At 41.4% G+C, this 72,089-nt stretch overlaps 2 protein-coding genes across 3 annotated transcripts in view; both read right to left on the bottom strand.

The window, feature by feature from the left end:
• Positions 1-34,027: 34,027 nt before the first annotated feature.
• fgf24 (fibroblast growth factor 24) lies at positions 34,028-59,134 on the bottom strand. Of its 2 annotated transcripts, XM_049585453.1 has the most exons (6): positions 59,057-59,134; positions 46,720-48,435; positions 46,498-46,534; positions 41,637-41,805; positions 37,475-37,581; positions 34,028-34,914 (listed from the first exon to the last, which is right to left on the bottom strand). In XM_049585453.1, the coding sequence occupies exons 2-6, from the start codon at positions 46,749-46,751 to the stop codon at positions 34,636-34,638; spliced, it is 624 nt and encodes a 207-aa protein (XP_049441410.1). In that variant the 5' UTR covers positions 46,752-48,435; positions 59,057-59,134; the 3' UTR covers positions 34,028-34,635. The 2 variants fall into 2 exon arrangements, with proteins under 2 accessions (XP_049441410.1, XP_049441409.1); XM_049585452.1 differs by lacking the exon at positions 59,057-59,134 and having other exon boundaries at positions 41,628-41,805; positions 46,720-48,163.
• An 11,668-nt stretch (positions 59,135-70,802) lies between these two features.
• Positions 70,803-72,089, bottom strand: part of npm1b (nucleophosmin 1b) — a 24,013-nt gene continuing 22,726 nt past the window's right edge. The window contains exon 11 of the mRNA XM_049585440.1: positions 70,803-72,089. This exon is cut by the window's right edge and continues 2,818 nt beyond it. The gene's annotated coding sequence lies outside the window, so the exon portion shown is untranslated.

Below are 72,089 nucleotides of genomic sequence, written 5' to 3'. Positions count from 1 at the left end.
AATTATCTAGAGTGATCTGCAGGAGCTGTATGTGAGAACGCAAATGTCTGAATCAGTTGAACCCAACATTTAATGGACTTTACTATGCCAGCTTCCTAGTACAAAGCCCACGTAATCCATGTAGAGCAGATAACTGTCGGGACATTTCACAGTGGAAAAAAGTGAGTTTTGTATCATGAGGCTTGCCTGAAACCGGAAGAAAACAAACACTGTGTATGCACAAAACGAGGCCTAAAAAAGAGGTGTGTGCCACCTCCCAAAAGTTGTGATGTTTAAAAACAAGAAACAAGGAGCGTCGGTGGCTTAGGGGGTAGAGCAGGGGCCCGGGTTCAAATCCAGCCTGTGGCCCTTTGCTGCATGTCATCCTCCCTTCTCTCTCTCCCCCTTTTATGCTTACCTGTCCTGTCCATTAAAGGCAAAATGCTCCAAAATATATCTTTAAAAGAACAAGAACCAGGAGACAGGAAATTGGCGATGCAGATGGTGAGGTGGAAGTCTGATTGTATATATTGTTGAATATCTTTTGGTGCACACTACTTTGGGCTTTTGTTCATACGAACATTTTTAGTATGGATCCTACAGATTGTTTTATAAATATGACCCGTGACTCTTTGTGGTTTATATAAAACAGCTTAAGGTGTATAGATGGGTCAACCACACCTGTGGTTCTGACAAGAGACTGCTGGTTGCATCTTGTCTCCTACCCACAGCCAGTGTTGTTAACTCTAATGACTGTGACTTTCCCCCAGCTGTAACAAGCAGTTTTTAGGCCCAAACGTACCACTGAAACAGTAAGTGTCTAAACTACAACCTCATCACTACACAGAGGGAAGCATGCATCTACTCACGGACGAGAGGTTCAAGCTAGGTAGCATGAGGTGTAAACATTGATGCCGTCCTCCTTGGTTGAGCTGTGACACTAGCTAGTTCAGAGATGCTAGGTGAGTAGTAGATGCACGCTTCCTTCAGCACAGTGATTTGGTCACAACGACCCAGTTACTCATTATCTTGAGTAACTGGGTCGTGATTTCTGGAAAGAGACATTTTTAGTTTTTATAGTAATTTCTTTGGTGCATAGAGCTCCACAAGCCAAGTGCCATCTGGTTCCATTACATTGGAGAGAAGGCAGACATCTCTATCTTCAACACGACAGGTAGGAGGAAAAATTTGTACTTTTGATTTGGGGTTGAACTGTCCCTTTAAGGCTCTGCCATTTTGGAGGACTTGTTTAAGATTATACTAACTTTGTGCATCACATACGTAGAGCCCTGTCTCATACAGACCCTACACTGATATTTACAGTAGTTGCTTGTGCCGTTGCTATATTAACACATTACCAGTACTTTCAAGCTACTATATTTTCAAAAAAGCACCACAAAACTGTGTAAATCATGCAGACTCAACACAGGTGTAGTTGGAAACACTTGCCATGCACCCTTATTAGCACTTATAGATTTTTAACACCATCATAAAACCGTCTGATTTCTAAATATCAGTTAAATGTACAGTGGACCTTGATGTAAGTATTGTGTTAGTCAGATGGGCCTGGATCTAATGGCGCAGAGCAAAATGGTGTGTTTTTCACAAACCAGTCCAGCAACAGAGAGCTGAAGACCAGCTCAACAATATGCCATTAATTCTGGATCACAGCATCCTGCTTATCAAAATATTTTTGCTCCGCCTTTCATCAAAATACCTCCGTAACCTTGGAATCTGTCAAAACATTTCGGGTGCACTGAGTTTACCTGACGGTGTCTGATCCCATCAGAGGAGATAGAATATTCCAACGTCACAGATTCGTGGGTGTTTTGTTAAACAAAAAGTGGGTTTGATTCTGAGCAGAGCTCGGCACTCCACCTCTCAAGCATTACATAAAGGCGTGAGCCTCGACTTGGCACCGTCCGCCTGTAATGATGCTCCATGAGAACATGACTGAGCAATGTTAAACCTATGACCCCACTTACACTTGTACCCCACATCACCCTGCCACCCTCCTCTGTGCCTCATTCTCTCCATTTCAATATTTCTCCTCCCTCCTTTCCTCTGTTTTTCCTCTTTAACAGCTCATCTTGTGTTCAGTGCTGTTTGAATATAAGCTGTTTATCATTAATTTGAAGGGATGTTCTTCAGAGTTTCATTAATGTTAAGCAGTAATCAAAGAAGTGTTCAGATCCACCTTCTGGTAGAGGTAATTTGAAACACTTAATATATTGTTAGGTAGTTTAATCTTTATATGATCACATGTTTTATGTGTAAAATCTAAAAAACTATAGCCTATTGTCATCAAACAAATGTAGAGGACTAAAGTATTAAGTAATATAAAAAATGGAGATACTTGAGTAAAGTATTATATATATATATATATATATATATAGGTGAGGTAACTATATATCTATATATCTATGTATCAGCATCTATATATTTCACCATAGCTGTAGTATTTACAGTTGTAAAAGTAGCCATAGCACCAGGATAAATGACTTTACTGGCAGAAAGGAAGAGGGTTTCTGGTTCAAACTCGGAGTGGGGGGCTCAAAGCCCTTCTGTGCGGAGTTTGCATGTTCTCCCTGTGTCACTGTGGGCTTTCTCCAGGTACTCCAGCTTCCTCCCACAGTCCAAAGTCATGCAGATTATTGGTGACTCTAAATTGTCCATAGGTGTGAATCTGAGTGTGAATGGTTGTCTGTCTCTGTGTGTCAGCCCTGTGATAGTCTGGTGACCTGTCTTATCGCCCAGTGTCAGCTGGCATAGGCTCCAGCCCCCCTGCGACCCATAACAGTAAGGCAGTTATGGAAAATGAGGCAGCACTACAACTATGAGTAATAGTATAGTACTAGTATTATCAATAGTAGTAATAAAATAGCAGTAGTTGTAGTAGTAGTAATAAAAAATACTAGTAGTCATAGCAATGTAGTGGTAGTGAGTGTGTGATATTACTACAGTAATGATAGTGGCAGTAGCAGTGGTACAGTGGTGATTGAAGTGAAGTCGTAGTGGTCAAGCTGTTCTCATGCAATACTTGTACATTTTCTTACATAAAAGCAAAAGTAATGCACCCAAATTCATACATATCCCATGTAATCATGAGACAGTTATTCATTAATAATCCACATATTTTGGAAGGCTGCATTCATGTGACTAATTGGCTGACAGCAGTAAAGGAGGAGGAAGCCCCAAGTAGCCCAGTTAGGAGGCAGTTTGGAGCAATGGATGGGTCACAAAACACAGGACTTTCCCCCAGGAGACCAATGTTTGGAACTATATGAAGTTTGAGCCATTTTAAGGTACGTCCTCATCATGTTTCTATTCATAAACCTAACAGTTATTTTACCCGCCTAAACCTAACCTCCGTAACTTCACATTAATTATGTAACTTAAGGACATAATGTCATTCATGGGGCACTAATTCTTAGGATACAAACTGTTTCATGTGCATTTTCGTAGGATGTTGAATGAATCTTTGCATGAGGAGTCATTGTAGACAAGTGGCTTTGCCAGTAGTTATAGTAGCACCAGTAGTAATAGCACTAGGAGTGCTAGTAGTGTGCAGCAATACAGCTGTAATACTTGTACTAATAGTCATAGAAGTTACAATGGTAGCAGCTGTTTGTGTAGATTTAGAGTTAGAACATTGGAGGTAGGAAGAAGTGACAACAGTGACCATGCTGGAAGTGGTGGTTGTTGTAGTTGTATTTTTATTTCCTGTTGTTTTTGAGTCAGGCTTCCTCTTTACTCCCACTTGCTAAGACTTGCACGTCAGGTACAGGTGGTACACTTTGTACCATGACAGAATCCCTGATACTGTATCCTCGTCCTCATCCTATTTATTTTGTGTCTCACGCTCCCTCTTCCATCCTCTTCCATCTCCCCTGTCATTTATTTAATCACACATCAAACGGCTGCTCTGCTTGATCCCGGCCAATCAAATCATATCAAAATATCATTGCTGTCACCGGCTCTGTTGTTGTTAAGAGTGATGACGCTCTCGTCCACAGTCTTTGCATATTTTTGGTGGAGAGTAGCCAAGTGAAGTAGCTATAGTGATATCACTTAATAATGTTTTCAGGCGCCCATACACTTGTAACTGCCACTCTGATCATGTAAAGTATTGGGCACAGCACACTGCCAAATGATGCAATTTTGAAAACTGAGACTAAAAAGACAGAAAATGTTACCACACACACACACACACACACACACACACACACAGTTGCCCAGTTTTTACCAGCCTTAACACCTGGTTGACGTGTTACTGTACTCCACAGAAATACAAGTACACATCGACGACAACGACAAGTGCTATTAAAGTACCACAATGGGAACCAAAAGAACAATGATTTGGTCGCTTCCGCTGCTTTGTGTTTGTGAAATGTAGGCAAGACTTCAGATCACTGCAGACTACTCTTTGAGACCAACAAATAATAAAACTGGTTGTTTTTATTTAGTTTTTTATTTAGTCATCACTGTATTTCCAGCATCTTTTTAACCGTGGGTATTTTTAGAAACCCGTCGCTGTGTTTCCACTTGAATTAGTACCACATGACATGGCATCAGCCGGCTCAGACCAGGGTCCGACAACAACACAGCTGTGCTTCATTGACTCTAATGCAGTCGTTTCAGATTTCCTTCATTTTCAGGCTGGTGTTGTGGATTTGGAGCTAAATGTTGTGCCTGGGGCACATCGTGTATTAATGATACTCATTACCTGGAGAGGTTGGAAAAAGATATATGTTTCTTCCCTGTTCCAAAACCAAAATCAAACCCTGAAAAGTGTAGGGTTAGCTAGCTAGCTACTGAAGATATAGCCTACTGAATGTATACACATGCTGCTTTTACTTCCCCTAGAGATCCCTGCCCGTCTGACGGTGGGGGGTCCAGGTGCTGGCAGCAGCACAGGGGTGAAGCCAAACACTGTTCATCTGCACACACTGTGATGCCACACAGCTGGTTCAATATCAGCAAAGTTTCCCTTTATATTCATTGTCTTGTGTGGCGATCAGCAGTGATGTGGTGGTTCACTTTTACACTGTGATCTGTAGCCTATAGTTTGGCTTTACCTTCTAACTATCTTTGTCTTTTTAACCTGTTGTTGCTGCTGAGTCAGTTTGACATCCTGGATATATCCTTCAAACACAGACTGTAGACCCCTCTGTCTGCTTCTCTCTGGAATCACTCTTTCATTTTTCCACAAATATGACAATATATGTCTTCAGGGAGTGCAGTTAGTTACAGTGTGGGCTGTGATCACTCCTACAGCTTGTCGGACCATCACAAAGAGGTGGGGCTTAGTGAAAGGTCAGTCGGGTTGGATTGTCACATGTAATGTCAAGGAGAATGTAAGCAATTATTTTGGGCTCATAATGAATGACACCGAGTCATCTAGTGTTGCGATGGTGCTTTCAGAATCAGCGAGTAAAGCCTTAGCTGGGGAGTTACGACTGGACCACCAGAACACCTCAACAGAGAAGCATAAATCAGATTTTTACACTTTTGGCTGCAGATAAGCTCCACAGGAGGAGCAGTATGGAAGGCCTTATTCAAGGACACCTCACAAGAAGTTGTTGTTGTCCTGAATGTGTGCATGTGTATGTGTATCAATCACACTGTGAGGACATAAACCTGTCCACACAGCCGCAGTACAGGCACTCAACTTTACTAAAGCCTAAAGTAAAGCCAGAATAGTCACAGCCAAACTGGCAGTCTTGGTCAATCATTACAGAAACTTTTCTAGGTTCATAACATATAAACAGCAGGACATCTGTACGATTTGTGCATTCTGCTGAGCACGCCAGAGCAAAGAACATCAGAGCGTCACATGAGAGTGTCTCAGAGTCTGTGTGGATTGATGGATGCCAAAAAGACTTTCTGTGTGGATTGCCCTTTGGGGTAAACTTTCACAGAGTAAGTGTGAGTCAGTGTGTGTGTTTGAAGCAGAAGTAGATTTCTTGGGCTGAGGCAAAGTGGTTACTAAAAATAAATTCCAATACTTACTTACAAAAGAGCTCTTATGCATGCTGATTACACATTGTGTCATCATTTTTTGTTGTTTTCCTCTATTGGAGGTGTACGGTGGTTCCCAACTGGTCCTGCCGCGGGGTCCAGATTTCTCCTTAGTCATTAGTTCACAGTCCACACAGTTTAATACTTTCAGCATCATACTTGTGTTTTGCCATGTCGTCGACCTACAGTAGTTTGCTGTCTCTGTCAAGTAGCTGTCTGTTAGTCACTCACTCTGCAGCAGGAAACAGCACTTCAAAATAAAAGCTCTTTCCTGGAAATTCACTGTCCCTAAAAGAGTCACTTGCAGTCCATTACGAATAAAGTCATGACCCACTTTTGGACTGTGAGCCCTCAGTTGGGATCTATCCTTAACCAACAAAATTATCTGTCTCTGTATTCGGATAGAAGACCAGAAGTGTGCATGGTTTATACCGAAAGTCACAATAAATCAGGCAAATATTGTATTTTCTAATATATGCCTTTAAAGCATCACATTGATTTGATATAATTAATTATTAATTAATTATTATGGGTGGCACGGCCGCCTCATAGCAAGTGGGTTCCAGGTTCGAATCCGCCGGTCGGCACTCTTCTGTGTGGAGTTTGCATGTTCTCCCCGTGTCAATGTGGGTTTTCTCTGGGTACTCCAGCTTCCTCCCGCAGTCCAGAGACATGGAGGTTAATTGGTAACTCTAAATTGTCCGTAGGTGTGAATGTGAGTGTGAATGGTTGTCTGTCTCTATGTGTCAGCCCTGTAGTCTGGTGACCTGTCCAGGGTGTACCCTGCCTCTTTTCCACATCCTCATGCTAGTACTTTTTATTTACTTTTACACTTTTTATTTATTTTTTTATTTCTGCTTTTTTTACCGTCTGTGTTTTTCTCCAAGTTTTTATTAACTGTCTATATATCTATATGCCTGTGAAATAAATCCTGAAATAAATGAATGAGGAAATAAATAACAGTGAACATTAGGGATGAGCGAGTACACGATTATCTGTATCTGTGTCTGTATCTGTTTAACCAACAAAAAAAATATGTATCTGTATCTGTCCTCGGGGTGGGCAGGGTTTAGATCAGACATGGGAGGAGTTTAAAAATAAAAGTGGGTGTGGCGTAATCTGAAGTTGTTATTTTAGGCCTGAAATTGATATGTGCTGATCAGAAGTTGCTGTATTTATTATTTACAAGAGAACTTTTGATCACAAGAGTAAGAGATTAAACATGCCCAAATGAGGATTTCCCTTTACTCATTTAGTACTCATATTCATAAGTAGTACATTATCTGTAACGGAAAATACTAGTTTAATGCAAGTTTTCTGTTCAACCCTAGCTAATATAAACATGTAAAGGAGTCAATATTAGGGATATACCCAAAACTAATTTTGGGGGTAATCTGTTTCTTCATAGTGCTTGATATTGTGGATAGTGCAGGATAAAACTGCTCATTCTGTCTGCAACATAAGACTTTCATTTCACTAACTGTCATGTCCAAGAAGTTAAGTTAGTTATTTTTAGTTCTGTCTTGTGTCTGTGTTGTCTCGTGGCTTCCTGTTTTATTTTGACATCCAACTCTCCTCTCGTTTCAGGTAACTTGCCCCTTCCTCTCGTGTGTTCCCACCGGTCTGATTGTCTGCCCTGCCCTGATTGTTTCCACCTGTTTCCCATTACCTTGTGTGTGTGTGGGTACATATAGTCTGTGTTTCCCTTTGTCCTGTGCCAGTTCGTCTTGTCTCGTCAAGTCTGAGGTCCTCCATGTCCCATTTATGGTTTATCAGGTTATGTATTCTTTTGATACTTTGCTCAGCTTTAGCCATTTTCTAGTTTTATGTTAATTTGATACTTTATCTAGCCTTTTCCTTGATCCTTGTTGTTTTCCTCGCAAGAGTGATTTTTTTGTTATTCTGATTTGGTTTTAGATTTTCCTCTGTATGAGTGATTTTCCTTTGTTACTTTGAAAATTAAAGATTGTTTATTTGCACTTTAATCCGTCTCTGAGTTGTGCACTTGGGTTCAGATTCAGGTTCAGTTGTGACAACTAACTGGTAGTTTCAATTGCTATACATTATTGAAAAGTGATCACTATATTCAACTGACTGAAAGCACATTGGGAGGAGGGGCGCAGTGGTAGTTGATGAGGTGGGTGTATTACTAGGTAGGTGGGTAGATTACCAAGGAGGAAGTGGGTACAAAATCCTGGCATGGCAGCGGCATTTCTTTCAAACTCCTGCAAATTATGCATCAAACTGAAGCTTAAAACCTGTCGTTTCTAGCTTCTTCCATTTAAAAAAAAAAAAAAAAAAAATCAGTAGAAATATTGGAAAACAACAACCATATATCTTTGTTTATTGTAGTAAATATTAATCCATTTAAAAATCACAATGAAAGATTGTTGGCTTTACTGTGTCATTAACAGTTGTAGGTTTATAACTCTCGTCATGTGGGGCAGTGGATAATAAATCTATCCACTTTAGGTCCAGTTTGGTTAAACATGCTCCATTATCCCACCATCAGCGACTGAAGATCCATCCCAGCTCAAATCAAGGCCTCAGCTGGGCAGGCCGCCCCGCCTACTGTCCCGCTTGGTGACAGACTGATCATTGTCTCTCCACCTCTGCAGCAGCCGAGGATTCTTTGGGGATTGAATAAACGCAGGTGAGTTTCTGCTTTGACAGGGAAGTGAAATATTCCTATATTGTATAAACATTACATCACCCTCCCTATAAGCTGTAACTGGCAATTGTCCACAAGTTATTATATGGAAGAATCCGATGGCTTTGTCTCTGGGGTCTCAGCGTTCCCTTTTGGGGCACTTTTTAACGGACAGACAAACTACAAACAAACTTAGATAGGTAGATTTTTATGGTTATTGAGATGCAAAATGTCTATTGGTGACTTTTTTCTTCTTTGTTCCCTGAATTGAGTCCATATACCTGACTGTAACACATCATGTCACCAAAGTCCATACACCAAATGGCTACTTTTAGTTTTCACTTAAAAATTGATATGCTTTTTTACTCCTGAACAATAAATACCCCAGTGCTGACCTCTTATGTTCACCACACTGCACTTACAAGGAAATTAGTTTGTAGAGATTAATTTTCATTTAACTTCTGAACATTCCTGTCACCTCTGAGCTGCCCCCTTCAGCAGACAGTGAATCGAACGAAGCTTCGCTGCCAATAGACACTCAGCACCACAACTCTGCTGCGCCTGATGACAGACAACCATTATTATCATCTCCAGGATAAGCTCTGTTTAAGACCAAGACATTTTCTTTTATTACCTCTTGGCACTTTTAAAACATTCCACTTATTTTGTCCCTCCTTCGCTCATCCATAAAAATCTGATAAAATAACCAGACTCAAACTCTTTGGAAGCAGCTGAACATCTTTCTTTTTTTGGTGCAAGTCACACACTATATGCCCCCTCTTTGCTTGTGTGGCGCACTCTTCAATGTAAACCAGACGTTTTTTTAGTTTAAGCAGATCTGTGAGGAGAAAAAGACATTCAAAACAAAGGGTCACAAATCTGTGCAGGCATTTATGTAATATTTTCCCTCCCCGGACAGAAGGAGTTGACGCAGAAACACATCTGCAATGCTTTTCTGACACTGTCAAGTGATACTTTTAATACATTGTTATGGTTATGCTTATATTTATGCTAAAGAATCTGTGAGAAAGTATTTCAACATGCACTCTCAAGATAGGAGGATGAGATGGAGAACAATGTATGGTGACTTTAGCACATAGACATTTGTTCATCTGTCTGTCTTTTCTGTCCATAGAATTTCAAAACAAAAAAAGAAACCACAGAAAATGTTGAAGTTTTTCATAAAAAGTGAATAATTTCAGGATATTTCTGTCACATCACAATCTGTTGGAGGTTGTCAGTAACCTACCTACTAGTCACAATTTCTCACTACATGGAGTCATTTGATTCAGTGTCACTGTCAAGAAATACCACTTCATGCAGGTTTGAATAAAAGCTTTTAAACTCCTTTCACTTGAGTTTGAGTGATCACAATTTAAGGATTTATTATGGGAACGGGATTCCAGACAATAAGACGGCACCCTTTCACTCCAATAAAAGCTGCTCACCCAGTTCATTTGCCAAAACGCCTGTTTTATCCTGGTTATTTTCTGCATTTTTCACTTTGCACATGCGCTAGTGTCTACTTCCCTGCCCCGTCTTAGAGTGATAGAGTGTGGGGAAATACTGTTCTTGCACCAGGTTAAGTCACTGGGACAAACTGCAAGACTCTAGCTATGTTTCCATCCAAAAGTGATTGAATCATTGGGAAATGCGCATTGTACGGACTTTGGTGAAAACTATGAACTTACGCGACTTTTCCAGAGAACTGGAAACAAAACAAGTCTCGCATTCTTCTTCTACGTTTTCAACCAAAACCCGGCTAAAGCGAGCGTATTTTAGTTTGTGCGAGTCAGGGGATTTTAATTCAAATTTTGGCGTTTCCATCATAATTTTCTGATGCGATACTTCTAGATGCACATCTAAACAGGCTGATTGAAACATGGCTACTGTCTGCAGCTTCCTTGCAGTAATACACCCATGCTTAGTCAGTCCCTCCAGGACTGTACAATGTTGCGATTGCAACAATCAACGCAAATTCAGCCAGTCCCTCTCAATTCTGCATGATCCTGAAATGAGATTACTGCTCTGCCTGGGACAGAGTCACACGCAGTGACAGGGCTAACTGTTAGCAGCACATGGCTAACGTGACCCAGCGCTAATCAACGGGTTAAATGACTGAGCCGTGCCATTTTGTTGACAGTGTGAGCAGCACTGTACAAACAAGTGAGGACCCCCACAGCTAAAACTAAGAAGGGTCTTTTCCTGCAGTACAGAGCAGGTGAATTTTAACATCTTTCATAGTAAGAACACTTATCATGTAAAACATACAACAAAATTTTACAAGCCATGTACAAAACAGCCGACATACATTTTTGTGTGGAGTAGTGGTTGGAACTTTTACTTTATAAACTATGGAGCCTAAAAGCTGCTGTGAAGCTGTCGGAGGCACACCAGGCTTTCTCTCACCTGAGGCTGACGCTGTTGGGGGTCAGGATCCTGACCTCTCCCTCACATCACCACAAACAGATTCTAATTCTGTTGGAAACACTGGATGCTCGTAATGATGGGACGAGCCTTTCACCTATTTTTGGAATATTCAACTTGCTCCTGCAGTTTCATTGCAAAAAAAACACCTCAAAATATTGCAACATGCACTGCATTTTTTTTTGGAAAAGCTGCTGTAAAATCAGCCATTTCAGGCTGCAACAAACACAAAACAGCCTGCAAAATCCTGGAGGGACTGCTCAGTGTTATAAGCACTGTGTTTATTTCCCACACTGCATTGTGGTCACTACTAACAGCCAACAACGCACTGGTACCGTTGTCATCGGTCGTTGGAGAAATCAGTGTGTTCGTGAGGGCTCCCATTAATCAAAGTAAGAATAATTTTCAAGTGTCTCCCCCTAGTGGTAGTATAAAATCAGAATGGCAACAGCCCAGTCAGCAGAAAAAAATGTTCACATTTTACATTTCTGCAAACCACAGATACATTACATTTGTACATTTTATAAGTCTCATATAATGTTTCTATAGTGACGTAGTATACGAGCTGATTTTGTCATTGGGAGGTGGAGGGGATGGTGGATGGCGTGACACCTGCGTGAGATGTCTGTTAAGCTGCAGACCACTGTTCGTGACCAATGAACAACACCAGTTGTTTTTGTGGCGATCCTTTGTGGCGTTTCCACCGATGTTTGTGGCGCTAGGTGTTTTCAGCAGCATGTCACAGCAGATTTTGTGGCACTTACCTGGTTGTCTTTTCCAGACACACTGCAGCGTTTACCAGCGATATTTGAGCCTTCAGACCTGGGTGTTTTTCACCAACCTGTTCCTGCTTTTCAAGTGTATTTTGAGTTAAAACATGAACTTTTCCTAAATGTTTTTGTGCATAAACCTGGTGTTGAGAAATGTAATGTTGTAAAGTAAAAGTATTTACAGAAATGTACAATGCCAACATTTTTTCGGCCATTGGGTCGGTGGCAGACAATGAATTCAGCACATTTACACTGCACCCAATGTCATAGTATCTGTCTCATTTTTCTGAAAACAAAAATGCCATCAAAATAATTTTAATGACTCTCTAAACCTACACAGTTATAAACATAGAATAAAACTGACTGCAAAATGTTATGTAGATACATTTAAGAATTGATTCAAGTAACTCATTTTAAAAATAAAGATCCTATTCATGATTGTGCTTTTCTACAGCAGTCATTCATCATTTTCCTCACAGTCTGGTCATATCATCCTGGACTGGGGCAGTCTGCTCTGCCATCTATAACAGCTGACATGTCAGCAGGAGCTGCTGTAATCTGATCATAGATAATCTGTGGGATCATACATCACAGCTGTATGAACAGTTTTGAAGTCTAACTTCTTGTTCGACTCTGTGCAAACAAAAACCCTGTGACGGGCAATCTGTCACTATCTGTGCAACCTATACATGACAAAGCAACAAATTGCCTTTGAATTGTTTGTTGCGGGTGAAATCCCAGCTTCAGGGGAGAGTTTTTCTCCTCCTCTCACAAAGCAATGAATCATAAAAATGTGACAAATATGGTTTGACATTGCTTTTTGGGGCTGATTAATGAGTGTAGCTATAGTCCCGGTGGAAAGTCCCACACAGACAGGTTTGAAGATTTCTGTTTAGCACTGGAGCAGTAAGGAAAAGCCTCTTCATGTGTGTCCTGGCATTGAACACAGGTTGGCTGGGTGACGTGCAATCAGGTTATTTCCCTTATGCGAACCTTGAAATTCAAAGCTTGCTGCTGTTTTTTCTTTGACTCTTCCTATAGTAACAACAAAATGCTCATTTAGTCATCTATATACTGACCCTTATATGGTTCATGATAGTTCACTACCATTGCTTACTGGGACACTTAATTGCACAATAAGTACTTTTACTTTTGTACTTTAAAGGTTCAGTGTGTAAGATTTAGGGGGATTTAGTGGCACCTAGCTGTGAAGGGGGCCCAAAAAGACTTTTTCCTATAGACTTACATTTGGAAAGAGACATCTGTAAATCAGTGGATACATTTTTTTTGAGCATCACAACCCCCCAGAATGTCTTGTTTTAATATCAGGTTTTGATCCATTCGGTCTGATAACATTTGGAAAGACTAGAAGAGCCACAAGATGAAATATTTTATCCTCAGTCAAGTTTGCAGAGCAGCCATAAGTCTCATTATTGGGCCTTTACACTTGCTGTATAGGCCACACAATATGGAAGATTCAGATACTTTCCTACTGTGGAAATTGAGCATTTTTGGCTTCATGCCCCACTGAGCAACTTTCATAGGAATTAACAGGGTCCCACCTTCAATGCTGCATCCAGGTCTCTTAATACATCCATGGTATAGCTGTGGCTAGAGCAGCTACATGACTTGCCTGACATATTTACATGTCAGTCCACCATCAACCCCTTTTGTCCTTTCCGGAGGTGAAGCCCTAAAACAATACTTATAAGTTAGCATTTTTGGAAGCCATGAAGTGTTCGAGAGTTAGGGTTAGGGTAAGGGTTACATCTCTTTACTTATAAGGTGAATTATGTCTTCATTTATAATCAATGATAAAGTGGATTATTGCCACGTTTGTCCTCATATTCATTCACTACAACATCCAACACATTCTCATTCTGATCTCGTCACATGTCTGTTTGGTCGTGGACCTTCCATGTCCAGATGTGACATGCAAGGTACCCTGGGTGCGTTTGTTGTTGACGCTCTGAGTCGCTATGTCAAGTTCTGCCAATTACTATTATTACATTGCCTGCTTTCAAGACACATTTCCATTTTCACAGGAAACGTACAGCTTGTGACAACACGAACAAACTGACTTTTTTTTCCTTCAACAACAAATGCACATGGTTACATTTTGGCAACACTCACATGTGGTTGAGTTTAGGAAAGAAGACGTCAGTGGTTGTTTGACCCATCCTCCACCCCTTCTGCCCACCCAGCTTTGACATTAAACAACAACAACGATTGGCTACGGATCATGCCAGCATGAAAGGACAGTTTTCTATCGTCAGTTTGTGACGCCGGAAGTCATTGACAAAGCGACGGTTTTCAACGCCTTTGGCATGAGACCGGTTGCAACACCCCGTTGAGGGGTTCATCTTTTACTGTTGGGTGCAGTTTGTAGGGGCGTGTCATGTTGGCGCCAAAGGGAATGTGGCTGTAGCGAAACATGCTTCTTTGGAACTGAGACCCCTAGTGGCAAAAATGATGTGCTGTGCATTTAATTAAGCGTATTACTTTATTGTAGTATTGCTACTATAACTTGAGTAAAAAAAATCAGTCCTTCTTCTACCACTGATTAGTTCTAAAGGCAGTATTTAAAGCAGGAGGAGGAGTACCATTCTCAGTGGTAGGCTATTTACTGTAGCATGAGTAGCAGGTAGTCGTAGTTGCAGACATAGTAGTAGTAGCATAAGCAGTAGTTTTTACAGTAGTAGCAGTAGTAGTGATTATAGTGCACCACTGGTAGTAGCAGTAGTGTTATTAACAGTACTGTATTTAGAGTGGTTACTGGAAGTTGTAGTGCTGAAGCCTTCTGAGAGACGGGAAACTTGAGGTCCCTGCATTGTTTCAGAGCTTCACCACACAGAGAGGACCTGTTTTAAAGCTGGCTGGATATCTTACCCTTGAAGAGTTAAATATGAAATCATCATCTTCAGCTATAAAAAGTTGATGGTATTTCTGTTGTCGGCGCCTGTGATAGTAACCATGACTTCTTACAGAGCTGTTTGGAAACAACCTCTTCATATTCGCTAAACTCTCACTGGTTTATTTTATTTGTCACCTGTGGCAACATGTTCGTCTGTGTTTTATTTAGACGTGCATTCCAACTAGACTACATTTAGAGAAAGGTTTATCATACCCGTCATACTTTCAGAGCCATTTTCCTCCCTTATGAAGCCTAATATGCTCAGTCAGACCACACAGACCACTCAGCTTATTATGCAACACGCAACAGGAGTGATTGGTCAATGATGAGTTCCAGCCGTGTCTGCAATTCTCACAACGCACTGAAAAGAAGTGCTTTAGCAAAAACAAGGAACTAGTTCCTGTGAAGAGCAACAAGGTGAAAAGTCAAAGGAAAACATACAACTGTCTCAGAAAATACATGGCTGCATTATTGTTGCATAAAAAACACTTTCTTAGGGATTTAAAGTGTGTTTTGTAATATTCAGGTGTGTATTTAGTGCTGTTAAAGCAGTTGTAACTATGATTAGCATTCTGCTGGAGAGTTACTGTGAAGTTAGGTAACAGCTGATATGCATTTCCTGTCCTTAAATGTAAAAAACATAGATACAAACAACATCATTGTTTAGTATAAATACTGGAGCATCATTTAAAACAGCAATTTTAACCAACACATTCTCACTCAGACCTCGTTACATATCTATGTTTGGTCGTGGACTTTCCACGTCCAGATACGACGTGCAAAATTCTGCCTGCTACATGCATTGTCTTCTTTCAAAATACACTTCCGTTTTCACAGGAATTTAACGTTTAGTCTCTTTCAAAATAAAAGCACTTTGTCAGTAAAACACCGTGAACTGACTTTTTTTTTTCCATTCAGCGACAAACACATGGTTGGGTTTAGGAAAAAAGAACAGAGTTTGGCTTTGTGTCTTATGGGATGCAAACACCATTCTCTCGGGGGAAAGATGGTGTTTGATGGACCCATCTCCCAACCCTCCCATCTGCCCCACTTTGTCGCGTCAACTCTCGTCCTTGTCCTGTCATGTTTCCCCCTTTCGCCGCAGGGGGCCGTTAAACTACACTGCAAATCACTGCCTAAGCACCAGATTCCAATGACTTTGGAGTGACACCAGGCTCTTTTAACATGCATCATACCCAGTGGGACATTACTGTCCGATAAAAATCGTTCATCTTCAAGTTTTGGGGATTTTCATCTTTTCAGATAAGACTAATCTAGGCTCCTAAAAACCCTGTTGATATCTCAAACATACAGCGATTAAGACTTGGATGTTTTTCTTTCTTCCTGTAAGGTTCGGAGACACAAGGCTATCACAGCACAGACAAATAATGATGAGATGAGTCATATGTGTGAGTTGGCTGGCACCTGTGTTCTCTGGGCTGCACATATACGTAAACGTGCACAGGTGTTGATCGAACATGTTCACGCGTACTTTACTTTCATACTTGGACAGATTGAGGTGTATGATTTTGTTCCCAACAGGAAGTACTGTCACATATAGTATACCCCAGTGTACAGATGAATGATTAACTCAACCAAATGAAAGACTTGCAACGTACTGTAATATTTAGAGGAATGAAATTATGGAATGGTTTGCCATCAGAAATTACACATGTAACAAGTGCAGCTGTTTTTAAAAAGACGTTAAAGACATACCTGACAGCACAGAACACCAGCCCATCGCAAATAGGGTTTGTTATACCTGACTGCACAAATCTTAATGTTAAACTTCTCCACTCTCAGTCACTGTATACGCTGTTTTAATAGTATTACAATTACCTTTGAGCTGTAAAATTATTATTATTATTATTATTATTATCATCATCATGTAATTTGTGCCATTAGTAGTTTTGTTGTGGTTAATCTGTTGGTTGTGTTTCATTTTGTGCAGTTTCTTTGTTTGTTTTTGATTATTGTTTTGTAGTTTTCCTGTTTTCTTTTTGTATTTTGTTCCTTTTTGTCTTGGATTTTTTCTTTTTTTAATCATATTTGTTTTATACTGTGATGTAATATTTGCTTGTGTGGATCCCAGGAAGGGTGATTGCTACCTTGGTGGTGACTCTCCAAATGAATAAACATCCAACATATCAGTAACTGTGACTGATGACCTGACAGTACCCAACAGTAAATAACAAGTATAAATTTAACTGCAAGATACTCATTGTCAAAGTTTTTCGGATTTGTTTTTTCTAAAAAAAAAAAAAAAAAAAAGAAGAAAGGTGAAATTAAAAAAATTAAATTAATTAATTAATCTTGTTTAACTTAGTCTTGTATTCACTAGTTAAAACGTCACCAATCCACCATAAAGAGTTAAATCATTGTTAAATTGCCTTTAAAAAACATTTTGACACGTCACTGTGTTAAGTGATTTCAGATTCATGGCTCATTGGGATACTTGAATCGAGAGGAGCCTGCTAGAGCGACGTTCATGTTGTTCATAAAAATCAGTGCTTTTTTACTTTGACAAGTCAGAATATCTGTTATAAAAAAAATACAGATTTATAACCTTTTTCAGGAGGACTGTCCAGCAGTTCAGTACCAGAATCTTGTAATGTGGTGGAACAAACTGAACTTGCAAACCTCCCAAAACAAAAAGCACTACAGAGACAACCGTCCCAATGAACCTCTGACAGAAATGCAGCTATAGTGATTAAGATGAGGGTGTTTTCTTACTTCCTAAAAATGTTGACATGTTGGGGTTACACAGTTTTGATTGCACACAAACAAATTATGAAATTTGTGTAGATGGAATAAAAGGAATGAAAGGCAACACACACATAGTGGTGCACGTAGGTTGTACCAAGAGGAAAAGAAAATTCAAACGAACATCTATTCTTTGTCCAGCCTATTTCTCCCTGACATAACTGAGCTCAATATAACATCAAAATAAGACTTATACTTCTTAAATTCAACTCCTGGGAAACAGCCTTTCTCTTGTCTCAGCCTGATCCTAATTTCAGATCTTGAAATGCTCTTATTTATTCATTTCGTAATCGCCAAATAAGAGGCTGCTTTATTTCTGATGACTACTGTAAGCAGTAAAATGTTCCTCTGGGTAGATATCTGTCTTTAAAAGAACACCTCAGCCCCTAAATTGTCCGTTTTCACACCTAGTGTTGGATAGAATTTGCGACGACAACTGTTTTTCTCACGTGCCTCTAGTGGACGAAGAATCCAAAAAGGATTACGTGCACAGCCACAATTAACAGAAAAACTATATTAAACGAAAACAACAATCAAGACTTTGATTATACTGCAGGATTTGGTGAGTTTGTAATGAGATGTCTTGATGTAGTTTTGTTCAAGTGGGACCCCTATGACTTCAGGTTATTATGATGTCTTTTTGTTTTTGGATTCCTTGTTCACCGGAGGCATGTTTTCAAGTTTTGCTCAGGGATTCAACCTAACATGGGGTGATTAATTGATACACAAAAGGTCATTCGGAAGGTAAAGTATTCCTTGAAATAAATATACACAGTCATCTTGTCAAGGTCCGTCATATTAGTAACTGTATGATGACCTGACAATACCAAACTTTTATTTTAAAGATTTTTTAAATCCCTGCCTTCACGTCACCTGCAGGATGCAACCATGAATATAAATATCTAATACTTATGCAGTGAGAAGCTGTAAGACATTAAACATGAGTCACACATCAGTCAAGAAATCCAAATCTATCATGTGCTCCTTCTTTACAAGATTGACATAAATAATATAAACTATCTAGAGCAGGAGTTCACCAGCCTGGGTGGTGTGTAGGATGATTGCATCTATTATTTCAAGTCATATGGAAAGAGGTATAACTTCACAATGCAAAACTCCACAAGGTCTTTTATGTGCTGAGGGAATTTTGTGAAACCTGTTAAAACGCTGCTGTATTTACTTCAAAAACTCCGGCTTGTCAATAAGAAAATAAGCATTCTTTTCATTCTTGTCTTTGTGGTTTCTGTCCCACAGCTGCAAAATAGCTGTAATAACTCTTGTCCCATTACAACAGCCTGTGTGATTTCAGCATTGTTTGGGAATTTCCCAAAAGAATCTTGCAGAATATTATTAAGCCGCAAGACTTCACGAAGAGACTTTGGCTTTGGAAAAGGTAGAGACAATTTTTCAGATGATTCAGCTGCTACAATAATAAACATTGACATTCCTTTCTTTATCTCGCTATCTAGGGTTTCACACACGCTGCCAAAATGAGCAAGGTGTTTTTTCTTACTATGTGTGATGTGATTATACACAAGAATATTTGTTACATATCTTGCCATTGACCTTTGCTCTCACTATTAGGAGTCACATGTAAACCTCTGCTGATGACGCACTGAAGAATGTTAAGATTCTGCACATGTGTTCATGCATGCTCACACAAAATATTCAATATTCTCATATTAAACATATCTGCAAAACCTTTATTTTTCACTCTTGCTCATGGAAACTAAAGCACAGTGAAGGTATGATGGAGGTAGGTCAACTAAAACCATTTGGTTAACCAAATCCACCTAATGAGAGGATTTCAGTGATGTGTTGCAGCTTTGATGAGCAGCCTCAAGCTGTGCCGTGAGCACAGACACACTAACGAGGACTAACACAGGTGATTGGGATGAATCTCGTTAAATGCAGAAGAGGCTTCCATTTGAGGACATCACTGATCCAACGTTAAAATGGGGCTCAGGAAGGATTTGTAGATAAAAGCCAACACTCGCTTTAATGTACATCCTTTCCAGTAAGTCGACTCAGCTGTTAAGTGGGCCACAGGGTCTTGGCCTTTTTTAACGGATGATATTTTGACCTGGAGAAGCACACAGAGCCACCGTTAATATTATTAGTAAAGATATCCTGATTTTTAAATACAACACTGATAAAATAAAAGTTATTTTTTGTCCGCTTTGGGGAGCAGAACAAGTTGTAAACACAACACTGCCATATTATCACCCCATAAAGTTGTTAGCAAGTAGTTGGCTTCTTACAAATCAACACTTTCTCACTCCGATCTCGTCACATAGACGTTAGGTCATGGACTTTTCATGTCAAGATATAACATGCAAGGTACTGTTGCGTCGTCTGCGTGGCCTCATATCGCCCTGTGTCAGTTGCATTTGAACACACTACACGGAGTACATCCGACGGCCAAGTGACACGTACGTTCTGCACCTGCATGAGAGAGAGCGGAGTGACAGAGTGGTACACCCTGTCAGCCGAGGTGTTTCCTATCTGTGCAGCCGAGCACCGCAGCACCTCCACGGACTGTTACATTCAGACAGTCCCGGTGTTTCCCTTCGCAGGCTCCGCTTCATTCAGCTTCACTCAGCTGTCCGATAAACCCGCTGCTTCTTCCCACTTTAACCTGAATAAGAAAGCAGGGCTTGGTGCTCCAGTTGGATCCAAATGGAGAGCTGGGGCTAGCTCAGAGACCAGCGGAGGCTAACTGGCTGTGCGTCCCTCCGTCATGCTGCGGCTAACGCTCTGCTAGCCGCTTCCAGCTAGCCCCAGCTCTCCGTTTGGATTCAAACGGAGAGCTGGGGCTAGCTGGGAAGCTAGCGGAGGCTAACTGGCTGTGCTTCCCTCCGGTCATGCTGTGGTTAACGCTCCTCTCCGAACGAAAAAACTAGGCCGACAGACGCTCACCGACAGCCCGACTTTGGTCGATGGCCGACCGTCGGCTTGGTGTGTCAGGGCCTTTACATGCATTGTCTGTTTTCAAAATACACGTCCGTCTTCACAGGAAATGAACACTTTACATACAGTCTCTGTGGTTATGTTTTGCCTATGCATGGACATGCTTGGGTCTAGGCAACAAAAGCACGTGGTTGGGTTTAGGAAAAAAGAAAAAGGTTTGGCTTAACAATCACATGGGCAGCAAACACCAGTCTCCCAGGTGAAAGTTGGTGGTTGTTGAATCATCATCCCCTCCTGCCCACCCTACATGGACTTTCATCGCCTTAACTTTTGATATTGTCCCGCTGCATTTTCCCCTGACACCACTGGGCAACGTTGAACAATAACAGCCACCAGCCTCATACCATGCCGATGTGAAAGGATAGCTTTTTTTGTCAGCGTCTAATGCTAGAAGTCATTGATTAAGCCCCGGTTTTCGATGGCTTTGGAGTGAGACTAGGTTGTACAGCTTCAGCGGACATTCTCCTTGTAGCTCATTTTTGGTCACTACCCAACTCCCGAAGGAAGTATTTGGTTCTTTAGCCACTACACTGGCTCAAATACAAAATAAAAAGCTTCAAACACTGCTGCAACAAAGAAGACTTACTTCTCCACAAACTAAGATGCTATAGATGATGATAGTTTAACCAAATAAACAACCCAGTCACCAGAATAAATGTTGGCAATGTACATTTATGCCAACCACCGATAGGTCACATTTGTATGTTATGACGAAACAAACAAAGCTGTGGTTAACGTGGTTAGGTTTAGGCATAAAAATCACTTGGGTATGGTTGTGAAAAGATCATGTTTTGTTGGCACATTCCCTGGTGGAAATGCAGCAATGTCTTGGTGAAAAAAACAACTGCTTTTGTTGTAAAATAAAATCCCCTCTATCAGTATGTAGGCTTATCCACCAAATTACAGCAGCAAGTGTGCATGCAGTAACTGTACTTGTAGCTGGTATTGGCACAGTGTGCACATTTGGACAACACAGCAAAAAACATCCATTTAAGTCTCAAACACCTTTTCACTCAGGACTGATCGCTGTAAATGAAAACCTCTGTTCTGTTGCCGACTTCCCTCATTCGCACCCTCCCAGAGTTCATCCAGTCGTGGCGAAGTGCTATTGGCAGTGTGTGTTGCTGTGATTGGCGGTGTTGATACGTTTCATTAAGAGGTAACTCTAGCTGCTCATATCGCTGTTTCATCCTCACAGAGTCTCCTGGGAGCGTGCTGGAAAACAAAGGCTGCAGGGTCCTTTGTGGGGTACACTTAGGACTGGTTCAGTTTACTGTAAACACACTGGCAGGGGCACGGCAGAGGTCACGTATGAGTGTTTGTGTGTGGGTGTGGAGGCTTTTGTCACGGTGCTTTCATAGAGTTAGGTTGCAGTTGGTGATGGAGGATGAAAAGATGGGGAGAAGAAGAGTTCTCTTTAGAAAACTGGGAAAGGAGTAGAGAAGAATTTAGATTCTGCAGTATGTTTGATGTAGTGAGTTAGTTTGTCTGGTGGAGGTTTTCTATTTTTCAAATGATGACAAATATATATTTTCTGATTATTATTTTGATAAATAAAAAAATATATAAATATATTTTTGGGATCATTTGGGAAATTCCACATTTTGAAAAACAAATAGTTTTTTCCACAGCAATCACACTCAGGTGTGAACACACCAAAACAACCAGACCGAGACCTTCTTGAAGAGGTGGTCTTGGTCCGGTTACAAACGAATTCTGGTGCGGTTGGTTTGTGGTGAGAAGGTGTTCCGACCTGGATGTGAACCAACTGCAGTCACATGACACATTGTTTGGGTTAAACATGAGCATGTTACAGTCCTGGAGGATTATTAATGTGCACCTCCTCCTGTACTGCCTTAATATGCACATTCAGCACATCCAGTGCATCAAAACATTGTTTTCTAGTTGGAGCCGCGCCTCGTTTTCAAACTGTATGGTTTGACTAAAATGAACAATGACAGCAATATAGTCCACGATGAGCAGCGCTAAAATCAACCTGCGTAGTTGTCCCTCCATTGTGACATTAGAAAGTGTCACATTTATCTTGCAAGTGTACTCTTCTTCAACGTTTGCTTTACTTCCTGGATTTTTCCCACATGGAAATTCTGACCAATCAAGAGCAGCTTTCTCACACAAGGCATTTGATCTGGTCCGCTTGTAAATGCTGCCGTGAGAACATGAACCAACTCTAGGCAATTATACAACTTTGGAACAAAATTAGTCCCTGATTCAGACCAAAGCAAGATGACTCTAGGTCTGAAAGCAGCCTGAGATGAGGCTTTTTCATCATAAATTATTTATTTCAATCTATTTAACACATACAGTTATATAATTCTGTTGTTTTTTTTCTTTTCACCACTTTCCTTTTGGTATTTGGAAATGTTGTCATGATGCAGCACTTCAAACTGTTGTGTTAGTTTGAAATGAGTCTTAGTAAAATGAATAACAACAGGAGAAAAACTGTCGACTCCAGCAGTGACCTGTCAGAGGAAGCAGGTTAATTGTTGGCTGACTAGTTAGCCGGTGATTACCTCAAAGATTTATTTGATGTTTGCCGTTTGTCACCTTGACCCTCAGCCGTTCTACAAACACTGTGAGGTACAGGCTGATGAGGCTCTGTGTGTATGTGTGTGTGTGTGTGTGTGTGTGTGTGTGTGTGTTTTTACGCTTGTACCTTTTCTGACACAGAGGTCAACCAGTCAACTAGGTGCTGAGAGAACAATTTTTCACAGGCTTTGATTTGCCTGTGAGTAAGTTGGCAAGTATGCTTTCAAAGTCCAGTAGTCTGCGGTCCCAGCAGACCACCACAAAGGAGCTAATCCCCTCTATCACAGCCAGCGCAAACACATTAGCCACACAACATCAACACTGCACTCAAGAGCCCCATTGACAAATCCTCCCTGCTTCCTCAATGAAATTCAGGCGAGGAGCCACGATGTTCCTTTCCCAGCAAATCAAGGAGCTCAAATGTTGAAATTCAGGATGCTGTGATGAATAGTTAACGCTTTTTCCACATTAAACAAACAATATCTGAATGAGATGTTTATACCAGCAATCAGTGAGTGTTTTTGACATAATGACTCATCCTACCATTGAGCTCATTTCGATGATATAAGAGCGGGACATAACAAAACACAAAAGTACAGTGAACTTTCAGGAGATGAGGCTTGTTTGAGAGGGTTCTTTGTTTTACGTTGTCATGTTTGCTGTCCGTCTGCTACCTCTGCTGGCCTCGCAGTTGCACGTTCCCTCAGCCTGAGGCAAGATGGTCATCAGTGTGGCTGACAAGTGCATGAACTTGACTGAGGCAGAGTTAACAAACCACCTGTCTAAAAGGCAAAGGTATTAAATGAAGGCTGGGACACAGTCATACCATTGGGGTACAACATATGCACAGTAAAATCTGGTCTGCACTTGCTGAAGGGTTCAATAGCTGGTGCACTATCATAGAACACGGGGGTGACTGATGAGTTTCAGTGTCTACAGTCGCGCTCAGGTCAGAATATATTTTCACAAGGTGAGAATTAATTGTGCTGCAAATTTAAATAATGCAAAATTCAGCCATGGACAGCCACAGATTTTGGACCTTAAGTTCAAGTTCGTGCCTCCATATTTGCCCACGCGGTAGCAGAGGAAGAACCTTGTCCCTGTTACTTCACCCTCGTGTCTTGCCAGCAGAGATTCATCCCATTATTGCAGTTGGCGCCACAGCTCATGCTCACTACATTCATCCTTTTCCTTGTCTGACAGGAAACTTTTGGTAGACATTCCCCTCTTGCAGCCAATCACACACCAGTCCTGCATGACGTTCTCGCCTCTCTCTGTGACTCTGCTGGCACTACACCTTGCAATCAGGCCACTGAAAAGTGTCTGAAAAGAATTAGTGTCGAGCTCCTGAGAGGACGTCATCAGAGGCACAATGGGGAGTAGGCAGCGAGCCCTTGGGCCCCCGTGGGGGTTGCCGGCTCCCGAGTGAGAGCCCTGTGGACTCCCAGCTGTTCTATGCAACATGCTGAACAGTAGGGGGTCGCCCTGTGTTTGTTTAAAACTAACAGGAGTCCCATTAAAGCCCTGACTCCCCTCATTTAGGACTGCCATGGGGACACAAAGGACAGCCCTGGGAAGCGGCACGTTGCAAGGGACACCAATTATTGAGGCGAGGACACAGGCCAGCTTGTTCGTGCTCAGGGACATGTCAACTCGCTGGACGACCCCCTCCGTCAAACCCATTGACCAGAGCGCACAGAGAGGCATCTTAATTGGTGTTGGGCAAACAGATTTTGTCACAAAGTTGCAAAGGAAGCTAAGTAGCTGAATGTTCACATTGTCCAACCCCTGACCTGAGCTTCAGGGGCCGTTCCGAGACATCATTATGCTCCATTACTTTGAGTAATCGTCTCAGACTCGTCCTATACCGCAGCGGGGAATCCAGGACAGCAATTAAAAGCAATATTCTGGCAATAACAACGGCGTAAATAAAAAGTGAGCCCTTTTCTCTTTGTACAATGATATGATAGTGGCGAGGGGTAAGATTTGGCACAGGAAGTAGCCGGTAGGGTCTTTGAGCAGCACCATGTTGAGTTTTTTTTGACAATGTGGGGGTTCGTCTCAGTCTTCTTGTCTTCTCCAACCTGTCCCCCCCTCCCTGCTCTCCAGCTCCATCCCCTCGCTGGACCCCCAGAGCCCCCGCACTTCCCTCCCTCTCTGCCTCTTTCATTCTGTTTTAAAAGGGATTCTGTGAGAGGGAATCACTTGACATCATTAGTTTTGGAGAGCGGCCACCATGGCAGGGTTGCTTGTCTTGGCTCATGAAAACATATGTCAGATTAGCGGCAGAGGACCTGTGTTTCGACCTCAGGTGAAAGGTCTGCATGAGTGCTTTTTTTTTCTGCTTTTGTTTCCTACTGTTCCTCCTCCTCTCTCCCACCAGTACACCAATGTTATATAATATTGCCAAATAATTCTTTGCATTAGTTCTGACCTAACTGGAGGACTTAATGGTTTGAGTTCAGCCTGTAGGATGATACAGTTGTCTCCTCTTTGCCATCATGCTGTGGGCAGGCTATATCTATGGCTTTTGTACAGACTTTTGTACAGAGTCAGGGCAAAAATCAACTGTAGGTCTCTGCCAACCGCCCCACTGTGTACATCCCCTGCTCTGTCCAAGTGCCCACTGAATACAATATGCAGCATGCAATAGTATGTATGCGTACGGATAAAAATATGTAAATAGGAAGGAAGTATTTTGTGTTTGGTGTGGTCTCTTGAAATGTTACAAAATTAGCACAGTGTCTGAAATGGAAATCCAAATTCCATGCACAGAAAGGGGAAAAAATGTTTCCTCACTGCGATAAGATAACTAATGCCACATTTTCGTAGCATGGTACGACACAACTATACACATCTCGGCTCACTCTTTTTTGGTTTTCCATCAGCAAAAGTTGTGGATTGTACCTGATACTTTTTTGGTTGAGGTTCCAAGCCCGCTGAGCTGACACCAGAGGGTGCAATTAAAACACTGCAGACCACTGATTGTTTAGAGAGAATAGTCACTAGAATGACACGGTACATCCTGCACAAACCTACCATTTTTTAAATAGCCAAGCTACCGTCTGTGGTGGCTGCAACCCAGATTTTGAAAAAATGGCAGCCAGCAAAACTGTGCCGTACACTATGTAGGCTACACTACGCTGTACAACTGAACTGCAGAATTTCCTATGTTTGGATGCAGATGAGTGTCGCACTGAAGATGATGTCATGGCAGTTTCACACAGTGTCACGACAGCAATCACCTGAGAATCCTGCCCACACCGAGGGGTCATCTCCACAGTGGAAAGCAAAATAGAGAGAAGGACCTGGTACTAGAAGTGAGTTCAGTTGAACCGTTCCATGCCCTTACCTATGTTTGTTGTTCTGAATATTTGCAGTGTACTTTATTGCACTTTTCATGTTGGCCTGTCCATGTTGAATATCATGTTTGCTATGTGTTCTTTACTGCACCTGGATTTGTGAGTAATGACATTTCGTTCCCTGTATGCTGCTGTATGTAGAGAATGACAACAATAACTTGAATTGAAATATGAAGTGTGTTCAAAGATTGTATTTTCAGCAGGTTAGTCATTTGAATTTTTTTTAACTTCTTGCTACTTGTGTTCACCCTTTGTCTGATACAGCAGCCGCACACTGATGTGACAAGTACTTTTACTTTCTCCTGGCTCCTTCTGATTTCTTGTGGTTCCAGGTTGTGAATATAAATTTTGTACATTTTACTTGCCCTTTCATGCAATTTGTTCTTTCATTTTTTTTGTCTTTATTTTGTTTTGTGTTTGAGCAGTTTTATGTTCTGGTCCTTTGTTTTAATTCTCTCGTTGTGGTCAGTTTAATCCAGGTGAAATCAAAAGCACAATCAAGGGACTGATTGTTTGATTGATTCCACCTGATCCATTGCCTCCTTTGTCTTTTTGAGTCTTACACACACACACACACACACACACACACACAATCATGTTGTCACTCTTAATGTGTTTGGTTCTGTTTTGCAAACAAAATCTTTAAAAGTTCTGTCTGAAAGAATTATAACTCTTCTGATAATAACCAGCTACATCAAATTTCAGAAAATAAACTGCTGATTAACAGATGATGATGCAGCATGTGTTGAAGGGAAAGATAATGAGAAAGCGGAGAACGTAAAACTATTTTTCACCTTATCACAGCTCAAAGCCACAGAGTGCCTTCAGTTTGATGTCAACCAGAAATCCTAAACAGGAAGACAAATCAAACTAAGCTCCCCATATATCACTGATACATCTGAGCCAAACAGCATTTGAAAGCACCTCTTAGCAATGTTCAAACGCACATGGAGCTCCAGACAGATGGAGCTTAAGATCAGGTACTCAAACTTCAGGTAAGTTTCAGCTTCATGAACTTTTGTGATTTTCAAAAACTCTCCAGTGATAGTCCAAACCACTAGGCACTTATTGCTTTGTTTATATAACAAACTCCAAAATGTGGCACTTATGCAGACTTAAACCATAAAAAGTGCTTTCAAATAATAACTGACTTTACCTAAAAGAATAAAGTTGTGTTATTCATCCTTTAATTTGCCATCTGACAGTTGTAGCATCCTGTCTCATCCTGATATTTCCATTACCGGAAAAAGGCGTCACAACTTAAAAATTTGGCCTTGATAGAATTGAGCGGCTCCTGCCCATTGGTGGGAAAGTGCTGATTAATTGTGTCGTAGCCCTGTGAGAAAGTACGCCCAGCGCAAAGCACTAATTATGGGCCCTGCCTGGCTGAGAGAAAAGGGGGCAAAACTCTCAACAAAGGCCCATCTCATATCTCAAGACAATGAGGAGCCAAAAGAATAGGAGAAAGGAGAAGTTAATGAGCTGTGTCACCTGGCATCTGTTGATGCTGGGACGAGGCCTGACTAGTGTGTCTGTGTGTGTTTGTGTACATGAGAGAGAAGGATGAAGTTTTTATGTATGTTTACATCACGTCATCACTGGGCAGCCTTGTCGCCAGAAGTTGGCATACTTTTCTGCAAACCGTGGATATGTTACATTTGTAAGTTTTGCATGTATCGTATCAACGTTTTTTAAAGTGACGTAATTCTGATTACATGAATATGAGCTGACTTTGTCATCGAGAGGCGGAGGAGGTGGTGGATGGAGTGAAGCCTAGGCGAGACGGCTGCCAACTTGTCGACTACTGTTCAAGACCAACAAATGACAAAATTGTTTTTGAGCAAGACATTGCAGCATTTCCAATGATGACTGTGCCACCAGAACTGGGAGTTTTTTTTAGCAAGATATCTCAGCATTTCAGTGGCTATTGTGCCAGAAGAACTGTGGTGTGCCAGAAGAACACCACTGCATTTCCAGCAATGATTGGGCCACCAAATTGGTTTTTTTTTAGCATGACAACATTGCATTTCTATCGCTGATTGTACCACCAAAACTGTTTTTTTAGCAAGATATATAGGCATTTTCAGCAGCAACTGTGCGACCAGAATTTGGTGCTACTTAGCCTAACACCACTGCATTTCCAGCAGAGATTATGCCACCAAAACTGGGTGGGTTTTTTTTTACAAGATGTCACTGCATTTCCAGCAATGATTGGGCCATCAAAATTGTGTTTTTTAGCATGACAACATTGCATTTCTATTGCTCATTGTACCACCAATACTGGGTGTTTTTTTAGCAAGATATCTCAGCATTTCAGTGGCTATTGTGCCACCAGAATTGGGCGTTATATAGCAAAACACAACTGAATTTCCAGCTTCAATTGTGCCACCAAAACTAGGTGTTTTTTGCAAGACGTCAATGCATTTCCAGTGATGACTGTGCCACCAAAACTGGGTGTGTTTTAGTGGCTATGACGGCATTTCCAGTGACGATTGTGGAACCAAAACGTGATGTTTCTTGCAAGACATTGCTGCATTTCCAGCAATGATTGTGCCACCAAAATTGTGGGTTTTTTTAGCAAGACAGCATTGCATTTCTTTCGCTGATTGTGCCACCAATACTGGGTGTTTTTTTAGCAAGATATCTAGGCATTTTCAGCAGCAACTGTGCAACCAGAATTTGGTGCTATTTAGCGTAACACCACTGCATTTCCAGCAGAGATTGTGTCACCAACACTGGGTGTGTTTTAATGGATAAAACAACATTTCCAGCAACGACTGCAGAACAATAATGAGTGTTTTTCAATGAGACATCGATGGCATTTCTAGCCATAATTTTATTTTATTTTAGTTTTATATTTTAAGTCAAAATGTGATCATTTCCTCACCATAACCAAGTGGTTTTTGTGCCTAAACATAAACACACATTAACCACAGCATTGTTGAAGTGTAAAGAAACAAAGGTTCAACATTTCTGCCACATGTTAACATACAAATATTCTGTGGTGGTTGCAGAAACATACAATGCTGACATTTATTTTGGCATTTGAGTTGCACTGTGTCCCTTTCTTCCTGCAACATTAGCACACGGAAGAATGTTTGTCTTCAGAGCTTTCTGGCAGAAATCTATTTATTTTAACCCAAACCATTATTTTTTTTCTTAACCTTAACTGTGAAATCTGTTTCTGACAGAAACGTCACAGATAGGACAACTCTGCAGGTGAAAGTAAGAAACTCAAATGTGTGAATGAAAATGATAAGGACATTTTTTTTTTGTCTCCATCTTTGTTGCCACGTGATCCTTGTATTTAAGCACTGGAAGGAAGTCTTCTTAATATTTCTGGATATCTTTTCTCTGTCTGTGGAGCCATAGTGACTCTGACTGCCCCTTCCAAACAAACACTTGTCAGTGTTATTTGAAATGAAAAGCACACTACTGCCTGTGCAACTGAAAATTCTGGAGTATGAATATTCAGTCTTTGTGTCAGAGATTTTTGCATGTGACCAAAATATACCTTTTTCTTTCTATATGCACGTCACTTGCTGGTCATGAGAAGTTTTCATCTTGTGTCACTTAAGCCGTTTGCAAATTTCCCTTTGCTGCTGTCACTGCTGTTCGCTCGGTGCAACAACTGCTGCTGCTCTTCATCAGCTGTCATGCATGTGTGACTGGTAGTGTTGTGCTCGAGGATGGTTGGTAGTATGAGTGGGAAGGATGGGCCAGCATTATTGATCTTTAAGATTTAAAAAAAATGCACTCAGAGCGGCTGCAAAAAAGAGAACAAAACAAAAATAGGTTTATCATTTCAGCCCCTCTGCAAACTTCGGCAGTACACAAAACACTGTCCCTCATCCTCCTGGACAGCAAAGAACAGGCTGCAACCTGTTCGCTGTCTTCCAAAACCTTTTATACCCTGTCACCTGCTGTCTGAGGCCAATCAGGGAGGATCTCTGGAATTAGTGCCACTTTGACCCATGTGGCATCAATTTACCTTCATTTGGAGCTCAGTGTTACTCATTTGTACTTTGACAAAAGTTTGAATCAAATGCACCCTCTTAAGAGGCAGAATCAAAAAAAAAAATACAGGAAACATTTTAAAGGGGAAGTGCACTTTGTGTTCTTAAAGGATCAGGCAGGTCAGGGAATTAAAGTCCCCCTAAAGAAAACCTGTGTGAGAAGAAAGTCTTAACATGAGTGACATCATTTCTCAAACATCATTTGAGGCTTCAACCATCAATATATCACTCTGAGTTAGAACGAGATGGAAAGAGGCTGACACACTAAACCTACTGACCTTTATTTCGACCCTTATTCATAACACGCTGGCCACATGTTGTTATGGGGAGAACACAGAAGAGGTCTGGCTTTCCAGAAACTGTATGTACAGTAAGCACATTTGTAATCCTGTAAAAACACAACTCAGCCATGTGTTCAAAAATACTTTGTGAGATCCACAGGGGGAAACACTGCGATTCTCAGTCATAAAAGGCGACCAGTCGACTGTGGTTTCGCAGGAGTTAGAAGGGCGGCAGCAGCAGTCCTGTTTTGACAGTAAATGACATGACGTGAAACTACACTTAATGACACGAGGTATATTACAGCATGAACTCTGTTTTCTGTTTTGTTTGGCGTTGGGAGTTTTGTTTTTCACTGACCTTGGGGGACAATTTCAGTCACATTCAGAGAGACAAAACTTGTTTCATGTCTCAAACAGAACAAATTTCTGTTGACAGGGCTAATTGCTAAGTGTGTGGTTGCTGATCTCGAGGCCAAAGAACCACTTTTGGTCGTTCCACTGAAATTTGTATAACTTACGCGCGACCACAAAGTCTTTTTCTCTACATTGACGCCGCTCTCTGGTCATACTGTATCCATTGTGCACAGTTTCAGTGTGCTGAGATTTTCTAATAATAGAATATCAACTACTTGGCAGGCAGGACTGCATTTAAAGATTCCACCTCCTTTGAAAAAGGGGATGGGCTTTGCAAAAGGGAATTCTATGTTTCATTTTGAAGTTATTGGTCCAGTTCCAAGACCATCTAGCCTCCAATGATCAAAGGTTGAGTCAGAGAAAGGCCTAGCGGGAGGCTTATGCAAAATGTCGTCCCCTTATTGCGAATCGGCCGACACGTTGGAAACCATCAGCGCTCGTTTAAATGTCAATATACCCAGATGCAGTTTGGCTGTGCTTGGTCAAGTTTGAAGTATGTGGATGGGAAAAAAAAAAAGGAAAGCTTCTTGCTCGCATAAATAGAATTTGGAGGATTTCGAAAGTTGCATTGATTAAATTCCTCGGCCAAGGCTGATTTTAACTCCCAGTAAATATCTGCAGACAGGATAAAACTTTTAAAATTTATCAGAAACAGTGTCCTAAAAGTATTTATTTATAGTTCCTCTAATCTTTTTAAAGGGTCACCTTGTTGCCAGGACACATTTAATACATAGTCTGTGATTGCTGTTTGTTGCAGGGAATCTTTTCTCTCAACAAAATCATCATCGGTACACAGAGGAGATAAGAAGCAGATGATGACAAGATGAAGGGGCATAAAACACTCCTTGAAATCCTGCAGTCATCTCACCGCTCCCTGCTCCCTGCTCCCTGCTCCCTCCCCCCTCCCCCCTCCCCAGACAAGCAGGATCTTCAGCAATGATCCATTATGTTAATGGCAAATTACTGGGTCACACATCAAGCACCATGTTTCCACCTTTAAAAGCAGGCCAGACGTCCAAAATCCCATGACAGAACGGGAGGACTTCTGGGACTGTTGGAGGTAACTACCGGAATGGAGGGAGGAGGGGGGGGGGGCTGATCGTATCGCTAGGAATTTAAACAAAAGTATTTTTTTTCTCCCTCAAAGCCGCCATCTTTCAGTCTGACGGTTACTGTAAACATCATTCCAGCACACAGCATTATAAGACATGCTACTCCACATTCCTCCTGCGCTTTTAAAAGACGGAAAAATGTCTAAAATATTGTATGTTTACTGCTCTGAAGAACGGAGCATTCACATCAAAGTAAGTCGTGTTTTAAGTGCTCCTTAGGTTAGCAAAGGCTGATCGTCTTTCGACAAATACTGAATTTAGTTTTTGGGGATGGGACTTCTGTGACACTTATCTGTGATGCAATATTTAATCCCATTTCTTGACACTGAAAAAAAGAACACATAAGAGATAAAACGTTACCTTCTTTGCCAAAAATAGTTTTTAATTATGTAATGATGTCGATGTTTAAAAAAAGCACCAACTGTGAACACTCATTGCCCTTCATGCTGATATAAAAAGCATTCAGAGATGTTGCAATGTGCCTTTTTTTCTCAATTTTAAAAACCGCTGACCTTAAAAGCAGTGCTCACACTTTGGGTTTGTATATAAAAATGCATACCTTGGCAGTATGCAGAGAAGGGAATGTACTCTATGTCCAACCAAACGCTACCTGCAGCATTTCTCTTTTAGGCAGTATGATATTCAACGTGCACATCTTCAAACTCCAGTCTAAACCGGGACATAAAGGCACTTTTGCCGTTCTCCACACTGTGCAATAAAGACATAAAGTGGGTCTTTTTTTAAAATATAGTCCTCATTTTATTAACAGAGGCCAAATAAAACTCATCACATTTTATTTACAAAGGGAGGCAATAAATATCTTAATAATAGTCATAAAATTATTTTTGCTTACATTTGTTTAAAAAAAAAAAAATCATAAATGTGTCATGTTGTTAGTAGCGACTCATACAAAAACCTGCCAGCAGACAGGTGAATACATACTACTGGTGAAAAGAGGCTTGTCGTCAGTGAGAGAAGGAATGATAGAAGCACAGACTTTCCCCTTTGCGAGTCAGACTCGACCACAAGTCGCTGGAAATGTCACCATAATCCCGCACATGTTGGGTCGTCTGGGTTTCTTGGGAGAAGTCTTAATTGTCAAATGTGGATTTGTGAAGTGATCAGGGGTGTTCAGAGCTACGGTATTCCTGTGTGTGGATCACTGATCTGACAAAACAAGCACAGGGATAAGCTTTCCCAAAAGCATCTTTGAGACTTTCATCCAGTGAGAGTGAAAGGAGCGAAGATGAGCTCACAGTCGAAAGATGATTTTGGAAGGGAGGAGAAAAAAAAAGAAGAGGAGCTCAGTTCAGCTCAGCGTCAACTGAAAGGTTCTTGAGATTAACTGAACACAGACAGTAAGACTAGGTGAAGATAAACAAAAAAGAACAAGGAGGTAGAGGAAGTCTTCATCACCAGCCCCAAAATATTAGCTAGCTCACACTCAAAGAATCAAGGCATCCTTTTCTGGAACAACTTTAACACATGTGAGAAAGAGCTGTTAAAAATCCAAGGGGGGGAGACGAGAGGGATTAACATCCGTCTCCCAAACGTGATGAAGTTGGAAGACATTGTGGAATTATGAATCACATCAGGGGTAATTTTTTTTTTGTTTGTATTGTTTTCTTTTAAGGTGTTTAAACAAGACTAAAGCCACGGCTGGTGCCGGACTAGTCAAAGCATGTCGTGTTTTAGCTGAATCACAGGCTGCATGGAAATGTCAAGGAAATCACACACAGTACTCGGAGGGTTCAGCGCATTCCAGGAGCCACGAGTGGAGCTGAGGTTGAGAGACGTATGGAAAAAAAAAAAAAAAAAAGAGGAAGAGAAAGAGAGAGACCTGTAAAATATTGCACTCAAAGCTACACAGTTATCCCGGCAGTGTCACCTGTGACTGCCACCTCTCTCCGTTTCATCTCCATGGTGTCTGATTCCAGTGGAAAGTATGGGATCCGCGTTGTCAGGGGCAACACAAACAAAAACCGACAGGTATTCCAATAAATCTCTAGTTGGCTGATTTTTATAACATTGCGTCAGCTCCTGCTTCAGCCCCCATTGTCAAAAAGAAAGTGGGCCTTCAGCTTGCAGTTCAAACGTAGCTGAGGACGACGGCGACAGGAATTCTCTCAGAGGTCCTTTAGTTTATCCAGTATAAATAACATGACAGACACGTTAGCACAATGACATCAACCCAGAAGAATCCAAGAGTTAGGAAATATTCAGTCATCCTGAAATACAAAAATAAAACATCTTTGACTTTTTTTTTTGTTCTTTTTGTCTGTCTCTTTTACAGAAGTGAAGTCTTTAAGGTGATTCTTTTAAGACAAGAAGCTTGAGATTTTCAGTTACAGTATTTCTTTTTTTTTTTTTTTTCCCCCGAGGAAAATTAGTGCTGTCCCATTGGTCCCATCAGTTCCTCTTGGGGTTGGGTTTTAATCGCCGAGCCCTTCGTGTCCGCTTAGTCACTGTGGTGAAACGAAACTCCTCCAGCGGGTCCGGCCTGCCCTTCGGCTGGCGCTTCATGAAGTGGACTTCCTGTTGCCTCTGCGTGGTCCGCGAGCCTTTCTTAGGCCGCCCCTTCCTGTTGAAGCCCAGGTACCATCCTTTGTACTTGGCTGACACAAGAGCTGTGTAGTTGTTCTCCAGGAATTCCTCGACAAAGACGCACTCCTGCTTCCTTCCATCGGGCTGAAAGAAGGAAAGAAAATAGAGCATTAACTCATTATGAACATGACAGCGTGATCCCTGTTTAACATTCTGGCTTATTTCTGTTGCATCAGTGTGTTCAGGCTCAGAATGGTTTGCTTCTCTGCTGGAGGTTTGTATTTTCCATTTTAGTGTAAAACAGTTTTAAGACTAAAATGCTGGTTATTTGTTAAGAACATGAATTTTCCTTAGTGAAGTAAAACGCCATTATAGAAAAGATCTTCCTAAGAGTTAGGAGTTGTTGTCGTGTATCAATGATTTTCATCACCTGGAGAGGTTGGAAGGAGATACGCATTTCTTCCCCATTCCAGTACCAAAATCAAATCCCAAAAAGTGTAGGTATAGCCTACTGAATGTGTTGTAGTGGTCATCTGTAGCCTGTAGTTCGGCTTTAGCTTCTAACTATCTTTGTCTTTTTAACCTGTTTTTGCTGAGTCAGTTTGACATCCTCGATATATCCTTTAACACATGTTGTAGACCCCTCTGTCTGCTTCTCTGTGAATTCGATTTTTAATTTTTCCTAAAAAATCGACAATATTTCTTAAGGTCGTGCCATTTTTGTAGTGTGGGCTCCATGCTAGCTCCAACAGCTTGACAACCATCACAAAGAGGCAGGACTTAGCAAAGGGTCGATTGACCAATCCTAAGTCCTCCATGGATCAAAAATTCATAATAGAAAGCTTCATGATTGAATTGTTTGCAGTTGGAATTGTCCTGTCAACAGCTTTATCTCTTTTACAGTTGTGTTCTATGGGGAAATGCTGCAATACCACGAGTGGCCACTGGAAAAAACTGAGCTGCATTCAAACAGCTGCTACAAACTGGCGTGCCACAAATCAAAGTTGAGCTGGCCTCAACTTCTTTTCAGCGCTCCAATGATGCCGTTAAGCGTCAACCAGTCATATTGTTTGTTTCTAGCTGTGGTGCTGTGTTAGTTAGCTTAGTTAGCTAACGCTATGCTAGCATACTGTGCATGATGGTGCACATGGGGATGCAAAATGTGACGTTAAAATGGGGCTCTGGCATCAATTGATTGACTAAATTGATTGATTAAATACCAACTTTAGATGATGTCCACTCAAAGTGCATAGTTGCAAGTAGCAGACACACACAAGCCTGTGGCGACATAACTATGCTAACAGGCACTTAAGCAACAGTTCAATGACGGTTCAGCGATAATGTAGCTGGTCACACGTTGTCGCCCATCGTATGAACACACAGTGGGAAAGGGTAATTCCATGTCTGAAAGCCAAATATATAGTGAGAGCCAGGAGACGGTTAGCTTAGCTTAGCATTAAAACTGGCAGTGTGGCTTTATAATTACCAGAGAGGTGACAGAGTGCTGTCAACCTTCTCATCGAACTTTGACCAAAAGTCAAACTATTGCTTTAAGATACTGAACTATAGGCCTATTTTTATGATTTATTTTTTTTAACTGATGCACTGTGCTGTACTATGCTCACGGCTCACACCTTTTACAATTAGATACCTTTGATGTTATGCGACTCTACAACAGACTTTTTCTTTGGAAGTAGAAAGAAGTTCCACTGAAATCTATTCACAGAGAGGTCTGTGGATTATCCGAGGTAACAGCACAGTGCTGCTGGACTTCTAAAAACAGGGTGGTAGTAAATATCTGAGACATATCTCAAAGCTGGGCCCATAAAAAATATGATTATCTGCATGTCTTCATAGCAGAAATGATGAGTCAAGAAATATTTTTTGCTTCTCTTTTTTCTTTAATTTAGGTGAAAAGACCTTTTAAAACCGTGATGCCAACATTGGGGAGTTTACTGAATGTGTCCGGAATTTCTGTGACACACAGAACAACTTATTCTTATCATTAAACAAGCTGAAAGCCAACAGCAGTCAACAATTTAAATGTCATTTTATCCGATTGTTAAAATAATCCTACGGTGGTTTACAGGAGGAAGTTGCAGCACATTTTTTTAAACAAATGAGGCCCCTGCAACTAAATCTAAAAAATGCATGTTTCTAACAGATGACCACGATGAGAGAGTGAAAACGTGTGTGAATTACTGCAGCCCCTGTGACGCTGACAGCATGAGTTATTAATGCAACAAAATCACACGTGTGCCTCCGCAGTGTACGTTTTCAAATATTAACTTCTTTTCCATATCGAAGCGGTCGTCCGCAGAGTCACATGCAGTCATCCCGCGCTTGTGGCCACCTGGTGTGACTAAGTGATATAATTGCAATGGCATTCCTCCTAAGTGACCATTAGTCTCTCAATGCATTGTGGTGATTGCAGTCCGTAATTGACTGATCGAGTGTCAAAGGAGTAGGCCGATTACGTAATGGAAGAAGGGCTGTGAGTTATCAAAGGGGTTTTGTTAGGGTGTACAAAAACAGCAGGAGAAAGCAGATCTGAGGCTCAATTCAGCCTGGATTAAGAGCTCCAGTTAAAATATTCATTTTGATATCAGAAAGTGGTGATTTGATCTCGTCAGTTAAAATATTGAGCTTCTATTGAAGTCATTTTTTTATGATATTCCAAAAATATAAAGCAAAAGATACTCACCCTTCCGACTATTTTGCCCTTCTCGTTCATGCAAATGTAGTGTTCGCTCTCTTTTCCTTTTATTCGAATGTGGCTCCCGAAGGTTTCTGTCTCGACAACAAGGAGAGCTGGAAAAGAAAAGAAGAAGTAGACTCTGTTAAGAGCATGTAGAAGTCTCTCTGCTCATATAAACAAAACATTTAAGAGTTCCCATACATTTAAACATATCTGGTATGTTTATCTCACTTACGGTTGACAGTGTCTGGGCTCCCGTACTTTTTTCAATACTGTTTTTTTGAGAGCCCACATATTTAATCGTAATTAATTTCCAGTCCTGTAAAGGAACCGAAGCACTCTACATTTGAGCCTCATAAAGAAAACTTTATTAAGCCTACACTGTGCACTAATGCAATTGTTTATCAAGTTTATATATCATGAATACATTTTTCATTATATACACCACCACAAACAAAGCAGTTAACCTCCAATATTGGTTGCACCAGAGATTAAATTACCTTTAAACACATCAAGGATTACAAGAAAAAAATGATCTTAATAGCTGAAAATCACAAACAAACAAAGCTCTGTAAACTCCAGGACATGGATTTGTGATTTTTGGGCTGCAGAAATAAATTTGCCTTGACTTGACACACACTGCAAACACTGCACGAGCATCATTTTTTCTGTACATGTGGAAAAATATTATGTTGTAGCCTGTTTTTAATTAGAAAATAAGGACCAAGCAATGGTCTCCAGAGCGAATAATTATTCTAAAGGTATACTGAGTGTATATCTTTCTTTACACAAAACCATATATGCACCAGAACAACAATACCGCCGCCACTTGAGCCTGACACAGCAGTAATCCACTCTCGAGACGCATCCCGGCGGCTCTTTTATTCACCCCCTCCCACCCCTCAAATGTTAACCCCCGCGAGGTCACCTTTGTCTCTGCTCACCCCTCAACCAGCAAAGAGATCTGCCAAACATTTGTGGAGCGGTTATGTGCCCCTCAGGATTAGGTTTCAAGTTCCCTTTAGTCTGTGCTCACTCAATCAAAAAGTTAAGATGATCCATTTGTTTAACACACAGGGCCATTCAGTAGCGCTCAAGGGAGCAGAGGAAGAATAGGCGAAGGGGATGGGACGGGCTCGGGGGCAGAAGTAACCCCCCCCCCCCACCCCACCCCCCCCCCCACCCCCCCACCCTAACATCCAACCTTGGAAGGAAGGTTAGAAGAAGGAAACCTGTCTAATAGGTGAAACTTTAGAAGTGATTCCTCTTCTTGTTTTGAGAGATTTCTGTTATGTCTTATTTGGTTGCTAGAACAATATTTGTGGCTTTATTTTTTGATCACTGGAGAAGATCAGTCTGGACCTTTTTGAGGTCCGTGAGAAGGGAAAAAAAATCCTGGTATGTAACGAAGTGAACGATGTTTCAAGAGATATTTCAGCTCTGCAAGTCAAATCAGGAGTCATTTGACAACACTTTGGCCTTCTCGCTCTTTGCTGGTTTTGCACGGAGACCCAAAATTCAACCTCAGCTATGAGGCCTCGACCCAGAACATCAGATAAAACAATATTTTCCTCCCCTCTCTGAGTTATCCTCTGTCTGTGACCCCTGATGGCAAAGCACCAAAAGTGGAGTCATGTCTTTTTATCTGAACAGCATCCACAAGCAAATCTCTTTGAGTCAGTGAGTGGTCAATGTGATGTTTTGTATATTAACTCTGGGTATTTCTTTAAACAATTCTCACGCTCAAGACTCCACTGGCAGCCGTAGCTGGCGGATAAAAAGGCAAAACTGAAAGAATTCTGACAGATATTTTAGAATATCTGATCAGTTTTAAATATAATCCCATTTTTAGTTATTTCATAACTCGTGCAATGTTTTCTACTTCGGTGCAGCTGGCATTTATTGACCTCAACTTGGGGTCACCTTCCAAAAAAGCTGATTCTCCTGCTTTAATTCCACAGTGCAGCATCTCTCAGTTTAAAAGCCGTTGTTGTGACCCTCCATCTGCTCTGAGAGGACAACAGGTGTCATTTATGACAGATTGTTCTGTAAAAAATGGCTCTAGTCTTTTTAAAGTAATGAATATGCTACGCTAATACTAAGAAGAATGATAACAGCTACACTCTGGCTGCACTGATATGGACCTAGTGCGACACTGAAGCGATACATTTCTTCTGCAGTGGTTTGCAGTCCTCCGCCGTGAAGCTGCAGTGACTGAGAGTGGATCAGAGCAAGCACAGTATCTTCTTATTAGTGAGTGCAAAGGAGTTCACAGGTGCCAGGTACTGCAGCTGGATGGGGAGGAGGAGGAAGAGGAGGAGGGCGGGGGACTGGAGGAGGAGGAGGAGGAGAAGGAGGGGCGGAGGGTAGAATTGGCAAGGCCTCATGGGAAAAATTGGATCTGCTTCCACTCAAGCTCTAACAAGCAGTGAGGAAACTTCGCCTCGGCGCATCTGCGACTGAACACACTCACTCAGAGGCATTCAAGACCAGCAATTTTCGAGCCGTGAGTCAGCTGTTATGAGCAAAATATCTGCAGGAAAGCACAAAACAAGTCCCGTTGCCTTGTGTTTGTGGCCGCTGCATCAAAGAGTGCTGCACTGACCGGCAATTTACCCATCCGCCGCATTTGTTTTGATTTGAAATTATGAACAAGTCCACACAGAAAACAAAGACAGATGTACTTAAGGTTGATAGAAGCATACCTTTAGGTGTAAAACAAAATCTGTCAAATGGCTTTAGTCACTGTTGTGCGTAACAAGTTGGAGCAAGGTACTTTTACACTGCTCGACAAATCAAACTGGTTGCCCATATTCAACAATAACTGTGACAATGACCAGAGGTGGGACCAAGCCTTTGTGTTGCAAGTCACAAAAACAATGTCAAGTCTTTGCACTCAAGTCCTAATTCAGGACTGACAAATCCCACGTCAAGTCCCAAGTCAAGACTGGCAAGTCTCAAGTCCCAAACTTTGAGTTTCGAGTCCTTAACAAGTCATAACTCAGAACTCCTCAACAAATGTAATGCCATTTTAAAACAGAGCAATATTTTAAATTTACAAAATCATTACTGCTTTTAAAAATGTGGATTTTATTCATTAAAATGAGTTTGTTGCAAGTTGGACATTTCGCATATTGCACTTTGTTTTTTGTTGACCACGCATTAATTCATCATAACTTTTTCTATCTGGCGCTCAGTAACGTAACTTCAGCTATGCATGGTTCTCTTCTGCAACTTGATTGGATGTTGCTGAACTGGTGTGAACAAAGAGGATCGAATGAGGAATTAAGTGTCGACTCACTGGGAATAAAGCGTTAACATTTGTTAAGACAGGAAATTAGAGTGAATTAATTGCTTTATGGCACACTTTTAAATAACATACTTATTCATCTTTGGGCTTGGGAGAAGGTATCAAATATTTTCAGGTCAAAAAGCTTAAGTCCAAGTGAAGTCACGAGTCATTGGTGTTTAAGTCCAAGAAAATCTTTTGTCAAGTCGAGTCTAAGGTCATCAAACAAACATTTAGTTTTTTTTTCTTTGGTCCTTTCAGGTTCAAGGACAACACAGTCATAGATGTAATGACTTGCATTTTCCAATATGGACAGTCAGATTCCAATTACTCATTAAAACACCAACATTTTCTGATAAATTATGAGACAATAAAGTTGAGTAATGCCTCAGAGTTGCATCCTATAATAACGTAAACGCTCATAACCTAACCCTTACAACCAGCAGTAAAGAATATTTTGCAGAGTGGGAAACCAACAAGTCAGTTTTGATCCATATGAGGTATTCTGGCAAAAATTCACAGCGTTGGCCTATAAATCTATCAAGGTAAAAATAGACTTGCTCTGGATACCCAAAGGCTGCAGTAAACATCCATTGCAAGGTCAGCAATTTCATTCTGTTTCCAGCCACCCTGACCGGCCAACCAGTAGTTGGTGGCTTGAGAAAGTCACTGTCCTCTTCGCCCAGGCCAAACAAAGAGCATGGAAAACAACCTCCACACAATGGGTAGTAAACAGCCAAAGTGGCAGGAGGGAGTGAGGCAGGATCTCAAGAAGCACCAACATCTGGCTGGTAGGTGGTGGTGATTTCTCATCCTGTTATAGCAAACTAGCTAAAGTGTCAGGTGAGATGCACAGGAGTTCTCCCATACCATACTTGCCCCCATCATCTCCGTTGGCGTTGACTTTCTTCCCCAAGATCTGGACGTGTTTCCCTGTGGTTCTGCTGTAGAGCTGATAGATCCGGACCTGCTTCCGGCTCAGGTCGTCCGGGTTCCTCGTGTGGTTCTCGATGTAAAACCTGAAATCAGCAGAGGTCTGCTGGGATTCCTGCACAGAGGTGTGAGACAGGAGGAAACAGAGAGAGAGAGAGCAGATGAAGAGAGAGAAAGACAGACGGTGAGAGATCGTCACGGCACAGGTGTTGATAGTAATGTGTGCTGTTGCTTTTATGGGCCCTGTGTCAAAAAAATTGTGCTTCAGGGGTTTAAAAACTGAGCAACCAACCAGGAAATTGTGGCTGCAGCATTTTAGTGTTTCTCTTCCTGCTTTCAACTGGCACATTTTATATGCATTATATTTACAAGCTGATAAATACGCAACAAGATGTGTTAATGAAGTCACAGGTTTGAGTAAAAATCCCACAGAACAAGTGCAAAGCCCATAGTGCAACCTTCTGTTGCTTCATATTGAGACAGCAGTATACTATGCGCCCCAGGCGATATTGAGAAACCTGTACTCCATTTCCACAAGCAAGCAAGCCACTAGCAATTATACACCTGAAGCATCCAGACCTGTTGCACTATCATCAAACAAATATCTGCCTGCAGGCGGAGTAGGGTCCATAAATTAGGAAACGCAGCGGGCGGAAGACAAGACTGAGAGATGGCAGGAGGCACCCTGAACCACAAAAACACTCTTGCAGGAGGACTTTCTGATCAAATTGTCCGTATCCACCTTTTAAGAATTCACTAGCCGGCTGTTTACGAGTCACCTTTAGACCTGACATAAAAACGGAGGAAATCGCAGGCTTCAACAGCGTGTCAAAAAAAGAAAGCAACTGTGTCACCCAACATGTGGAAGAGCGAGCGGAAACGTATACTTTCAGAAGCCCTGGAATCTCAGTTCACGCCAAGATCCCATTTCCCCAGCTGTATGGTGTGGTAATTGCACAGTAATGGCTTTTTATGTGGCTGTTCTCAGGTGGCTAATTATATACACATTACATACCCCGAGTCCTTGTTATTCTAACTTTGGTAAATTAATGACACGTAGGAAACATGATGGGAAATTGTGGCCTCGGAAGAACAAATCCAGAGAGAAAAAATAAATCTGAGAGCAATGTTTTTGAGGCTCCAAACATAGTCTTATGAACCAGGTGTCATACAAGCTGTGCCCCAATTCAGGCGCCTAATCCTTTGAAGAACAATATCCACGAAGATGAGTCCTTCAGGTTGGGACCTACGCCACACACCAGAAGCGACAAAACTGATTCTAAGTTTAGATGCCAACATCTAATGTCGACACAAGGAATATCCCATCAAATGTCCAACAGAATCATATACAGCGTTAGGCAGCATTTCTGGGCCACACTTGGACTTTGGGCTTTTGAAATAAGACGGACTTGTTGGCTCATTATGACGTATTCGGTCTAGAAATGTGGCCCTCTGAGGATCCAGCCCCTTAACTGGGACACAGCTTCTGTATCTTGACATTTAAGAAACACGCCCATAATATTACTTTTGGCATCAGGCCTTGTAAAAAAAAAAAAAAAAAATGAGAGGCTGGATATCAAAATGCATCACCTACTGATGCAAGTCATTTGGGGTGTTAATATTTACTTGAAGGAATCAAAACTGAAACATTGTGATGACTTTACTTCATGCAGTAGGATTTTTATTGGGGGAAACATTTTCTCTTTCGGAGTAGCAGATCATGCATTGCTCTCATGGATATTTTTCTTTTAAGATAGAGGTATCAAAATTAGCGGTGGCTCTACTGGCACATTTTCTCCCCTTACAGGTTCTGACTTTGCCACTTTTTCTTTAGTCAGGTTACATTTCCTCTAAGTGCACTCCAATGCAACATAACCTGCACGAAACAACTGCTCAGCCACGACAATCGTGTCATAGATTGTCCTCTAATATTTATATACTTTTACTACAATCAACACAATCTTTGCAACTTTGTGGATCCCTAAAATGTTAACCCCAACTCTATAGTCACCCTAAACCAACTACTTAATCCTCTAAACTCAACCAGGACCAGGACAACCAGGACTCAACCATTTGCCATTTCCAGAACACCTGCGTGAGACATTTAAGACTAATGACAAAATGTGTAAATCTAAGTTTACAATTCTGTCTGATATCAGACAAACGTTACTGGAGACTGATGGGACTTTTTAAATTTTGCTCCAAACAAAGAGCACTACTCAAGCTTTCACATTTGATGCTCTCAACATAAGTGCTCCCAAGGGAAACTCCAGAAAATGATGCATTTAAGGGCTGAGCAGTTAGCATGAGCAGCAGCAGCAGCAGCAGCAGCAGCCACAACGGCTGAACAAACAAAGAAAAAAGCATCACCTACAGGACTTTTCAACCGAGGAAAAACACAATTCAAACTGACTGACAACTGATCTCTGCACTTCACAAACTACTGATACAAGGTTCAGAGTCACAGATGATGCTAAAAAAAGAAAAAAGCTGGATTACATCTGGATTTTGCTGGTTAAAAATAAAAAATATCTCTCTAAAGCAAAAGTTTTCATCCAGAACGACACACAAAACGTGTTAAAAAGTCAAACATCAGCATCGTCTCTTGTCAACTTTCTCTCAAAATCAACCTCAAAGCTGACGAGGAAGTACAAAACAACTAAAAAAAACCCCAAACACACAGCAAAATGCGGCCTAGCTCCGCTGCTGAGGGATTTATCCCAAATCTCCCCATCTCTAAACAAACATAAAGGTGTGTTTGGTAGACAGTTGCATTTTGCATCAAGGGAAAGGCAAGCCTAAGCACATGGCTGAGGTGAACACCAGCGACAACAGTTTTTTATCACGCTGTCTCCTTTCTTCAAAGACACAGCATGAAAACGGATATGGTTGAAACTTCAAAAGTCTGGCACTCATCTTCGCGCAGGAAGCTTAGTTGTCGCATCCATCTAAGATACACCTCGCTATCTGCTCGACACACAGACGGGGTCACACACACAAATTGGGAAAGACACACTCTCGCATGTTGGTGGTGGTGCATTTAAAGTTTACTCTCAGCTGTGGTTGATCCTGTTGTTTCTCAACCACAACATGACATGTTGGAGCCGTTGGACATATGCAGCAGTGCTAAGATGCACCCATGGAGAGGCAATGTGAAAGGAGGGCATTAAAGGGCTATTCCTGCTTTTTTTTTTTTTTACTTGATCACTATCCTGGAAGCACTCACGATGCATTTCCTTTGTTTGATAAATGCCTTTATCTAATCTGACTTTTTTTTTCTAAACCAAAACAAACAGGCAAACCACAGCAAAGAAAAACATAAAATATCATTCATCAGTGCACCTCATACTTCCGTTGGATCACATTCTGCACGAAGTCATGGTCAGTCAACACTATAGCTTTGTTTGTGCCAGCTCTGTTGGAATAATCAGAGCACATAGACTTATATAACATTGTTTCTAGTTTGTGTGGTTTTAGAATTTGTCTCTGAGAAATTTCATTAAATAAAGTTCTGGATCAGAGAATTTATTTCAGGAGCTAGACCTGTTATTTTGTCTTTGTGAGCTACTGGCTTCCTGACTGGGAGAAGGGGGTCTGAAATGAAAAAACTTGGTAGTAAAAACACAACTGTGCAACCAATAAAATGTAGTTTATATAGTTTAGAACAAACTTCCCCCTGAGCAGTGTTTTATTCATCCCAAAAGGTCAAATGTTAACTCCCTACTTTGGTATGCTTCACTAAAATATATTTTTTGCAATCTGTTAAAGACATAATCAACTGTGTGGTGCTTGTGTGGAAGAAAATGCATCACAGAAATAGATGAAAGATAAAACCTAAAAAAAAAAATCAGTATTTCCTGTTTTAATATTTAAGATCACAGCAACGCTGAGATTAATTTAAAACAACAGCACGTGGAAAATTATGATCGCACACGTCATGGCAATAAAGTGATCAGATAGCTTTATGAGTGGAGGAGCGTGCTCTCTGCATCTTATCTGAATCACAGCGCGCAATTAGGTGAGTGGATGCCTGCAAATCATTACTGTTCAAAGTGAGACGCGACTAATAAAAAACTGAGGCAACGAGCGCCAAACGAGCCCATCTGTTCAAAGAACAACTTTTAACCCCAGGGATCAAAATATTTATTACACAATTCTGTTGTAAAACACCGAAACTGCTACTTGAAGTCCAGATTAAAAACAACTGCTTTTAATTAATCTTTGCCAGACTGATGAGATTGTTTGGACATATTAGATTAGTCCGCGTGCAAAACAGCTGATACGCTTCACATAAGCGTTTCCATGGTGGTGAATTATATTTCTTTATCATCACAGCAAGTTATAGTGCTTCTCCATTCGTCATTTTATTGGGACTATAATGCAAAAATCGCATTTCTCTCCTATAGCGCTGCTGTAATATTAATTCAGGGTGTCTTAAGTGTTCAATGTTGAGTCACGTCATTTGTTCATACATTTCTGAGATACTTTAATCATTGTGTATCAATAAAATATTGGTATAACCTCACTTATTTTCCCCATTGTTTGCAATATCCTTTTTGATTTTATAACATTTTACGCTTTTACGCATGACGCATGCTTTCCTTCTAAAATAATAGGCCGTTTTTTTCTTTTCAGGACCCCAATAAATATTTCTGGCTAGAAGCAAGTTAATCCTGCTTTTACATATACTAGGGAGCACCCTGGGAATAATCTATACCCACCATCAGCATTATTCACATTAAAAAGCTGCACAGTGACATGCAAACACATGCACACAAAAATGAGTTGAATAAGGGAGTAAACATACCTGTAGCTGGAAATAGAGTACCAGAAAATGTAAACACCTATGTGGAGAGAAAAGGAGAGAGAAGGGAGGAGGGGAGTGAATCACACAGGCAATTACATGAAGGATACACGCAGCCTACCTGGATGAAAGCAATGCGCAAATATGAAGCTTTTGGCGACTTCTATTGGTAAGAATGCATGATTTAATGTGGAAAAGGAGTAAACGGAGATGTGGAACACTTACAGGTATATGAACCTCGAAGGCAGCACAGACATCTTGACTCGCAGAAATACACCTGAAGTACACCTGCTTGCACAGATTTAGAGCCCCGGGAAAGGTTGGCGAAATCGCCCCCCTCTCTCTTGCTTTCGCTCCCCTGCGCGTCCTTTACGCACACAACTCCGGCGGTAAGTAGGAGATTGAATCCCAGTGTAAGGATAGATCACTGGAGAGCTGCAACAGAGTCACGGAGTGCAACATTAGGTGTTTCCTTGTTGGGGGGGAATTATCCAGAAGATTATTTTTCAGTCTCCTCCGCTCCCCGAAATCCCGCAACGTCTCCGTAAATCGGTGCCAAGCGTGGAGAGGATTCAGAAAATTCAACCTCTCCAAAAACAAAAATCCCCTCGCTCAAAAAATATCCTTCGCGCACCTATAGCCAAGTTTCCCCACAATCCCAATCCTGCTGCTCCAGCGATCACAACCTCCTCAGCTCCGTCCGTACCTGCGGGGGATTTCTACACCTTGCATGGGTCATTTTATTCTACCAAGTGCTGCGGTGGAGAAAAGGGAAAAGCGGTGAATAACAAAACGCCCTTCCACCAAAAACAAGTCGCTAAGAGTGGCCAAACAAACTTATCCAGGCTTACAAAAAGAAGTTATGTTTTCAAAAAAACCGCAGTGTGGAAATCGGCAGCGGCGGCAGCAGCAGCGGATCCCTGGAGAGGTTTTGGGGGCTGATGATGGCGCAGCAGTGCCTGTCAGTGGTGTTTGTGCGTCTGCGGCTTGAGATTTGGGCACAGAGAGGCTTTTTTGTTGTTGGTGGGTGGAAACATGTCAGCGGTTTGCACCTGATAGGGTAATCTTGGAGAGACCATCAGCTTGGAGAGGGTTTTTTCCTCTCGGTGGGCAAAGCGCTGCGCAGAGGAGAACAAGGACAAGGAGATGAACTGCTTTTTGGTTTGTTTTTTTCCGCTTATTAAAATTAATATTTATATTTTTCCTACAGTAAATTTGGGAAATGATCGAATTTGTGTTTGGATAAAGACAAAGCAAACTGATTTTAACGTCTAATTTGAAGCATGGGATGATATAAAGTATTTTTTTTGTTTATTTATATGAGTTTTATTGGACCAAGTTTTCATTTATCTTAAGTTTTGCGTCAAATCATATTTTTAGTTTCAGTTTTTATCACCTTAAGGCCTATATAATGATAATAAATATCAGCAAGTATTGTCATTAGTATTGTTATTATTGCATTAGTGAACAGTGACAGAAACTGCTTCTTCTTCCTCACTGATTAGTCGTGCCTTTTAAAGTGCTGCAGGTTTGTGGATTGGCCTCGGCTCTCCCAGACAGCATTCAAATGCAGGTTGTTGTCGACCTCGATTTTTTTCAATAATGTGCTATAACTTATCCCGCATTTAAATGAAAGAGAGGTGTGAATGTGTTTACGAGCTGGCAGCAGTAAAGCGAACCCACATCCCTTCTGCCATTAAAAAAAAGAAGAGGAAAAAAAAGAAGTAAAAAAAAAAGAAAAAGGAAACCTTTGTGGTTCGTCTTTATTGTCCCATTAAAACTGGATCCTCGGCATTCCGGTGCCATTGATATTCAAAATGAATCTAAATGATTACATACAAAACTTCCCATGTTGGGGATTTCAAAGGGCCTCCTGTGGTGAGTTGTGTGGGGAGTGTTTGAGTAAGAGTTGCAGCTGCTGATCAACACAAGCAAACAGACCTGAAAATAAACAAAAATAAATGATTTCTCTGGAAAAAAATATTAATTTGTGGCTTTTCTTTAAAAGACTTTATGCAGTGATTTACAATGACAAGTTAAATCATTTGTGTTGTGTGCAAGTACAAATGTGGATAAAGTGGGTTGATGTGGGTTTACTCAGTGATTCATGGCTGTCTGTCTAACAAGAAGGCTTGATCCTGTCAACCACAGTGCACTTTAATCATCCCTGTAACACAACTGATGTATAATGTCATTTAAAGCATGACTAATTTAGCCTTGTCTGCCTCAGGGAGGGAAATCACAGCAAAAAAAAGGGCAAATAGTAATTACCCAGGAAGATAATTTGATGATTTCTTTACAAATACAAGGCTTCGGTTCTGTTTGATCAGGTAAGGCTTACATTAGCTGCTGCTCGCCACCGATCAAGATTTCTCTGAACGTTCAAAATAAAAGCACCTGACAACTGATTTAGAGAAGGCAGGCTGATAAACAGCAATTACCACAGCGACTGTGATAGAGCCAGCATTGTGGAGTCACTCATCGCCTCTTAAGCACATGTTTGTGACAAACTTCTCGGAGCATGACTGTAAATCCACAACTGAGGAAGGAGAGCGCAGCAGCAGGCTTGATGTGGCCACCTGTGAGTCACAGGCAGGAGGAAATGTATCTCTGCTCGTGGCAAAAGGGAAGATCCCAGATTTTTTTTTTGATGAGGACTTTTATCATTTTATCAGTCTTAAGAGCAGGAGAAATAAGTAATGGCTGCAAGCCAAGTCTAGGATGGTTGTGCCATGCACTTGTCTGGACAGCCACTCACTTTGGCAACTGGCCAATCAAGAGTCAGAGGGACAGATTTATTCTAGAAATATAAACTAATATGTGGCACAAAATAATTCAAAGTGGACTTAAAAAGCACTTTTATGCTCCACTTACACATAATCTGACTGACTAAAGGGATTTATAATGACCTAAATTAAAGGACTTTATTGGCTACGTCTTGCTCGGTTCCCTTTTAGGACCCACTTGTCATTTTACAGTGTTTATCCATATCTGTCTCTGCTGAAATTTTGAAGCTGTTTAAGTTTCTGCACCAAATCCACGAGAGGAAACAACCTGTGCAGCTGTTGCATGTGGAGCATAAAGTGATACTAATTAGGGATGTCAGATTTGGTTAATTTTGCTTTTGATAGCCTGACATGCATCAACTGGTTACTAATTGGTTAATTTCTTAAAAAAAAAAGGAAAAAAAAGAAAAAGAAAAAAAAAGCCATTTAGAGGTGGTGAAATTTTATGTTTTGTGATGTAAATATGTTGCCTTTTATTTTCTGTTTGCTGGCAGACAGCTGGCTCACCACATTAATGTGCGGGACCACGGTGCTTACTGCCCACCATACAGTCTCCACTGGTTAGCCTCAGCCGTTCTGCCCTGCGCACCTCCTGACCCTAGTTGGAGGTAGCTAGCGGCACTGCTCATTCACAATTACTGCTGGTAGCAGAAAGATAGTGGCCAACTTCTGGCCTCAAAACCCCTTTAGCATTGTTAACTGCGTTAGCGTAGCAGAGCGTCCTGGGTTCGCCTAACTGAATAATTCATAAAACAATAAAAGGGATGCTCCGACAGCAACTGCTGCCCATATAGTTTTCTTCACATCATAAAGTCTCACACGTGCATAATCCCCCTAAAACTTTCTTCGCCCTACGGCAACTGAAAAGGGGACTCACAATATACAGTCTGTTACATTAGCACCACTAGCTGTGCTGACACTGCTAGCCATGCTAACAGAGCTGACAGGGCTAACAGATTTAACAATGCTAAACAGGGTTTGCGGCTCAAAACCCAGCTGCTTACACACCAGGGCGACCTGGGGGTAGGCCGAAGCATGGACACACTGTTTCCACAACTACGCTGTTGGGTCGGGACGGCGTTATCAGTGCTAATTGCCAAGTAAGTGGCGCCGCTAGCTAGCTCTCACAAGACCTGAATGGTGCCAGTGCAGTAAACTGAAGAGCAGCAAAATTGACCTTTAGACCAACATACATACGCAGTCAAAATATTCTCAGTGGTTAACCAATTAAGGATTGATTAATGGATTAATGGTTAACAGTTGAGATCCCTAGGGATTTATACAAAATGTCTCATTTGTAGGACTCATTACAGGCTTGAAAGGTTGGCTCACACCATTTATAAAACAAATACAAGTACGCTAGCTTTCTCGCCTGTTTTACTTGTTGACTGTGGATTATCCAGATTAAGTGTGACTCTGTTTTTGCTGTTGATTTTATTTTAAGTGTAATCTGTTGATGCTTTGAGCACCACAAAGTAAATTCCATTCACCTCCACTGTGGTGGTGTGGTGGCAAGAATCTCAAAACCTGAGCAACTAAAATCAAAACTATCCTCATGTGAAGATACTGCTGGAAGTATCTGAGAAAATATATGATTGTTAAATTTGGGTGAACTCACCCTTTAAAGAGAAGGCCTTTCGATGTGGATTGAAAAACTACACTTTCACACTATCAGTCAAAAGAGTTGGTGCTCTGACAAATTGCCTGCTGACACTATATGAAAAAGTGAAAAAATAAAAAAGATAAAAACAGCAAGAATCAATCAAATGCAGTATGCTGCTGGTCGAGCATAACAAGAGTAAGCTTTATGAATGGGGAGAGCTGTTTCACAGTCCAGTTTCTGAGGCTCGGAGGAGGGAGCGAGGGAGAGGGGGGGCACCCACTCAAGAGTTGGGATAAGGTTACCCACAGAGATTAGCTGACAAGAGCAAGGGAGTGAGAAAAACAAGCAAGCAAGTTAAAGGTCTTAGTTTACCTGGCTTGCTGTGCTTGGCAGCCAATGAAAGTACTTTCAAACCACAGATTCAAACGCTGCCTGAAAGGATCCTCTGCAACCACATTTGCCAATTCTATTTCAATTCTGATGAAAACAAATTTCAACTTTTAAGTCGAGAGGTGCAAAGTGGCGAATGATGTTATTTAGACGACTCCCAGACTCCTTTCAAGCCTTTGAATTTGAACCTCGTGCAGTTATGCGTGTCTGTCCGCAGCGACGGGACTGTGGGAATGTCACTGAGGATATCTCATTGAAGGAAAAGGAGGAGGCATCTGAAGGCGGGCGAGCGCTCAGCGGTTCAAAGGGCCCTAGCAGGCATTTAGGGCTTGACAAAAGAACTTGGCAGATCAGTAAGTGAAGCCCAATGTACTACATTAGTGTCAGGACCCCCTCCGCGTCCCTCCCACTTTGCACTTTCATCTCTGACACGGACATATTGACTTTAAGGAAAGGAGGGGTGCCAGGGCCGCCAAGGAGGGGTGGGTAGTTCGGGGGGGTGTATGAGCCCCATTCAATTCTCAAGGTGAGGCGATTGATGCAGAGGGGTGACCACTGACTCATATAAGCCACCCAGAAGCCCTTTTTTTTTTTTTTAAACTAGAAGTCACAGGCCGACAAGCGTGTGAGACCTAAACGGGACGGCCCTCTTCCTCTCATCTCACTGAAATCAGCCTCACCCCATTAGTATATGCTGACCCCACCCCCGCCCCTCCAAACACACACTCACATCCCTTTTCACACTGTGGGCCATGCCCTTCTGCAGGCTACTGAAGTCCGACGGCCAGCACGGGTTCGGGTCGTAATGGGGTCGCGACACCTTGACATTGCGGAGGGTGACAGAGAGAGGAGCCAGAGGAGGGAGGGCGCAGCTAAAGCCAGCTACCCCAGAGACCTTTCAAGTTATCACCTGAAGGAGAGGGAGGAGGGGGGGAAAAAAAGCGGGAAGTGTTTTAGTAATTTGTCCCCCGTCACACGTTGTTTGCATGGAGTCATTAAGGGCCATTTAGGTTTTGCCTTGAAGGGAAGAGGCCAGAGAATTTGGGTGCGGGCGCTCTTTGGGGGAGAGGCCGTGGGAGTGAAGGGTGAAAATTAAAGCGTCGCTCTTCAACAAATCATCTCTAAGCACCCCGGTACACGCAGAACATATTAATGTTTCCATTGACTTCAGTCGCCTGTTTGACGTTAATGATGATTTGCTCCATCTCGTCCGGCGGGGAGTCGAGAGTTGTTGCTCTCTTGTTGCTAGTTGCTAACACGTGAAATAACTTTATGTGACTACATGCATTTTGAAGACATCACTAAACTATTCTTGCCTGGACGAATTCTTTGGCTGTTGCTCAGTGCAGAGAAACTGCCAAAATGTGTCACAGTGCTACAATTGAATAACAATGTGCCGACAGACCCCATGTGTTCTAAGTTTTTGGCCCCGGCTTGACAGATAAATGTCAAGTCCCTTGGACGAGCAGAGGTAATCAAAGAGTCTCGTTTCTCAGACTTTTGTTTTACAATATGAGTGCCTTAATGACATAATAGGCCTTCAGAGCTGGGTGGACTGGTGGTGAAAGTTTGGGAAGTAAAATGATGTAAGTGTTTTTTGTCAGGTCTTTAATTTTTTTTTTTCCTCCCTGAATTGAACGATCCCATAATTGTTTTCTTGGATTGCCGTAATTACCAAATTAAGGCTCTGCTTGTTTGTAATGTGGCATTAAATTGCTATGAGACTCACAAACTGGCCAGACGCTTTGACTCATTCATACAAAATGTGTGATCATTTGACAATTATTGCAAACACCTCGCTGCCCTGCTGTGTTTTAAAAGCATCCTCAACCCCTTAATGAATGGCAGTTTATAGATCTCATTAATGGCACAAAGGGCCAACGGTAAATTAAAAATCAGCTTTGAAACAGCTTTGAAAAGGTGATGCTTTAGAATCAAAAGGATGTCGAAGCCCACCAAGAGTGTGACCGAGACTCACCTACATAATTTGATGAGGACGACTTTGATTCCAAGTCATTACCTTCATGTTAGGGGTGAGAAGTACTAAGTGAGTGTTCAAAGCCGAAACCTGTCAGGCTAATGTTTATCTGATTACTGTGCTGTCTGAAAGGCACTTCCTCAGGTGCAACTGGTCTGTTGTGCGCTTGTTGTGGCAACACACCAGATTGGTCTAGTCTTGTGTAACTCAAATTCAGGAACATTTTAATGATAACAATGTAACTTCAAAAACGGTGGGAGGCCAAAAACACCATTCTTCCTACTAATTACAACTTTTTGTAATAAATCCCATAAATCTCACTTTTTGTTTGTAAAAACTTGCTTTGCATTCGGAAAAATAAACTTTATTGTACCCAGTGTTAAAATTTGGCAACTGTTTTAGAGTAAGTCTAAGGCTAGAGGAAAATGCTCATTAGTTTTAGTCACATTTTCTTCATAGTTTTAGTCTGGTTTTAGTCACTGAAAAGTCACAACGTTTTAGTCAACTTTTAGTCATTACTTTAAATTTAACTAAAAGTCAAAAGGCTGATACAGGTATAACTGGAATCAAGGTGACAGGTTATATCAAGTGTTGAAGTTTCATTTAGACATGTTTTTCTACAACTACAAATAATTCCTACACATTTACAAACTGGCATTTATCCAGCACAGCTTATGACAGGTTTTAAGGATGATTTACGATCATTTGAAAAGCTAAAAATCTCCAACTTTCAGACCATAAATAACTATTTTGAGGCAACTAGACCAGGTAGTTCGCACGCAGGGGTCCGGGAACCCCCAGGGGGCCTTGAGGGAGTTCCACCTTGTCCTTAGAAAAATTGGGAATAGTTTACTCATACTATTAAACTCACTAAAGAAATGAATAGGAGTCGTAAGAGTGATTATTCTGATCAAAGGTTTCCACCATCTCTTCAACTGGAGTTGACAACTACAAACTTCTGGTTCTAACCATATCACACAACCAACATCTTCTCAGACGGAGGTCCCTGAAGTGAAATATTTTCAAATAGGGATCCGTTACCTCAGCTGTATCAATTTACAAGTCCTTGACAGGAAAAAGGTTGAGAACCACTGAACTAGGCTAGGCAACTTATTTGTACCAAGTTGGTAACCTCCAGGGCTCAAAAAATGATGCCAACAAGGAAGTGCCAAAAGCTGCAGTTCCTTGCATGGCAACTTGAGGCTGGCTGCAGAAGTGAGTCAATCCTCATTGACCTCCATGTTAAAATGCACAACTTTACAACACTGATAAACAGCCTGGTACCAAAAATGGTGATGGCGACGGCCAAAATTCTAAACTCAAGTTCTCAAAACGTTCCAATGGGTGACGTCAAGGTAGCCTGGCTACGTCCATTATTTATACAGGATATGATTTGTACCCAGGTTTACTGTAAAGTCTGAATTATTGATCTCACTGTCAACTTTTACGTTTAGTCTAGAGGTTTAAACTCGTGTCCTCTCAGAGTTGTTGATCAAAACTGCACTTTCAGCTCCTACAGAGAAAACTCAGACTGTTTACTTAAGAGCACAGCTACACTCACAGATAACTGAGCCTTCTACCTGCCAAGTCCAGAGGCTGTTGGCTCTGCTGCGGTTCAGCAGCTAACAAGCAGAACTAGTTGCTTTAAACCACCACTGCTACAAACAAACTCTACATTTCCATTCAGCTCCACCATCCACAGTCAGACACACACAGCTGATTATTTACTGCCAAATTATAACCAAAACTCGTGCTAAAAGCTGACCGGGCCCGGGTGTGACTGTTTTGCAGGCTAGTGAAACATCCTGGCTTTTACCAACCTGCTGCCACACTGATCTCCTATCACTTTTACATCATAAAAAATAATTGCACTGCTGTTATCACACCCTAGTTAATTGTTCTACTTTCTTCTCCTGTCATTTTGAATGTCAGATAGCCCACCGCTAACATTTTAGTCTAGTCTCATCTCGTCAACAAGTTATCATCAAAGATGTATTTAGCTTGTCAGCGTCTTGTCTTAGTTATGGAAAAAGGTCCATGATACACATTTTTCGTCTTAATTTTGAAATTAAATCTGCTTGTACCCATATTTCAGGCTAAAGCTGTGCTGTGTGAGGCAAGTAAAGAGACAGTTTGATTGTGCTCTCAATTAATCACTTCCTGTTTGCCAAAAAGTGCCCAAAGCTGAGAACAGAGCCTCATTTATAGAACAAATATCAGGCATCTCACTTAGGAAGAGTAAGGTGTTTTACTTTAGTGCTACCACTTTGTGTTTAAGGCTAACTGATACTTTACAGTTGCTTTTAGGTTATAACAAACATTTTACATGGAATTAAGTTCAGTCAAATTCAGTTTTTCAGCATCTGGACAGAGTGACAACCCCAATCCAGAGCTCTACAAGGGGTCAGTTAGTCCTCTTACAATTTAAAGTTCAACAATAAGTCGCACTGGAGTGCAGCTGCTGCACACAAGTCCTCTTTCCCCAGTCACGAAAGGTCCCTCAGCAGTTGGAGTGGAGTCCCTCCTTGAGCTGTCTCTGCTCTGGTAAGCTAGCCTGAACCTGCAGTTCCACTCATCCTAATCGCTGAGCCCAATCCATTCCCCTGTCTAGCACCTCTTCAGAGGCCGCTCGCCCCTTTGTTCTGACAATACACAAACGACCATTCAAATGGAGGGACTCTGTAATCAGTGAAATACTAGCCTCTGGGCTTTGTAGCATAGAAAAAAAAGGGAGGGAGAGAGAAAGAGGGAGCAACATAGAAAGAGAAGAGGGAGAGAGAAAATCCATCCATGACCAATCAACTCTAACTACCTGTCTGGCTTTTTAGCTGCAGATGTTATTTGGGAAAGAGGGGAAAAAATGTGCCCGTTCCAGATGTAAGATGTACAAAGGGAAGGCAGGCTGGTACCTCCACCCACCGAGAAAAAGGCTGGACCCTTCCACACCCACCCAGCTTTTGATATGGCTGATGTTTTTGCTCTTGCCTACGCCATTTCCTTCAAAGAAATATGTGATGCATTGCGTCACCTCACACTAAATTTAGACAGCATGAGAGATAAAATAAAATATGATTGATGCAGTCTCACTGTCAAAGCATGCTGAGATCTTACTGGACTCTGAAGTTCACCTTGGAATGTTTCTGGATCATTTATTCAGGTAAATAAAGGATATAATTATTCCTCTGAATGGGTTTATTGTGGGTATCTGAAAAATAAAGGACAGTTTAAAGAGGGGTTTTTTTTGGAAATTCAGGGTGATGTCTTTTAGTTTGTAAATATTGCTTCCTATTTGGATCAGAGGTCTTACGAACACATATAGACTTCCTGTATATTGTTTATGTGCGCTTCGTCTAAAGCCTTGAGCTGCTGCTCTTATCTAAAGCTACTGAAATTAAAGTGGCAGTTTACCCCAACTTTTTTTTTTAAAAAAAAAGCACATTTATCTTATTGCCTGTGGTGCTTTTTATCAATCTAAATTGTTTTGGTGTGAGTTGCTGAGTGTTGGAGATAATGGCCGTAGAGATGGACCTAGATTGCTGCTAATTGACGGCTGTAGCTCAGTCAAAAGAAAATAGCTCCTACATGAAACTGCTCACAACAACGCCTGTGGATTATCTTGTCATGATTTCTGCAAAGAGACATTGCTGTTGAGTGTTTCAAATGTATTTTTTGGTGCTTCGAGCACCACAAGCCAAGTGCCATTTAGTTCCATTATATTGGAGAGAAGGCAGACATCTCTATGGCCGATACCTCCAACACTCTACAACTAACAACAAAACAATCTAGATTGACCAGTAGCACTACAGGTAAGAGGAAAAATGTGTATTTTGGATTTTGGGGTGAACTGTCCCTTCAAGTGCAACAGTAGAACAAGCTTCAAGTATGGATTACGACGCAACACCTAGACAAAGAAGAAAGCCAGGTCTTGCTTCATTGTATTTGTGTATTTGGTTCAATTAGTTTCACCCTGCACAACAATACACAAGCCAGAGACCACATGGGTCACTCATGTAGGATGTTTATTGTACAGCGGTTTGGTAACCTGTTAGGTAATAGGGTGCTGTCGTCTGCAAACAAACAGGTTTTTATTTTAATCACAATACTATCATTTCAACTAGTGTGATTTAGTGCTGGGTGCTTAGACTCATTGTTAGTTGTCTGACAGTTTTGAGGTACTTCTGTGCTGGACAGATGACAGTTTACATCTATCTTACTAGTTACTGGATGACCTCTGTCTCAGACTGAAGCAACGCTTAAACTGACAAAATCAATTCAATTTCACGTAGCCAGATTTCCACACTTTGTTTTAGCACTTTGCCAGTGCTAGAAAAAGGTCTGGCTGAACCCATCATAATTCCGCTTCAAGTGAAAAAATCAGTCTGGGTTGTTTGTATTTCTTTAGAACAATCACAGTCGTCTTGGGCGGCAGTACATCCAGGATGCAGCAACGGTGCCCTTGCAAAATAATGTAGAGAAAGAACCTGTTTTGGTGGAACATTTGCACACGGAGCGGTGAGCCCTGGCATTAAAACTGCAAAATCCTCACATAAGAAAACACTACAGAAAACATTAAAAGACGTTTAAGCGTGTCGGTTTCTAGCTTGGAGGTTGTTATTTAACAGTTAACACTTCAAGTGTTGAGATAGGTCTGGCTATGTGAGTTTCATGTAGCGACAGGGATTTAAAAAATGGTAACATGCAGATAGCAAAGGAGAATTCCATCTGAAATAGGCAATCAATGGTAGGCTCATACACTCAGTCAACATCCTGTGAGTCAGACTACTGCGAACAAACTCTCAGCCCTGATAGTGTTGATGTACTGAGCTGTCAAAGAGCAAGAAAGCAAATGCAATTAGTTTCTCTGTGTCTTGACTGGAGGGATAAATAAATACATTTAGAAAATAAAAAGGAGCAGTGGAGCATAAATAAAAGCAGCCAAACCTGTAAATCAGGTTAAAGCCCAGCGCAGTGTTGGCTAGTGTGCTGTAGGTCAAGAAATGCATCAGCTCAAGCCAAATGAAGTGTGCCATGTTTTGCATTCCCTCCTCTATACTCCTCTTGTGAAGTCCATCTTTAAATGTAAATAATAATTGTCTATACGCCTGCAGCATTGCCTTCCTGTGCAGGGGAGGAAAACAATGGTTGAGTTAATGTGTGTTTGTGTTTTCAGGGTTTAGAGGGGCACTTAAAACTTCTATAGATTCAAACACTCTTATTGTGGTTGTATCCTATTCCTGGATTTCCTCCTACCTTTGTGGGTGAGGATGCAGTGAAGATGTCTGTCACCTGACTAAACACTCACTTTCTATTCTGTGTCCTGTGTGCATTTGCAGAAAGTGAAACCCAATCAATGTAGTTAAGCTTAGTTAAAATGCAAGCCTTCACCTTGGTAAAACCTTGTAGAGAATAAGACAAGCTGGAAAAGTTCTCAAGTGAGACGGGATGCAAGGTGCATAGCAGCCTCACTCAGAGCTCGGGGGCTAAAGTCATTACAAGATATCAGCTTTTTGAAGTTTGGGGACTGACAAATTACCTTGTTGAACCACACTGGTTTGAGTGAGGCATGTCTGTCAAATATATGATAAAAGTGCCGCCTAAGGCTGCTGCTGATCGTGAGCAGATAAGTGTGAAGCAGCCAAATGTGCGTTCAGTGGAGTAAACTTGTGTTGTAGCAAAAAACTGAGATACATTTTAACTCCTACCTGTGATCACCACAATGTCTCCTTTATAGGTAAATACATTTATATGGAGCTTTATCGTCATAGTTTTGGAGCTCATTTCTACCAAGCAGATCACGTTACTCACCACTTAATTGCAGGCAGCTGGGGATGTGGTGACATCTGTTTTAATGGAGTTTAATGGATGGCAGCAACAGGAGCGGTTGACGATAGATAGACCCTGCACATCAACAATGTCTGTTACACATCAGTGATTCATAATTCATGTGAAATGTTGGTCTGAATAGGCATTACTTACCTAAAACTGATAATGTTATTTTGGGAGAAACTGAACAGAGCGTCCATCTATTCATCTGCTTGCAACTGCTTATCTTTGTCAGAGTCATAGTGGTAGCAGGCTCAGAAGGGTAGCCCAGTCAGTACCTGCATGTCAGTCTTGAGAGGCAATCTACCATGGTCAAGTGTGATAAAGCCAGCAGAACTTCATCACTGGCAAAAGGTAAATTTGGATACGCCCTGCTATAAGCTTTCCTTGGGAGGCTGAGCAATCTGACAGCCCAATAAATGGAGCATGAGGTCCTTGAAGAAAAATAAAAATCACCACCTTGAGGTCGATTTATACGTCTGTGTTGAATCCATGCCGTAGGTATGCCGTTGACGCAAACCCAATGCTGTAGCCTCTTCCAGAAGTGTTACTACACAGTGTTACCACTGCTGCTCCTTCTTTGTAAACATGGACCAAATCGATGAGAGGTTAACTGAGGAAGTCCATAAATATGTACATTTGTATGAATCCTCATCTTCACATTACAGAGACTCCAGATGGCAGCAAATTAATGAAAAGACACATCGGTGTGGACATCACAGCATGTACAAAGAGATGGTCAGCATTCATTTGCTCCAACTCTAACATGATCAGTTTCAGTTGCCATTGTTTGAAATGAATGAGGAAACTCAATGCAATGTCAAAGAAACCACAGCGCCAACTAGCCTCGTGGAGGTGTAGTTGCAGAGTGAAGCAGTCATACCAGAACACAAGTATAAATGCTCAAAATGACATAGGCCACAAGCTCTGTCCTGACCTCAACACAACACTGGAAGAGTGCGTCAACCAAGACGGCCTAATCATATCCAGAGAGTCTTCACCAACTCAGGGAGATTCTCATCCACCCCACTACCAGCTTGTCACTGCAGAGCTTTAGAAGACCAGTAGAAGACCACGCAGAGGGAAGGACTGGAGCACACTGAACAACTAGAGCAAACAGACCACTGTGTCTTCATCAGAGTCAAAGAGAGCAAAGACACAGGCACACACATATTTATTCAACCCGCGACAGGTGTGTGAAACAGTTCTCATTGGATAATTGGTTGAACAGGTTTTCAAATTCATTGAATAGTAATCCACAAGTGGGAGTTGCCATTGTTAATACACACACACCTGTGCACAACAATCAAAGTCTCTGTCCTTGACCCAAGAGGCACCTGATTTGACCACGTCACTGGATGATGTGCAGGGAACCCTGTCTCTGTACTTCAAGGATATCAGCAGTCATGTTTGCAAGAACTCCAATGAGGCCAACCAAAAGTCCTTCTTGAAGTTATCGGTTACAGAACTGGTGTTGTTGCTCAACCTTTCACTTTAGAAAACATGGCACACCACAGCTCAAGAGCCAGCTGTCACAGTGGCACACCAATGTCTCTAGTTGTGCCTGCTACCAGATTTTTGACCTGACCCAACACCTGACCCTGTAGTGAGCCTACAGAGCAGCAGCTCCTTGTTGGCTGAGCCACAGCCCCAAAAATATTGCAGTCTTCTATGGGGCTGGGGCTGGATTTATAAGAACCAATTAGCAGTAATATCCTCAGAATCCGGAGAGGCTCTCATATCTTAAACTTTTTGAACGTGAGTTCTTTTAGCTTCAAGCAATCAGACTAGACGTTAAAAGATTTCCATTTACCTTTCTAAAGTCTTGTTTGAGGGTTTGAATTTAATTATTTCTCCAATAGGTTTGTTCAGTATGCTGTAGGTCAACAGAGCATGGGACATTAAGACAGCGCACCAAGTCATTGTGATGGTTACCAAACCAAACAGAACACTGAGTCATATATAATCTGGTGTCTCTCTGGAAATTTCAGGAATCCCAGATTATCTTCTGAGAAGTCTTATCTGTATGATACCTTTATATCTTGTTCAATCTTTGCTGAACAAATAACAGGAAATCCAACATATTTTTTCTGGACATATATATGAAGACAGTTGTCGTCTTAGCCACTAGTAAAATGGAAACAAAGGTACTTTTCTAAAATAATGCAAGTTTAATCTCAAAGGGATGAAAATGTTGGAATTGAGGCCAAAGAACAAAGTGAAGGTGGGCTCTCCATAGCAAAGCCTGAGCCCTCAAACTCTCTCCCAGATCTGAGCCTAACTCTCAGGAGCCTCTCCTCTGTTAGGGGAAAAAAGCTCTGAGTTTGTGGGCAGAGGAATGCAGCTCACATCTTTGCCATAGCAGCCGTAGAGGTAATGCGCTCGCATGTTGGCGCTTGTCGAGGTGAGCGCACCTCCCTCTTCTGTATTAATAACCGCATGTCCTATTGCTGTACCAACTGGGCTGTGTTTTACTGGGCCAGGGTTTTTGCTTACGGGAAGATAGATGATGAACTCCCCCACCTCTTCCTCTAATTTACACAATTACTTCCCCCGATGTCTGTTTCGCTGAAGTGTTCCCAATCCCTGAATGAACATCCCCACCCTGTCATTCCCCAATGCCAAGAGCAGCTAAAAAAAATGTGAATACACCATAAAAAATGAAACAATAGAGCTCAAGGGCTTCATTTACGACTGAAATAGTTAAAAATAGCCCTGCTTAGTATTCACACTATTCAAGATAATGCCACAGAGTTCACAAATCCTGACAGGAAAAGAGTTGCCTGCTCTTTTTTTTTTTTTTGTGAAGAAAAATGTTTACATAAGCGCATCATCCGTGACAATTGACTTAAACATAGAAGGAATTGTTATTAAGATACAGTCAACTGTCAAAATCTTGCCCTGAAAGAGAAAATCAGTGGTGATGACAATGATGGCTTCCTTTCCGTCTAATATAAACATACCAGCATGATCACTTTTTCCCCCCAGGGCAAAGTCATTGTTCCATTTTGAAAGCTCTCTGTGAATGCTTGAAATGTTCCCTTGATATTTTTTCCCTCTGCTCGTTTATTTGCTTGTATCCAGGTGATGTGCCAACCTGTCACATCAAGCACAGACGGCCTTATTTCCTCAGAGCAAAGGTCAAAACAATTGTCATGGGAGGGATGGGCGTGTGTGTGTGAGTGTAGCGGGGGTGTGTGGTGGTGGTGGTGGGGGGGTTTGATAGATCACACTCAGTAGTTTTAGTCTGACGTGTAACAAACTACCCGAGGAAACAGACATTGTGAACAATATGCTCATTTGAACGCGCCTCTATCGGAGGTTTTGAGAGATCCATGATTTTTGAATGAAAATGCAACATCTATCGGTTTAAATCACAAACTGCGGCTGCACCAGAAATAATTTCTTTCCTTTTTTGCTGCGTATTAAATCAAATTCATCTGGTTTGTTTGACTTTAACTTCGTCCATCTGTACAAATCACATTATGTCACACTACAGGCTGATAAAGGGTAATCAAGTCCTAAGAGCCGAGTTATCTTTCACTGCCACTTGAGGCCGCCAAAGTGCAAATCTGACAGTGCAGCTTTAAAAAGAATGCCTCCTTCTCAACACATCTGCATGTCCCATTTTGGAGGACAAATCCTGAGCTGCTTTCCAACTTCACTCTTTCTTAATAACAACTCATCACCAGTTACAGTACTGACCACATGTCTCAGCCACAGAATTATTATATAGTATTAGTAAGTGTTAACAACACCTGTTGTCGTGAAGCGGATTTTTTTCAAACTAGACACACAGATGTCTTTAAAATCACACATCCCTTTGGATCGTGAGAAAAAAGAGGGCGGAAATGTACATGCCTGCAGAGACATGACCTTACATTTCTTTCCACCAGGGATGAGTATGAAAATATTGTCCTCGATTAGATGTCCTGCAGGTAAACCCTAGAAAGACAATTTGACTGATGATACATGATTTCTCTGAGCTTTTGCAGAACTCCTTGTGTAGTAAAACAGCACCTAACAAAAAGAGGTCACACTAGAAGAGATTTATAACAACAGAGAAATACATTAAGTGACATTACATTAATGCTACAATAAGAAGAGTACGTTTAGCTGTCATCCACCACTGCTTTCAGCTATCAAAATTGGAGTTGTAAGAATGCAGGCTGAGGCATAGTGAGTGGAGCAATATAGTCAGTCTGACAGTAGTGTTAACATTCCCTGAAGGCAGTTTAAAGAACAGTGTAGGATGAGGTTGCATAATCTGTGCCTCAGATTCATGGAAAAGAGTGCCTGGCCTTTGAGAAAGATATACTGACACTTCCAAGACGTCTGGAGAGAAGCATGTGGAGTAATACTCTTGGCAGCAACGCAGGTGATTGTATCAAATAGAAATTTGTAGCTTAATTGATACTAGTTGCTACAAGCCGTTCTAACAAAAGCAGGCGATGAAGTGGTGACATGCGTCTGAATTTTAATGTGAATCTGAGAGTTTGTTTCTTCAAGCACATGTGAACAGCTTTTCAAGATTTCCCAATATATGACTAAACACATTGGCCTTTGACTTTGATACAAACACATTCTTTAATAAATGTCAGCATGTTAGGATTCAGTACTTAAATGAGCTGCAAGGTATGAAGAGACCACATGATATGGCAATGTTTTTATGAGTGGGTCTACATTTGGTTGTCGCTGGTTTCACACTATTCTTTTAATCAACAGTTGGTGGCTGCAGCTGCCAATGTAGCAATATGGCAACAAAGGCAGACCAGCAAACGTGAATGTAAAAGATGCACGATTAAAACTATTGCTGACTTATGTGACAAGAATTTGTATTTTGTAAAAATTCATTCTTTGCATTCCCTTTTTGTACGTTGTTTTATTTTATGTAAATATTTATCATGTACATATTTATTTAAAATGGTGGTGGTCCCGCCGATGTGGTCTTGTCCACCTAATTACCTGCAGCAGGGAGGGAATATGAGCCAGCTAGTAGCTTTTAGTGCAAGCTGTTGACAGTAGCCCCTTTTACACTGCTAGATTTTCGGCGAATGTTGGGCCGTTTTGCCGGCAAGCTGTGAGCGTTTAGACACCCAGAGTCGGATTGGTGAGTTGATCCGAGATGCCCAATTTTCCACCTCGTAGGGTAGTCATATTGGCGGAACCTTTTTGGTTTAAAAAGACCAAGGTGGCCTTCCGCCACGGGAGGGGCTGTTGATAACTTGTGGGAGGAGCTGTTGATGACGCTGCACATGCGAGCCACTGGCAGTGGATAAACAGGAAACAGCTGATAGCAGGAATGAGCAACTAGTAGCAAGAGAGAAACGCAAACCTGACAGACACTGTAAAGATGAGCAACTGGGGAGACGAGGAATTGTGCACCCTCCTTGCCCTCGCAAACGAAGAGGCCATTAACCGTCAAGTGACGGGGGCGGTGAAGGACGGGCCAAATTTTGAGAGACTTGGCGAAGGACTGACTAGCCGCGGCATCCCTCGGAGTACGTCACTGTTTATGTCCAACGCTGAGCTACACGTTTTGTTACTTGCCAATGCTGAAAGCAGACTGATTGGGCTTTGCTGCAAATTTGCACAATTCCTATCTAAAAAGGGCTTGTGTGTCTCATTGTGCCTGTATGGAAGACAATAAATGCCACAGCTAGTGCTTTGCATTTGACTTCTCATGACTCTGTGTGAAAAGTCCCCACGAAACCCTAACCCTAACCCTAGCACACAAAATTAGTATATGCCCCACAGTGCAGGTTAAGTTGTCAACATTTTATATCGATCCAGGAAAGGACAAACTTTAAAATACCACAAAGAATACCTCAAGAACTTTTTTGTAATTCTTGGGCCAGATACTGCGTAAAGGTGATGATTAGCTCAAGACTAAAAGTATTAAACTATTAGGATTTCATAACATTTCTAAAGCTACCACTGATTAATCGGACACGTCATGCAAGACTCAAAAACACCGTGGCACATATATTTGCATTTCATCTGCCTAAAGCTGGTATTTGCAGTATGTATGCATATGTCTCAGTGTTTTAGGAATTCTGTCACGGCTCATTGAACAGGTAAATCCAGGTGAAGGCTGGAACACGTTATTACTTTCATCAATTAAATCCACTACAACAGTCACACAGAGGAGACTGAGCAGGGAGGAAGAGTGTGCGCCAGGAGAAACAGACAGTGTAAGACAGGCTGCAAGCGGAGTTTAGCTGGCAAGGGAAGGGAAGGGAAGAAAAAAGCTTGCGATGAAGAGGGAAGGACTGTTTAAAAACATGTTCTCTAATCCATTCTGCATCGCAAACATCTCCGGATAACATTTTAAGTATGATTTCCCTAAAGGCTGGTTGTCAGGTTTTGTTCTCATTTTGTATTTCAGTCTAACTAGATGTTTTTCAGATGAGCCTCCACAATCAGTCACTTGTAAAACATGACGTGCTGGTTTGCATAACATGAGCTTTAAATTCCTTGGAAAGTGATAGCAAGTGTTTTAAGAACAACAGAAAGGTTCTTTGGGTGGTTTTTGCTGCTTTTACAAGGAATTGTTTTAATGTACAAAAACAACTTTTACATGTCATTAACATACCTCCTCTCCCCAGCTTGCATTTAACTTTATGCTGTGAAAATGACTATTTGTGTGTTTAGTTGTTTGTCTCTTATACGTTGCAGTGACCACAGCATCCCTGGAAGTTTTTATGTTTTGGTGAGAAAAGAAATTGCAGGCAAATTATGGTTTGTTTGTGCTAAAATGCCCCTGAACAGTACAGATGATTCACTATGGATGAAAGACTATTTAATCCACCCCCTGCACACACACACACACACACACACACACAGGCTCCAGGCTTTTAATAAGGCAGATGGCTAAACAAGGTGGTTTTATAAAGCACAAACTGCCCGTCTTGTTCTCCACTTGCACATTCTTCATAGGGGGCATAAACACATTCACAAACAAAACACACCTGTTCTCCTAAAGAGCACACACACACACAGACACACACACACACACACAGAGTTAGAGGCATCTATGACTGAGAACAGACTGTCGTGACTGTCCTGTCCCATATCGTGTGACCGCTGGATTAGAGAAAAGGGCGATATTTCCCTAATGGCCTAATGTCGTGTTTGGCTGCCACACGTAGGGGTAATGATACCCGCGGTGTCACATGTACAGCACACCTGCCTTGTCCCTGTGTGGTTTTACTTTTACAGTAAGGCACTAACAGAAAATGAGCACCATTAAAGGAATACTTTACCCCCCAAATGGTCATTTGTATGCCTATTACTCACTCCAGGTTGCGCTGCATTGGAAGTCACAGGGCCTTGAACAACAGCAACGCCACATCAAAACATCTGGTTTAAAAACTCACACAACTTGTACACTATAATCCAAGTCTCATTTATCCAGTCGTATGCTCAGCACTTAACAAACACAGGCATTTTCACTAAAACTATTAAAAAACTTTCACGTTAACAGTCTCATGCACGTATGAAACATGAGTTTGGGAATAATTGAGCGTAAAAAAAAAAGTACTTCTGTACTTACACTTAATATTTTGAGTGCATAAGTGCGTTCACACTGAGAAGTATGGAAAAATGCAGTGCACTATGAGTACCCGGATGGTGCACTCAAAACGGTCAAGAAGTTGAGTGCGGAACTATGGACACTTCTCGCCCTCAATGATCGCCATCTTGGCTACGTAGCGGAAGGGGAGGGGGCACTTTTCAAACTGAAAATAGCGGCCGAGGATTGTGCGACCGTGAATGTCGCTGTTTTTTGCACTAAGCACCACTATACTGTTGTCGGGTATAAGCCAGCAGCATATTTATTGGGTTAATTTAGCAGTCTGTAATGATTTGGTACCACGAACGATAACGTGAATGCTAATGCTAGCTTGCTAACTAGCTAATTTGCGGTTGTCATTTCTGGTGAGTGCACAGTGTTTGGTTTGAGACAACACTACCCTGTCGAAATTTGCGCACTACGCCAATGAGTACATAGTGCACATAGTGTACTACATGGAAGTGTACTGATGAAAGTAAGTGATTTGAGACACACCACTGGTTTACACTGAACGAGTTGTGCTAGAGTTTGTAACCAGATGCTTTGATGTAGTTTTGCTGTTGTTAAACGTGGACCCCTTTGACTTCAATTTATTATTCCCGCCTTTTTCGGATTTGTCTTTCACCTTGGAGGCATGCGAGAATAACATTTTTCCCCCCAAATTCAATGTAATCCCCAAACTGTACAAATTACAGTTTGGGAGTTGAAGTGTTTCTTTAAAAGGTCAGTGCGCCCAAGTTAAAAAAGAAACATATATTCTCACACACCTCAGGTGGTTGTAGCCATGCAGACAGTTTAATTTCCCCAAGTGGAATTAAACACTGCAAGTATCAATGCTACTATTCAATTTCTGCTCCGAGGTACACAGAGCAGCTCGTAGGCCTACCATTCTCCATATATATGTGAATGCACTTTGAGATTTTGGTGTGTGTGTGTGTGTGTGTGTGTGTGTCAATACCTCCAGGCTGGTTCAGTCAAACCCTGGACTGGAATTCAAGTCAACCACAAAGGGGGGATTTCCACGTGCCTCTCAGTCGTCTTGTTTGGAACATAAAATCGTGCGTCATCCCGCGGCTGCATCCGCCTCACTTCCTCGTGGCCACAGGGCAAAAACTGTTCAGCTGGCAGTGAAGTAATGCCTGACTCACACTTCAGGTAAAAGCTTAATCAATATATATCATTATAAAGTCTGGCTTTGAAGTTAACACCTGAACGTCAGTGCCATCCAGTGGTGACATCAAAGATGGGCGGTTATTGCAATTAGAAGGTTCACATTTTTGGAATGTCTAAAGACAACAGTCACACGCCCATATGTGCCCTGAAAGCACTGCTGGTTGCTTTAATTGTTCCTCAGGTCCATTACAGCTGCGAAAAGATTCTCCTTAAAGCAATGGCAATGTTAGTGACAATGGACACGCAAAATCCACGGTACTATTTCAGTGCAAAAGCTACATTCAGCTGAAGCTAATACGAGGTTTCAGCAGTTTGAGCCAGTCAAATCAAGTAGGTACTTTCTAAAGTTTGTCTTTTTGTGTACGATAAAAGTTTTGTGCTACCTCTGTCGCAGCTCATCAAGCAAACAGTCTGTAGAAGGGAATTTGGTTTAACACTCTGGAAGACACCCATATGATTTGTCTGCCTTCATATCTTTAGCTGACCTTTAAAGGTGGATGACGTCCCCCATCACCTACACTGAACTTGCTTTAAAAAGGAACATTAATGTTTCCAATTGGCATTTGGTTTTGCAAGTATTTGTTTTACGACAAGCTTGAAAATACTGAACTAATCCTTTCAGGAGGAAAAGGATGTTTTGGGGTTTTAATAATGAGAAAAAAAAGATCCAGCATCCTGTTTTTTTATGTCTTCTTCAATAACCAGATGTCAGCTGATAATGCTGTGGGACATAATGAAAACAGTATTTTCTGTTGCAGATGTGTTGAAGTTAAATGGCCATGTCCAAGATTTTTCTCACAACTTATCCGACAATGTTCCGGCAACTTTGGGCAATATCAGAAAGCAATGTGGCTCAGGATGCTTCCTAACCATTGCCTTATGCCTTAGTCACCCCATCCTCATCAAGTTTAAACCTGGAGGGTTTAACCACAAGAAAGATTCAGTCAGCTGACAAACTGCTAAACACCAGTAATCAACTCAGGAAACTAAAGCCTTGTTCACACTGCTGGGATGAATCCATGTTTGGCATTTCCAGATTGCACCCAGGTTGATTTTAGAAAGTCCAGACAGCAAAAATCGGATCCAAACCACATTTGAAGGTGGTGTGAAATGCAATTCCAATCAGATATCTACAGATGCCTGTTAGTCTGGACGCGTCGGATGCTCAATTCGGATTTCAAAGAGTCTTTTCTGTTACTCACAACCAGGGTTGGAAATTAATCTTGTAGTCAACCTATCACTGTGGCTGCTGGATTCCAAAACCTACCAGCCACTCAATTGCTTACCATAGTTTTTTGGCTGGTGAATGAATGAATCTATCAGTCACTTGCATATTTTACAAGCATTTAGCTGGTGGCTGGTGCTAACTTCCAACCCTGCTCACAACGCGACCTGCAACAACATCAAATCCAGGGTGACCAAAGTGCTAAGCAGAAGCCATGAAGCCAATTCTACACAGCAGCCAAACCAACTTCCGGTCCATCATTTTCCCATAGACTTACAGTACATTGTGAAAGAGACATCGATAAATCAGTATATATATTTTTTTGAGCATCACAACTCACACAAAATGACTCATTTCACTATCAGACTTTGATCCACTCAGTTCCATCACATTTCAAAAGTCGAGAAGAGCCACATGATCCTCATTTAAGTTATTGGAGGGCTAAATCGGAAGTTAGCTTCTCGGCCAGTGGAAGTCTCCGGTGCTCTTGCTCTATGGGCAACACGATGCGGATGATCCAGGTTATTTTTTGATCCAGGAAGTCAAACTTTTTACTTCATGTCTCACTGGGCAACGTTCATAGGAATGAACGGGGCACCACTTCCAATGCTATACCCACTTTTCTTTATACATTCATAAAGCCATGCTGAGGACAACATGGAGAGCGGCAGAGAAGTTCTATTTGGCAGTGCAATTGTTTTTGAGGGCAGAATGATGGACCTCCATTTCTCATATTCCGCACTGGAAAACTGTGTTACCAGTGTATTATACTGCAACTGAAGCCTACATCATTACCACAGCTTCACATACGGATAGATTGATGTCTAGACCTACAAATCGGATCTGATGACTTATAACTAACAGAGAGGACAGTTTCTATAAAAGCTCTTGTTTGACAAACAAATCTAATAAAAGGCAGGATGGATCCATGCTTTCCATCTGAATGTGGTAGCAGAAATCCAGACTCATCAGACCAGGCAACGTTTTTCCAATCTTCTATTGTCCAGTTTTGGTGAGCCTGCGTGAATTGTAGCCTCAGTTTCCTGTTGTTAGCTGACAGGAGTGGCACCTGGTCTGGTCTTCTGCTGCTGTAGCCCATCTGCTTCAAGGTTGGACAAGGTGTTGTTGCTTCAGAGATGGTCTTCTGCAGACCTTGGTTGTAACCAGTGCTTATTTGACTTCCTGTTGCCTTTCTATCATCTTGAACCAGTCTGGCCATTCTCCTCTGACCTCTGGCATCAACAAGGCATTTTGGCTCACTGGATATTTTCTCTTGTTGGGACCATCCTCTGTAAACCCTAGAGATGGTTGTGCTGAAAATCCCAGTAAATACTCAGAGCAGCCCGTCTGGAACCAACAACCATGCCACGTTCAAAGTCACTTAAATCACTTTCTTCCTCATTCTGATGCTCAGTTTGAACTTCAGCAGGTCGTCTTCACCATGTCTACATGTCTGAATGCATTGAGCTGCTGCCACGTGACTGGCTGATTAGCTATTAGCGTGAACGAGCAGTTAAACAGGTGTAGCTAATGAGGTGGCTGGTGAGTGTTTTGGTTAAATGTCAGACAACATAACTGAAACTATACTTAGTCATCTCTTATCGTTTCACTGATCGCTTTGTTCTGTAAATATTGTTAATGTCGAATTCTCATGTAATGTTTTCCATCAGTGTGGAGGAGTCAAATATTCTGAGTCAATATTTTGCCCTAGTTTCCCAGTAAAAAAAAAAAAAACACTTCAAAATGTGGGACTCAAAAACAAATGGGATTCACTTTATTCAGGTAAATGTTACAGTTAGAATTTAAAAAATGGATGGATATGTTCATCTCAACAAACCATGAATGTATGAATATCCACCATCAGCAGTCATGCATAAACTCATCAATTAATTTCGACTAAATGGACAAAATGCACTTTCTTTCAACACATGTTGAGTCAGCCCAAACATCACCTACTTGCAGCAAGAGTACAGTGTTTAACAATTTAATTTGCATTGACATATGCAGTTAATATGCACAAGCCTTGCTTCTTGTTGATTCAAACTGCAGATGCCTCTCACCACATGCTGGTGGTTTACAGTAGGTATGTCAGGTCACAGACACAAGGCAATATGATGGGTAAAGAAAGTACAGATGGGGGTTACTGGATTGAAACAGTATAAATCAAAGATATATCTCAGAACTACTTTCGTCTGATAGAATGGTAGATACTTCTACTCATGATTCAGAAATCCTGGAAAACTGCTGTTCTAAACTCAGTGTTTTCTCACGCTGGCAGCACTGTTAAGAACAGTTGCGCATCAGGTCATCAACATAGATCACATTCTCTTTTTCATGAGGGCATATTTAGGTACTGGTTTCAAAGTTACAGAATCACAAGAACAACCTAAAGATGACAAACAGCAGGGCCAAAATGAAGCGTCAACAAAATCAGGACATTATTTCAAACATTATAAAAAGGGGTTCTACACTCAACATAAAACACTTCTACAACACACTAGAAGATGACATTTCAAATAAAGATCATGACAACAAATCCAGGCTAACACCTATGAGCAAGGGCGGATTAAGCCTACACTTAAAAATATATTTGTTCAGCTGCCGTATGTGGAAATAAAAGCAAGAGTTATTTACAGAAAAGAAGTTTATCGAGTTTGATAGGAGGGAAGTATTAAAAAACATGAATGAAGGACTCTGTCATGAACTCATACACAAGCCAAAAAATAAATCCTAGGAATGGTAAACTGCTTCAACTGAAACCTCGCTACAAAGAGGACAATACAGACGTCTAAATTTAATATGAAGGTAAATTATCAGGGCGACTTTAATTACCTAAATTAGTTGAAGAAGTTTGCAGCTAAGGAATCTGAAATATCCTTCACAGATAACAGGAGGGTTGAACCAAGCAATGGGATTGGTTAAAGATGGTGTCCAACTGCCAACATTTGGCTCATAAAAGACACACAGGATCGTAAACACATAAGCACCAAGTGATTGTATGCTTATTGCCATCTGAGCACTGATATACAAGAGTGCAAACAATT

The sequence above is a fragment of the Epinephelus fuscoguttatus genome, linkage group LG9 (assembly GCF_011397635.1).
Source record: "Epinephelus fuscoguttatus linkage group LG9, E.fuscoguttatus.final_Chr_v1".
NCBI classification, from domain to species: Eukaryota; Metazoa; Chordata; class Actinopteri; order Perciformes; family Serranidae; genus Epinephelus; species Epinephelus fuscoguttatus.
Note: the sequence above shows the minus strand (reverse complement) of the source record. Positions and strands in the feature narration are given on the sequence as shown.

Coding starts and splice junctions, on each gene's coding strand:
- fgf24 (XM_049585452.1), bottom strand. CDS start 46,751: ATGTCTGTGCTGCCTTCGAGGTTCATATACCT. Junction 46,535..46,719: donor CCTTCGAGGTTCATATACCT/GTAAGTGTTCCA, acceptor CTCTCCACATAG/GTGTTTACATTTTCTGGTAC. Junction 41,806..46,497: donor TACTCTATTTCCAGCTACAG/GTATGTTTACTC, acceptor ACCTCTGTGCAG/GAATCCCAGCAGACCTCTGC.